This window comes from Ovis canadensis, chromosome 17, assembly GCF_042477335.2.
Source record: "Ovis canadensis isolate MfBH-ARS-UI-01 breed Bighorn chromosome 17, ARS-UI_OviCan_v2, whole genome shotgun sequence".
Classification (NCBI taxonomy): domain Eukaryota; kingdom Metazoa; phylum Chordata; class Mammalia; order Artiodactyla; family Bovidae; genus Ovis; species Ovis canadensis.
This window is the reverse complement of record NC_091261.1, coordinates 53954597-54024784: the sequence shown is the minus strand read 5'-3', so window position 1 is coordinate 54024784 and position 70188 is coordinate 53954597. Positions and strand designations below refer to the sequence as shown.

At 40.0% G+C, this 70188-nt stretch overlaps 1 protein-coding gene across 2 annotated transcripts; it reads left to right on the top strand.

The window, feature by feature from the left end:
* Nucleotides 1-11296: 11296 nt before the first annotated feature.
* On the top strand, nt 11297-65176 carry GUCY1B1 (guanylate cyclase 1 soluble subunit beta 1). 2 transcript variants are annotated; one of them, XM_069557324.1, is made up of 15 exons: nt 11297-11662; nt 12291-12364; nt 14760-14856; nt 30412-30512; nt 32267-32385; nt 46169-46366; nt 50461-50691; nt 51140-51256; nt 51982-52115; nt 55253-55450; nt 58406-58643; nt 59668-59808; nt 61752-61906; nt 62396-62522; nt 63922-65176. In XM_069557324.1, the coding sequence occupies exons 5-15, from the start codon at nt 32293-32295 to the stop codon at nt 63943-63945; spliced, it is 1656 nt and encodes a 551-aa protein (XP_069413425.1). In that variant the 5' UTR covers nt 11297-11662; nt 12291-12364; nt 14760-14856; nt 30412-30512; nt 32267-32292; the 3' UTR covers nt 63946-65176. The 2 variants fall into 2 exon arrangements, with proteins under 2 accessions (XP_069413425.1, XP_069413424.1); XM_069557323.1 differs by lacking the exon at nt 14760-14856 and having other exon boundaries at nt 11321-11662.
* Nucleotides 65177-70188: the final 5012 nt, after the last annotated feature.

Sequence of the window (70188 nt, the reverse complement as noted above, 5' to 3'; positions counted from 1 at the left end):
TTGCCCTGGAGAAGGGAATGCAACCCACTCCAGTATTCTTGCCTTGAGAATCTCATGAACGGAGGAGAGCCTGGTGGGCTACAGTCCACAGAGTCACAAAGAGTCGGACACCACTGAGCGGCTTTCACTCACTCACTCATTCACACATAAATTGCATCTCCTCCGCCATTTTCACAGTGTTCCTCATGATTCTGTGGGTTATCCAATATTCCTATGTTTCTTTTCCTTTTAAGTCAGCATAACTTCTGTGGCTTGTAGTGCAGCATTTTGAGATGCACAGACCAAGATCCATTATAATCCTGGGGAAACACCCTTCCTTCAGAGAAGGGTGTGGTTGTCCACTGAAGTGGGGGGGTCCTATATCTTGTATCAGGTACATCAGTGGGATGTGTGTGAACCACACAGAGCACAGCCAACAGGGGGAAGAGACAGATATACCAGGTGACAGGACTGCCATCAACACCTTTGACCTCTGCTTCTGCTCTCCCAGCTTCCCTGCCTCTGATCCCCCCTGCCTCTGCTTAGAAGACACTGGACCCACTCAGAAAATCCGGGGTCCTCTCCCCATATCAGTATTCTTGACTTAGTGTGCGAAGCCCCTGTGGTCAGGTAAGATGACATATTCCCAGGCTCTGAGATGAGGACACAGATGCCTTGGAGTGGGGGAAGACAGAGAGGCAGTGGTCTTTCCCTCACAGCACAGCAGATGCTGCAGATGCAGGAAGGACCACATCATAACCCAGGACTCCCCACCTCACAGTCCACACTACTATGCCATTTTTTTTCTAATGTGAGAAAACTCTTGGTTTCTCTAAAATCATCTTTACCTAGATTAGATTGGAAAAACCACAGACTTCTGTAGCAAGCCAAAAATGTAGTTTGCACAGCCTTGGAAAATATGGCCAATTGTTTGTGGTCTTTTTTTAAAATTGGTTTCTTGGCAGGGATGAAAATGAAAGCAACAACATCCAAGAAGAAAGAAACAAAGCAGCTTGATAAAGTGAATGCCCATTATTTTGGTGGATAGTACATAAAAACATACCCCAGGGTGGCTTGAATTTCATTCACTTAGGATAATAGATTGGCATCAGGCTAGAGCTGCTTCATTCTGCTTATGTTGGCTCCTATCTGCGCGGCTGGATTGACAATAAGGGGAAGGATGCGGAAACCATGGCTTTTTCTATAATGCCAGTTTTCTACAATGCCAGCGTGGGATGTAAGCTTTATCTCAAATACAGCACATGTGGACATGGAGTGTTTACATTACATATGTAGAAAGACATTCCTTAAATGGATCATGAAGTTCACATTCAGGGAGTATTTACCTGTGTCAAGCACCAAAATATGTCTTTACATACATTATACATTTCCTCTCCATGACTGTCTTACTTTGAGAGGTTTAGTAAGCTGTCCACAGTAAGACCAAAGGCCAGAAGCTCTATGAATCCCATTCTCTCATCCCCTTCATGGCATCTCCTTACAAGAAGAATGATCAAAATTCATATAATTCAGACAGAAAATTGTTACTGACCAAAGTTCTTAGCTTCATGTGTGTGCTGTCGCTTCAGCTGTGTTCAACTCTTTGACCCTATGCGTGGTAGCCTATCAGGCTCCTCTGTCTATGGGGTTTCCCAGGCAAGAATACTGGAGTGGTTGCCATGCCCTCCTCCAGGGGATATTCCTGACCTAGGGATTGAACCCATGTCTCTTATGTCTCCTGCATTGGCAGGCATGTTCTTTACCACTAGCGCCACCTGGCTTTTTTAATCACTAGAAATTGATCAGAGGTCAGACAAGAAATTCAGGCAAGGCTTTATGGGGGCCCATGTTGCAGCAGGAGGGAGTGAGAACAAGTAACAGGTTCCTTTGCTTACTCCTGGGGCTGGTGCCAGGCGGGCTGGTTCCTTATATGGGATGAGAGTAGGAGTGTGTTCATGGGTGGGACTGGCGGGGTGGCTTAGTGGTCTCCCCACCTCGTTTGTGGTATTGAGTGCAGAGGGCATGCATAGCACCCTGCATTTGCTCTTTGCTCTTCAGAAGTGAAAGTTTGGTTTTGGTCTTAATGTATCTTTTGTCCATAATTTGTCCCAACTGCTGCATGCAGGCAGTTATTTTCAGTCCCTTAATGTTTCTTTGTATTTTGTTGTTCTGGGAGATATTTGTCCAGGTGCAAGCACTGCAGTGAAGGATCCCAGGTCCCAGGTCCCAGCCTGTCACAGAATCATGTAAAAAAGACAGCAATTCCAATGTGTAATTAAATTGTACTATATCTAAAATACATGCATATATGTTGACTCATTCAATCCTTATCAAAATCTTCAATTCAGTTCAGTCACTCAGTCATGTCTGACTCTTTGCAACCCAATGGACTGCAGCACACCAGGCCTCCCTATACATCACCAAATCCCGGAGTTTACTCAAACTCATGTCCATTGAGTCAGTGATGCCATCCAACTGTCTCATCCTCTGTCGTCCCCTTCTCCCACCTTCAATCATTCCCAGCATCAGGGTGTTTTTCACATCAGGTGGCCAGAGTATTGGAGTTTCAGCTACAACATCAGTCCTTCCAATGAATATTCAGGACTGACTTCCCTTAAGATGGACTGGTTGGATCTCCTTGCAGTCCAAGGGACTCTCAAGAGTCTTCTCCAACACCACAGTTCAAAAGCATCAATTCTTCGGTGCTCAGCCTTCTTCACAGTCCAACTCTCACATCTATACATGACTACTGGAAAAACCATAGCTTTGACTAGATGGACCTTTGTTGGCAAAGTAATGTCTCTGCTTTTTCATATGCTGTCTAGGTTGGTCATAACTTTCCTTCCAATGAGTAAGTGTCTTTTAATTTCATGGCTGCAGTCACCATCTGCAGTGATTTTGAAGCCCCCCCAAAATAAAGTGAGCCACTATTTCCATTGTTTCCCCATCTATTTGCCATGAAGTGATAGGACCAGATGCCATGATCTTAGTTTTCTGAATGTTGATTTTTAAGCCAACTTTTTCACTCTCCTCTTTCACTTTCACCAAGAGGCTCTTTAGTTCTTCTTCACTTTCTGCCATAAGGGTGGTGTCCTCTGCATATCTGAGGTTTTTGATATTTTTCCCGGCAATCTTGATTCCAGCTTGTGCTTCACCCAGCCCAGCATTTCTCATGATGTGCTCTGCATAGAAGCTAAATAAGCAGGGTGACAATATACAGCCTTGATGTACTCCTTTTCCTATTTGGAACCAGTCTGTTGTTCTATGTCCAGTTCTAACTGTTGCTTCCTGATCTTCATATAGGTTTCTCAAGAGGCAGGTCAGGTGGTCTGGTATTCCTATCTCTTTCAGAATTTTCCACAGTTTGTTGTGATCCACACAGTTGAGGGCTTTGGCATAGTCAATAAAGCAGAAATAGATGTTTTTCTGGAACTCTCTTGCTTTTTCGATGATCCAGCAGATGATGGCAATTTGATCTCTGGTTCCTCTGCCTTTTCTAAAACCAGCTTGAACATCTGGATCAAAATCTTACAGAAGGTATTAATATAGAATTACTATTTATAAAGTCTTCATTTTACAGACCAAAAAAATGAAGGAAAATGGTGTGAATTGCCCCAATGTACACAGCTATCATGGAGAAGGAAATGCCAACCCACTCCGGTGTTTTGCCTGGAGAATCCCATGGATAGAGGAGCCTGGTGGGCTACAGTTCATGGGGTCACAAGAGTCAGATGTGACTTAGCAACTAAACCACCACCACCACCACCACACAACTATCAAGTTGTGGGGGGAGGTGGGGCAGGCAGTGGCCTCTTCCCCACAGTGCAGCAGATGCTACAGGTGACATCTCTTTGGATTCTTATCTACTCTATCAGATAATATAATAAACAAACACCACCTGCTAGTTCTTTAGACACATGATGGAAGAGAGCTACATCATAAGGTATGGACTGTGGTCAAGGGTTGCCCCTCATCAGCTTGTGAGCCCCTCTCTCCTCAGGCCTCAGGTTCTCACATCCGAAATGAGCAAACCAAAACCTTACAGATCACAAGATCAAGAACAGGAAGTAATGTGAGTGAAAGTACTTGGTCAACTGCAAAGGCTATTTAAAGGTAAAGCATTTTTTTTAAAACTAAAGAGCATTAGACTCATTTCAGTGGAACAAATATTGTTTCACACTCCAGTTTTTTCAATAGGGGTATTGATGCTTCTCAAGTGAAGCACCACTAAGGGCCCTTTGAATCTGGTTAAACCAGTTTAGGGCTTTTTGTTTCTACGTTTTGGCTTGATATTTTTTATCATGTGGAGGAAGGATCCTTTAAAATGCATTCTAAATGCCATTTTAATAAATACATATGTTTGAGGGACATACTACAGAGTACATTCAGTGCAATTATTTTGCTTCAAAAGCCAATGAAAATTATGGGGGAAGGATGGGGGAAGGGATAATTAGAGGGTTTGGGATGGACATGTACACACTGCTATATCTAAAATGGATAACCAATAAGGACCTACATAGCCCAGGGAACTCTGCTCAATGTTACATGGCAGCCTGAATGGGAAGGAAGTTTTAGCGGAGAAAGCATACATGTATATGTATGGCTGAGTCCCTTTGCTGTCCACCTGAAACAATCACAACATTGTTAATTGGCTATCAGTTCAGTTCAGTTCAGTTCAGTTCAGTTCAGTTGCTCAGTCGTGTCTGACTCTTTGCGACACCATGAATCGCAGCACGCCAGGCCTCCCTGTCCATCACCAACTCCCAGAGTTCACTCAGACTCACGTCCATCAAGTCAGTGATGCCATCCAGCCATCTCATCCTCTGTTGTCCCCTTCTCCTCTGCCCCCAATCCTTCCCAGCATCAGAGTCTTTTCCAAGGAGTCAACTCTTCGCATGAGGTGGCCAAAGTACTGGAGTTTCAGCTTTAGCATCATTCCTTCCAAAGAAATCCAGGGCTGATCTCCTTCAGAATGGACTGATTGGATCTCCTTGCAGTCCAAGGAACTCTCAACAGTCTTCTCCAACACCACATTGGCTATACTCTAATATAAAACAAACAATTAAAACAAAAGCCAAAACTATGGTTTTTCCAGTAGTCATGTATGGATGTGAGAGCTGGATTATAAAGAAAGCTGAACGCTGAAGAATTGATGCTTTTGAACTGTGGTGTTGGAGAAGACTGTTGAGAGTCCCTTGGACAGCAAGGAGATGAAACCAGTCAAGCCCAAAGGAAATCAGTCCTAAATATTCAGTGGAAGGACTGATGCTAAAGCTGAAGCTCCAGTACTTTGGCCATCTGATGTAAAGAGCTGACTTATTGGAAAAGACCCTGATGCTTAGAAAGATTGAAGGCAAGAAGAGAAGGGGACAACAGAGGATGAGATGGTTGGATGGCACCACCAACTTGATGGACTTGAATTTGAGCAAGCTCTGGAAGTTGGTGATGGGCAGGGAAGCCTGGCATGTGGCAGTCCATGGAGTCACAAAGAGTCGGACATGACTGATTGACTGAATTGAACTGTGCTATACAGTAGGACCTTGCTTATTCATTCTATATATAACAGCTTGAATCTGCTAACCCCAAACTCTCAATCCATCCTTCTCCTCTATCTCTCCCTTTTGACAACCATCAGACACGACTGAGAGTCTGAACCAAACTGAATGAGAATGGGAAAGATTTTATCACATCAGCATAGGATAATTTCAACTTTTTTTGTTTGTAATAAAACACTCATTCAGGAAAAACAGCTTATGCTCCATATAAATGGATAATTTGCTTCATTTTCATTATTTTAAACTCATATTTGTTAGAAAATTCATATATTATTTATCTTTTAGTTAGGTTTGGATATTATTTTTAGCAAATGAGAAAATAATAGAATTTGAAAGGTGAAAGGTAGACACAGCAAATGATGATCAGATTGTTACTTGTCATTCAAAGCTCCCACTTGTCTGGAGCTTATTCACTCACTGATCTCGAACAGTAAAGAGCAAAGTTGGACCGGTCTTTAAAGTTTGTGAGATGCTTTCAAATAGGTCTCCTTTGATTCCCCTGGCACCTTAGCTGAGGAAAGTGGGCCAGGCACTGTTGTCATGATTATAAAGTGGGGTATTGGAAACCCCAGGTTACTTACCAAGCAGAAAACCGCCAAGGTTGATCCGATTGTCAGACTGCCAGGTTTCAATTCTTTTCACTGCACATTTGCTACCAGTTGGACACACTGCATTTCTGTAAGGTGGACACTAGAAGTTTTGTTACTTTAGAGGCTTTCACTGCCCGAAGCATCAGACTTGGGTTAAGCCATTTGCTGTTCACAACAAACCTGCGAGGCAGGTGATATTTTTGTCTTTGTAGCACTGGAGTGTATTTATCTGTATTTTCCCCATTTGATAAGTGAGAAAACTGTAGCTCAAAAAATTAAGTGACCTGTTCAATGTCGCTCCTCTACTAAATGGTGAGAAATAGGCAATCTGACTAAAGAATTGGTACAACTAATGGTACAATACACTATACTGTTCCCATAGCTGACTTTGTTCTTTGCTTTTTCAATTAAGAAAAGATAAAAAGTGTGGTATTCAAACAATTGAATCTGCAGCTCTCATTCTCCCCTATTTCCTTTTGTATCATTAATATTCAGTATGTAACCAAACACAGACTAGAAACTTCAGCACAGAATTGAGAGGCTTCTAAATGCTGTTTAGAAATAGACACATTGAACTTAAGCACAAGGTTTCAACCATCTCTGGGTGGGTGAGAGAGGAAAGTATATTTAGCTCTGGCTTCAAGAGAATTTTAAATCTTCCAGGGCTTCTGAGAACAATAATTCATGACTTTACTAATTATTACTTCTTAAAAGGCTGAGACTTAAAATTTTCATTGTTCCCCAACAAAGCAAAGAGCTTAGAGGTTTCCTGATATAGAAAAAGAAAGTTTTTACTAAATGGCCTTTAAAATATGTTTCAAACCTCAAAGTAGCTGAATCTTTGACGTATTAATGGTAAATCTATTTTTATTTAAAAAGTCTATAAGTGTGGACTGTGGCCAAGGTAAGACCAGTTACTTTTTATTTTAACCTGACTCCAGAAGCATAACATGAGAGCTGAATCTGGTGTTCATAAGTTTCCTCAGGAATAAAATGTATTTTATTTAATTATACATATTCCAAATATAGGTGATGAGTTCATTTATCTTAAAGTTTTAAATTATTATAACATCAGCAGGATGTATCACTTTAAATTCTCTTTTAATTTCTTTCCATTTATTTATGAAGTTCAAGTATTACATATATATTTTATACATAGCATACATATTTATATAATGTATATATACATTATATATAAATGCATATATATTCAAATATATATGTATGTGTGTTTGCATTTTTTTGTTTATAAATTTCGATGGCACAATAAATATTGCAACGAATTTGGTACAAACAAGTAACTTCAGAAAGTGTTTCTTTTGCTATTCAAAATATCTTTTTCATGTAACTAAACTTACAGTTAATTTGCAAATTAAAAGGAAATCTGAATGTCACTGCTTTAGGAATTCGAATTATTGAATCTCTTTTTTCCATTGATCCAGAACCACGTCAAATAACATGTCATCCAGAACTTACTTTTCTCTTTGCTCATAAGAATTCTGCATTCTCTCTATAAGTACTGAGTGACTGTATTAGCGAAAATCATGGGAGGGGTGATTACTCTGTGATTACCGAGCACTGAGCACCTGGAACTTCATGAAGAAACAAACAACTGAGCTCTGAGCCATGCAGATGAAAGAAGCATATGAGTATCAAGTAAAATGTATAAGGAATCATTGAAAATAAAGCACATGATGCTCCACGACAGGATCCAAAAACAGAAGGCTTAATTCCCTGGTAGAAAAAATCTGGCAAAACACCAAAGCTCTGAAAAACAATGCACAAACAGGAGAACAACCCCCAAAGGTTTCTTTCCTCTTTTTATCTCCAACCCAATTACGTATCTTCCCATCACTGGAAAAGCTTTGGGAACAATGATTACAATAGCTTAATGTTTAACTTACCCAACACATTTATTTTTATTAGCTGAAAATGTGAGTCATTTCAGCTGACACTTTGGAAAGCCCACATATTACGTTTTTGCTTATTTATTTTTCATGCATTAGGTTGATCTCAAATAGTTTATGTTGACTCCAGGCAGGCTAAGCATTCCCCAAGCGCCTCCTTTTCGTCTGTAGCTGGTTCTTCTCAGTTTGGCCGTCCAGACCGGAGTGCAGTAATAGATTGTTTCCAAGAACACAGGACAATCTTCTTGTGACCTGACTGCTCTGCTCCTTTGTCAACAGCAGTGACAATGGGGAAGTGCTCGCAAAAGCCTATAACCCCTTTGGGGGCCCTCGTGGCTGGGAGGTTCCCTTTTCCTAAACGTCATGTGCTCTGTATTATTTGGGGGCCAAACAACCATTGGCAAGGTTTCCTTTACACTCAGGTGAGTATAAGATAATCAGAATATAAAGCATTGTAATTTACTGGCAAATGGGGCCATGAAGGCTACAGGGTGAATTCAGAGAGAATAGTTGGCAGGGGTCCTCATCCCTCACTTCTCCTCATATCTTTGGTCTAGGTGGACTTCCCTCATTTTCCATCACAACAGTGCTATATTCTCTCCCTTTTACTTGCAAAGTCTAAGGTATAGCCCACTGCACTGCAGCACGCTCTGGACTGAGACACAACTGTTGTTCAGAAGAAGACAGGTTGAGAGATAACAAAAAGTCTTTTTAACAAGTTACAAAAATATTACATCTGCATACTTTGAGAATGGCCATTCTGACCGTGTGAAGTGGTACCTCATTGTAGTTTTGATTTGTATTTCTCTAGTAATTAGTGATATTGAGCAATTTTCATGTGCTTTTTGGCCATCTATACATCTTCTTATGCGTATTTAGATATTCTGCCCATTTTTTGATGGGGCTGTTTGTTTTTTGGATATTGAGCTGAATGAGCTGTTTGTACATTTGGAGACTAATTCCTTGTCAGTTGCTTTGTTTGCAAATATTTTCTCCCATTCTGAGGATTGTCTTCATTTTGCTTATGATTTCCTTTGCTGTACAAAAGCTTTTAAGCTGAATTAGGTCTCATTTGGTTATTTTCTTTTTATTTTCATTACACTAGGAGGTGAGTCAAAGAGAATCTTGCTGCAATTTATGTCAAAGATTGTTCTGCCTATATTTTTCTCTAAGAACCTTACATTTAAGTTTTTAATCCATTTAGAGTTTATTTTTGTGTCTGGTGTTAAGGAGTGTCCTAATTTCACTTTTTTACATGTGGCTATCCAGCTTTCCCAGCATCACTTATTGAAGAGACTTTTTTTCTCCATAATTTGAAAAGACAAATGCACTCCAATATTCACTGCAGCACTGTTTATAATAGTCAGGACATGGAAGCAACCTAAATGTCCATCAACAAAGGAATGGATAAAGAAGATGTGAGATATATATATATATATATATATGTATATCTCACAGATTATATATATATATATATATATATATATATATATATCACGGAGTACTGTGTGCACGTATGTGTGTTAAGTTGCTTCAGTCATGTCTGACTCTTTGTGACCCTATGTACTATAGCCTACCAGGCTCCTCCGTCCAAGGGATTCTCCAGGCAAGAGGACTGTAGTGGGTTGCCATTTCCTTCTCCTATGCATGAAAGTGAAGTCGCTCAGTCATGTCTGACTCTTAGTGACCCCATGAACTGCAGCCCACCAGGCTCCTCAGTTCATGGGATTTTCCAAGCAAGAGTACTGGAGTGGGTGCCATTGCCTTCTCCATATACACACTACGACATATAAAATAGACAACTGTTAAGGACCTACTGTATCGCACAGGGAAGTCTGCTCAATATTTTGCAATGGCCTGTTTAGGAAAAGAATCTTAAAAAAGAGTGGATATATGTATAACAGATTCACTTTGCTGTACACCTGAAACTAACACAATACTGTACATCAACTACACTACAGTAAAAATTTTAAAAAAGTACTATATCTGCATAGAAAAAATAAAAAGGTACAGAAGGTCATGATACAAAAAGTTAAAATCTTTTTTCCTCCAACCACTGGTTCTAATAACTGATGATAGACATTGCAAAGCTTTTCTATGCATTTTCCCAGGAAGTTACCTTTATATCAATATGTGTGCTCTTATACAAATTGCACCTTACTCTATACAAAGATTTTATATACAAAAATTGAAGGTGATCACATACATGTCGCTTGTTTATTCAGCAGTGCATCTTTCTGTGTCATTATGTATCTAACTTTTTCATGATCGTATGGAGTAGTGGTCTATTTTAATGGTTAAAAATTAATATTAAAAAACGGTTCAACATTTTAATAATTATATGAAAGCTTATATGTATGAAAGCCTCTGATTTATAAAAATTCCACCATTAGTAATAGAAGTGAGTATTTTACAGGTTATTCTTCGTCTTGTTTGCTGTTTAGTATTTCTGTATTATGTTTCAACATAGGCCTCTGGTAACAGAAACCAGTACAACTTTTATTGCTGTGACATTTTTCTCTTTTCTCATCATAGAATCTCATCCTGGCTTCTTGGCTCCACTGACACTGGTGACTGGAAGCAAGGCTTGCCTTTCCTTCCCCACTCTTGATCTAACCCCAGTCAACCACGTCTATGCACTTCCGGCACAGAGTTCTCATCAGCAGACCGTTCCTGCTGGCTCATCTTTTCCCTGCAGTGGGGCTCAGGGCATTAACCAACCCAAGTACCTGGAAGAAAGGAGATGACGAGCTATATAATTAAAAGTCTGTTCCTTCGGTACTGGGCCTTTTCCAGTTCAGCAGTTCCCTCTGAGAAACAGCAACAGAAGCCAAATTATGACCGGCCAACTTCGGACTCTCTGAGTCGCGGCTCCCCGCTGTGCAGCGGGGATCAGGTGTTCCATCAGGATGGAGCCCCTGGACCTGGCAGGCAGTTGAGAGAGCGGCAGAGCTGATTTAGACAGGCGCTCACCCAAACAATAGTACTGACAATTTTAGTTGGCTCACTCAGCTCGTCTCATTGACGAAAAGTGAAATGTGCTAAGGGGAGTATTATTAGCTTTCAGCTTGCCATAAACTGTTGAGGGAACAAGCCACAAAGGAAATGTTCATCTGCAGCAAGATGATAAAAAGGAGGAGGATGCCGACCACGAGGGCATATTCCTTTTAAGGCTTGTGCGTTGCAAACGACACACGCACACACACACGTTGCAAACGACACACACACGCGTTGCAAACGACACACACACACCCCTCCTTAGTATGTGCTTCCCCGAGGGCATATCTTTGCGTAACAATACATTTGGTGAGACGACAGCATCTGCGTTCTCCTCGCCCCAGAATCGGTGCCCGAGCCCGGCTGCGGCCTCTCCACCGTCACTGCTGCGGCCTCAATCCTCGTCACGGAGGCGGGGGCGGGCAGGCGCGGGAGCGCGGCGGCACCGGAGCATCCGAATTCCCTCCGCGGCCGCCGATTGGTCAGGAGCCGGGAGGCGGTGGCAGCCCCTCGGCTCGGTTTGCGGTAGCTGCAGGGAGGTGGCCATCAGGGCGCGCCGGGCCGGGGGCGCGGGCTGGGTGCGGGGTCGCCGCCGCCGCCTGGGTCCCTCGGCCGAGCCGGCGCTGACACCATGGTGAGTGGTCTCGGTCGCTCGGACCGCGCCTCCCGCCAGCGGGGCCTGGCTGCCCGAGAGAACCGGCCGAGCGCCGAGGAAGCGCGCTGGGGGCCCCGGGAGCGCAGCGCTGGCCGCGGGGCGGCCCTGCGTTTCGCCTGCATCCAGAGCGGGGAGACAGGAACGTCGGGGGTTAGCTGCGGGGGCGGTTGGTGCCTGGCTTCCCGGGTGTCCGCACGGCGCGCGCCTTCCCGAGCTCGGGAAGGGGACGAGCGGCCGAGGCGCAGGGGCGCCGGGCCAGGGCCGGCCCGCGTGTGTGGGTCTGGGCGCTGCGGCCGGAGAGGCGTCGGGCTCGCGCCCCCTCCGCCGGGCTCTCCTGGGGCGCAACCTGCCTCGGCGCGGGTACAGGTGAGCGTGGGAGGGGGTGGCCTGGGGATGGGGCGGACAGTGACGGAGACAAGCTGCCCCTGAATGGGGCGGAGGTGCGCCCCTGTACTACCCATCCTTAGCACCTGGACCCCAAATAGAGCGGAAGCAGGGGGCAGGGTACTGGGTTCCCTGGCGCCGTGGCAGCAGCTGCGGCGGCCTGGCCCCCAATCCCCTTCCCACCGCAGCCGGTCCCTGACGCTCGGGTCTTCCTGTCCCGCAGTATGGATTCGTGAATCACGCGCTGGAGCTGCTGGTGATCCGCAACTACGGCCCTGAGGTGTGGGAAGACATCAAGTAAGTGTAGGGTCCCCGCGCCCCGCCGCGCCCCGCCGCGCCCCCACTTCCTGCCCGAGGCGCGCATCCTCGGCGCTGCCGCGCTCCCACGCTCCCGAGCCCGGCCGGGGGTGGCGGGGTGGGGCGGGGCGGCCCTGGGGGAAGGATCCCCAGGGTCACCGCGGCCTCTCAACCCGGCCGAGCGTGGGAACGCGCTGCCCGCGCTCTGGGCGGCTCCCAGGCTCCGAGCCCGGGAGGCTCCCACGCGCAGGGGCCCCGGGGACCGCAGAGGCCTCCGCAGGAACGAATGAAGACGGCTTGCTGGTCGTTCACACACTTTGCAGACTTGTACGATAGATAAATAGGGAAGCCTTTTCGGTCTGCTGAAACTTACTTTGAGACTTCCTATCGAGCAACTGTGAATCGACCTCGTTTATTCGTCTGAAATAAAGTGAATCCCCCGCCCCGTTTATTTTTGGTTTCTATTACTGTGGTGAGGCAGGAGGGTATCCTAGTTTTCGTCTGGAGCTGTGAGCCCAGTGCTTGGGATGTGAATGGAAATACCGCAGCCACTGGGGGTTTCAACCTGCTGCAGTGACGGTCACCAGCTCTCTGAACACCTTGAGCATTTCAGTCCAACAGAGATCTTTTTCCCTCTCTCACTGTGGTAGAATTTGCTTTTCACTTGTACGGTTGACCACAACCGAGCAGCCACATTAAAAGCCACCATTATGTGGACTTGCATTTTGGGACAACACTGTAACTGTTAGAGGGACAGAGACTGGTACCCGGGTGGACAGAGAACACACTGTTATTATTTACTGTCTTTCCCTGTGCTCACTGATTTCATTTTATTGTATCAAGTAGGTGATACTTTCATTATGTTTTTTTCCTAAATATATTACAGTTAGTGGCAGTGAAGTCTAACAGGCTCTATTATGAAGTTCCACCACAGTGATTTCTTACACAGATCTGTTTCCATGGAAATTACCAGAATTAAATATAGAGCAGTAGACTGCAACTTCTCCTTCCCTTGAGTCAGTATCCTTGAGCATTATTTCATGTTCCCTGAGCAGTTTATGTTACCACGGAGTACATCCGCATGCTATAAAGAGAAGTAGGGGTTTTGTGATTATGGGGGTCAATCAAATAAGAATCTAGGCACGAAAGCTTACTTTGGGACTTGAACTCTCTATCTACCTTATTAATACCTTCATAATTTTTATTTTGCTTGGCAGATAGTTACAGAGAGGCAGGGATCAAGAGAAAGATTTTTCACAATGTAACCTATGTATAAGACTACTTTAAAGTCATTTTCTTTGTGAATTTATGAAGGCATCATGTATACCAACCATGTGGTAATTTCTCATCCATAGGACAGAAATTCCCAAATTTCCTAGTGGATGTGTGATGACAATGAACATATTCAGAATTTTCAGAGCACAGGATGGCTCTTGTGGTTAAACGGTCATGCATAATTGGATTTAGAACATGTGTCTTCCCCATCATAGATTTTGATGATGTCAAATACAGAAGTGAAAATTTGTACCTCATGGAGAAAAGTGTAGGAAATTTAAAAATGAAATTATCAAGTGCTTCATTTATACTGGTCATATTTTCCACAGAGGTGGTCAGAAATATCTAACGATTTACAAATTCCCTTGATGTGAAACCTTAACTCTGCCAAATCACACTAAGAATGTTGTTGCATTCTTCTTACAAATGTATTAATTTTAGTTAAACATAAATATCTTCTAACTCATGAATTTATTTTTAAGTTGCATCAAACAGTATTCTTCATCTGTTTAAGTGCTAATAATTTAAATCAGATGAAACTTTTTTTTTTCTGGTAAAATGAAGCAAATCATATGAATCTTTTTCAAGGATTATGTGCCCGTGCAAGAGAAATGCTATTAGTTTTACTAGTGTTTGCGATTCAGGTATTAAGTTAGACTTTTTTTTTTTTTTTTGGTTTCAGCATCCCCCTTGATAGAGCCCATTTTGTTTTGGATACAATTTAGTATCTGGATGAGAGAACCTTGCTGACTTTTCTGCATGGAGGGCCTTAGAACAGTTCACTGTTGGGACCCCTGAGGGATCCCTGGAAGAGTATTTGCTTAGAGCCTCAGAGATCCTCACTGCCTGGGCCAGGATGGAAGACTTTGGCAGGGTTTAACTTTGAAATGCTCCCTGGGAGATTCCGAGTTCTCTGACCTCACCACCTACTCCAGGGAGGATCTCTGTAGTCATGGGTCCAAGATACTTTCAGTTGTACCTTTTAATGAAAACTGAATATATGAAAAACATTTTTTTTTCATCTCAGTAAATATCAAACTCCTCTAGCTCCCTTTTTGCACTGTGAAAAGCTATCTAAATTGATGTTTATAAAATTTCATATCATACTCTTTTGGTTTAGGAGGAAATGGCCATCCATACTCCTTCAGAAAGGATGCCAAACATTTAATGACAAGTAAAATCCAAAGTAACAGATTCCAGACAGAAAATCCTAAATGGTAAGAGCCAGAAATGCTTCATTATAAACTCCCTATCCACTTACACTCTTACCAACAATATAACCATTTCACAAGAGTTTTAAATTCCACTGTTTATTTTTTTATTTTTTTTATTTTACTTTACACTACTGTATTGGTTTTGCCATACATCAACATGAATCCACCACCCAATCCTGTTAAAGAAAAAGAAAGATTGTCAAGACTGAGGGTCAGCAAACTTTCTCTTAAAGGGCTGCTGCTGCTGCTGCTGCTAAGTCGCTTCAGTCATGTCCGACTCTGTGCGGCCCCATAGAGGGCAGCCCACCAGGCTCTGCTGTCCCTGGGATTCTCCAGGCAAGAATGCTGGAGTGGGTTGCCATTTCCTTCTCCAATCTTAAAGGGCTAGATAGTAAATATTACAAGTGTTGCAGGCTGAGAGTAAATTTTGAAGATATTATGTACATCATCTTTAAAATGTAGCCATTAAAAAATGTAAAAGCCATTCTTAGATCCCAAAGTGGCAAAAACTGGCAGTGGGTGGGACTTGACTTGCGGATTGTCATTTGCCCCTCTGATCTAGATCATAACTGCATTTAAAAAAGCCAGAGATACTTCTGAATTTACCTCAGATCCTGTTTTATTGGTTTCCTTTCAGTTTTGAGATGGCCCTTTCTGGAAGCCATGCTTTCTAAGTGATGAGAAATATCAATCATTGTTTCAGGAAAACATGAAGCCAGGATATATGTGTATATATATGTGTGTATATATCTAATATATATATGTATATATTAGCAAAGCCCCTAAATATGTAATTTAATAACCATTTCTGTCACCCTGCCATTGGCCCTGGCTAGACTAACATTGATTCAAACTACTGGGTTCAGAATCTTGGTATGAGATTTGGAAATAAACTAATGGCTCTGTTAGTTGATAAGTATTGGAGTGAGTTCCCCTAGAAGATTGTCAGGAAGATGACTCCCCTGTGTAAAGAATGCATACATATTTGGTATGTTTTTATGTGATTTACCTATACAGGGCAGCATACTTTTTTCATTCATTGACTCAAGTCTTCTTCCATTCTCTACTTAAGCTTATTTTTTATTTTTATTTTTATTTTTTTAATTTTTTTAATTTTAAAATCTTTAATTCTTACATGCATTCCCAAACATGACCCCCACTCCCACCTCCCTCCCCACAACATCTCTCTGGGTCATCCCCATGCACCAGCCCCAAGCATGCTGCACCCTATGTCAGACATGGACTGGCGATTCAATTCTTACATGATAGTATACATGTTAGAATTCCCATTCTCCCAAATCATCCCACCCTCTCCCTCTCCCTCTGAGTCCAAAAGTCCGTTATACACATCTGTGTCTTTTTTCCTGTCTTGCATACAGGGTCGTCATTGCCATCTTCCTAAATTCCATATATATGTGTTAGTATACTATATTGGTGTTTTTCTTTCTGGCTTACTTCACTCTGTATAACTGGCTCCAGTTTCATCCATCTCATCAGAACTGATTCAAATGAATTCTTTTTAATGGCTGAGTAATACTCCATTGTGTATATGTACCACAGCTTTCTTATCCATTCATCTGCTGATGGACATCTAGGTTGTTTCCATGTCCTGGCTATTATAAACAGTGCTGCGATGAACGTTGGGGTACATGTGTCTCTTTCAATTCTACTTAAGCTTATTTTTAAGGAGCATAGTCAAGTGTTTGAGTAATGAGGATAGAAAGTTTATGATATGTTAGTTTCTACTGTACAGCAAAGTAAATTAACTATACATATACATCTATCCCCTCTTTTTTGGATTTCCTTTCCATTTAGGTCACCACAGAGCACTGAGTAGAGTTCCCTGTGCTGTACAATAGGTTTTCATTAGTTATCTATTTTATGCATACTATCAATAGTGTATATAGGTCAATCCCAATTTCCCAATTATTTCCACCCTCTTTTTCCCCCTTGGTATTCATGCATTCATTTTCTACATCTGTCTGTTTCTGCTTTGCAAACAAGATCATTTATATTCCAATAAAAAATAATAAAAAACAAGTGCATAGAATCACCTCCAAATAGCAATTGAGAATAAAGAGTGGCAGGACTTCCATGTTTTATGTATTAGTTTTTGTTTATTTTGGTTTTTCTTTTCTTTTTTAGCATTTTTAAATTGCAGTATAGTTGATTTATAGTCTCATGTTGATTTCAGGTGTATAGCACAGTAGTTCATTTATACATATATATATATAATGTGTGTATGTATATATTCATTTTCAGATACTTTTTTTCTTACAAGTTATTATAAAATACTGAGTATAGTTTCCTGTGCTCTATCTTTCTTTTTCATCTCCTTTTTTTCACAAAGGAAACCCATGTTGAATTGGAAAGCTTTCCCCAAAATGTGTATGATGTAATCCTTGCTTTCAAATACAGTCTAGAGATATTAGACTGTTTCTAATCTTATTATATCTTGATTTTTTTTTGCCTGTAACTCAAATGTGGAAACATTGGCTGTTGGATAGTATATTCTGATCTTCCAGTTTTGAAAATAATGCTCCTTGGTGAATTTGCTAATCACAAATTAATCATTATGGTTCATGTAAGCAGATGCTTGGCTGTAGGCTAGTTATATATGACTTTCCCAGTTGCATAAACTTCCCAAGACTAAACTCTATAAGGAAACGGATAATAACTACTTCATGGGGTTTTATATTGAATGATGTCTGCAAAGTGCTTAACACAGTTCTTGATGAATAAGTGCTTAGTAAATGGTAGCTGTTACTTGTGTTGCTCTAGAACCAGAGTTTTCAGGTTTTCCCTTTCCAGCTCCCCTGAAAGATAAGAAGCACCCTTACATGACAATAATTGATTGATTCCCCCTACTATACCTGTTTAAGTGTGCACTCATTGCTCTAGGACAGGTAGTGACTTCTTGTCATTTCACTTTCTCTTTCCCTTTCTCCATCTCATGCAGCTGGTATCTGCCCTTTGGATTTGAGGTGCTCTGAAATGCTCATCTTCTCCTTCCCAGCTCTGAGCACTTTCCCTTCTTACTATGATGGTCCCCATTGAGTTTTCTGCATCTGACTGGTCCCACTTCTACCCCTTCTGTGTATTATGGGAAGACTTAATCTCATGATGTTGTTTTTACTTTGGAATCAATCCTACATTATATTCTTCTGCCTCCCAGTCTCTATCTGTTATTTGAAGATGCAGTGTATGTTCTTTCTCTCTTTTAAATTCATTAGTTTTTAATATTTTGGATCCCATGTGTAAGTCATAACACACAATATTTGACTTTCTTTGTCTGACATTTCACTGAGCATCATCCCCTCCAGTTCATCCATGTTATTGCAAATGGCAGAACGTTATTCATTTTTATGGCTAGTAATATCCCATCGTATATATATTGCATCTTCTTTATTCATCTGTTGATGGACACTTAGGTTGTTTCTATATGCTCTTTTTTGATTTTGTTTTGTATTTTAGGCTGTACCATGGAGTGTGCAGGATCTTAGTTTCCCTACCAGGAATTGAACCTGTGCCCTCTGCATTGGGGGTGTGGAGTCTTAAACATGGGACTGCCAAGGAAGTCCTCATATGCTCTTAGTATTCATTTTATCAAAACAAAACCAAATCGAGTACCACACTTTGCCTTGTTTTAATCAGATTTTCATATTCCTGTGGCAATATAATTAAATTTTTATACCTTCCTATATTCTTGCTCAAGTGGGTTTTAAAATATTAAGTCCTTTTTATTATAAAACCTGTTTAAAATTTCCGAAGTCCTTTCCTCACTAATTTCACATGAGTGCCACAATACCCGTTTGAAGTAAGAAAGGCCTTTCTAGCTCATTTTTTTCCGAACTTTATTGAGATATTATTGGCACATAACATGGTGTAAGTTTAAGGTGTTTTATGTATGGTTTAGATACATTTGTAAATTGCAGAACAATTCCCACCATAATATTCACTAAAACTTCCATCCTGTGGCATAGTGACTATTTTTTGTGGTGAGAAGGTTTAAAACCTATCCTCTTAGCAGCATTTAAGTCTGTGATACAGTGTTAGCTGTAATCACCAAGCTGTTCACTGATCCCCAGACCTGTTCATCTTGTAACTGGTTGTCTGTACTCTTGGAGCAACACCTCCCTGTTTTCCCACTTCCAACCCTACTGACCACTCTACAGTGTTTCTCTCAGTTTGTCTGTTTTACTTTCTACATATATAAGTGAGCTCAGTGCTCTTTGTTTAATGATAAAGTTGAGTCTCAGGAGGTGGAATGACTGTCTAAGGAATGACATCAGAAAGCTGTAGGCTCCAGACTAGGCTCTGCTCTTCTGATGGCAGATCTGCTGCTCCTTTTAAGATAGGAAGTGTGGAAGTGTTAGTTACTCAGTCATGTCTGACTCTTTGTGACCCCATGGACTATAGCCCACCAGTCTCCTCTGTCCATGGAATTCTCCAGACAAGAATACTGGAGTGGGTTGCCATTTCCTTCTCCAGGGGATCTTCTCAACCCAGGGATCGAACCTGGGTGTCCTGCTTTGAAGGCAGATTCTTTACTGTCTGATCCACGGGCACAATACCAAAATAGGACCTAATGAAGTGACATACAAACATGAAGCTATATTCATTTCATCCCCCAAAACTTCCTCAGTACAAATAAATGAATACATTGATTTAAAAAATAGGTGAACTAGGTAATTGTTACAATCAGGACCTTTTTCTTTAGAAAGACCTGCTGGTCAACCTGGAAGGTGGAGGGAGGCCCAATGCATCCACTGGAAGCCACCTATGCCTGTGGAACTGGGTGCTTAGGGAAGACCCCTTCTCATGACCTCCTAGGGAACCCGAGGTCCTTATCTCAGGGCTTTTCTTTGATGGTTTGAAGTATCTCCCAGCCAGACAATCTGGGTTTTTGTTTTCCTTACATCTGTCATCTTTGCGAAATTGAAAAAAAATCTTAGATGCATATTACTTAATTACATGTCAGAGGAGGAGCTTTGTCCATTAACATGTGCGGTTGAGGAGTGGCCTGAGGATCTGTATTCCCCTCTCATTCCCAGACCTGCGTGATTGAACACTGACTGCCCCTGGACCTGGTCCCCACAGACAATGTCCTTCCTGCCCTTGCTGCTCTCCGGAGTGAGAAGGTCTTGCAGATGTTTCTCGTCAGCATGTCGGAAAGTGATGGTCATAGTTTATACTGTGCAGACATCACCAGGAAAGCACACTTAAGGAAAACTCTAGAACCGGCCCCACTCAGAGGCTGATGACTGCCAGGACATAGGGCCAGGGGGCTTTTCCATCTCATTGCTTTCTTTGTTCATTCAACAGAAACCAGGGGAAACAGTGTCTCTGTTTATGTCTGGCCAAGTGGAGTGGCTTTTTCTATATTGATACTAGAGATTAGAGATCTATTGAGATTAGAGGTGTCTACTATATGAAAAGGGGGAACATTTTTTTTTAACCTGTAAGAAATTTTATTGTGATACAGAAACTTTTCTTATAGGAATGTAGCTTGAAGAGTAATTTAAGGTATATAGAAAGATTTAACCATAACGATGTTGAACACAGCCCCTTATAATAGCAAAGTAGTAGGAACAGTGAAACTAATCAAAGATAGAGAACTGTTTATTTGTATACAGGTTTTAAAAGGTGTTTCAGAGAAATATAAGACACAACAAGGAAGAGGTGATCTAACAAGCATTTTAAAAGGAAACAGATCAGTATTTCTTCAGGGGTCTGACAGATTTTTCACTGAAAGTTTATTAATGAAATTAATTCAAAGTTGAAATTATTCAAAGTTAATTTCATTGAAATTACTGAGATAATTATGGATTCAAATGCAGTACTAAGAATTGATGGACAGAAGCTGTGAACCTTGACCTTCTTTCCCCTAGTATGTTTCAAACTGTAGTATAATGACATTAATACATCTATCTTATTCATATTTTTCAGTTTTACTTAAAACCCTTTATGTGTATCTGTCGATTTTATCACATGCACAGGTTCACATATCCACAAGCACAGTCAAGATACAGAACATTTCTGTCACCGCAAGGATCCCTCATGTTGTCCTTTATAACCTGGAAAGGGAAACATTCTGATGTGTTTATTGTTCCCTTTTTTTTTTTTACTGTGCATTTGGTTGTGCTGGAGACTCTGATCAGTTGCCACTTATGTTGAGTCATGAAACACTACCTTGTTCTTCTGTTGAGATTCTTTGTGGTCATTCTTCAAATCAGCCAACATGGGAACGTTCAGCCCTCAAACCCCTCTTGCTGTCAGCACCCTCTTCTCATGGGCAAGTTTTCAAGCCAGTTTTCAAGTTCCTCAGCTAGGCTTTCCCATGCAGGGAGGGTGACACCTGTGCTCGGAAGGGTCTCACTCCATGCTTCCCACTCCTGCCTCCAAATGAAAATATTTCCCAGCCTTAAGAAGGTGAGAAAAAATCTTACTTTTTTATTTTTTGCATTTTTATTTTTAAAATTGAGGTATAGTTGCTTTACAATGTTGTGTTGGTTCCTGCTGTACAATAAGTGAATCAGCCATATGTATACATACATCCCCTGTCTCTCGAGCTTCCTTCTCCCCTGGACCCCTGCCATCTCATTGCAGAGTGCCAGGCTGGGCTCCCTGTGTTACACAGCAGCTTCCCACTGGCTGTGGTTTACATATATTGGTGGAGATAAGTCAGTCCTACTGTTTCAATTCGTCCATCACCCCCAACCCATGTCCACATGTCTGTTCTATATGTCTGTGTGTGTGCTCAGTCATGTTTGACTCTTTTGCGACCGCATGGACGGTAGCCCGCCAGGCTTCTCTGTGCATGGGGTTTTCCAGGCAAGAATACTGGAGTCGGTTGCCATTTTGTACTTCAGGAGATCTTCCCAACCCAGGGATTGAACCTGGGTCTCCCACATTGCAGGCAGATTCTTTTACCACTAACGCCACCTCTACAAATCTTACTTAAGGTACGGTTTCTTTCACCTCCAGAACTGTACTTTTCCTTCGTAGTACATGCACAAGTTTATAATTACTTATTTGTACTGTTATTTGATTGCTCTCTGTCTTATCTCACTAAACTGTAGCATCTTTAGCTAGCAGAAAGCCTCTGTGTGTATGTGTGTGTATAATATATGTGCATTAATTATCTTTCTGATTTTCAGAGAATAGAGCACGTCTGTATGTATCACATATATTTCTTTTCTGTAACAAGGATTTATTATGTCAGAATGGTGACATCTTCAGCTTCTATTTAATAAAATATAAGCTCTGTTGAAATGGGCATTTCTTATATAAGCAATAGCAGAAGATATAGCAGTAAATTATAACATCTCTGTTTGGAAGGGTCAGAGTTCACACATGGATATAATAAAAGGATTAAGAACACTGCTTTTGGATTACCAGTTGCATAAACCTTCAAGACACTGGGTTGGATTCAGGACAAGACTGACTCCTTTAGCAAGTGTCTCAAAGGCAAGCCTCTGTGGTGCTGTTTAAAGGCCGTGTCTAGACTATAGATGGGCTTCCCTGGTGGCTCAGCTGGTAAAGAATCCTCTTGCAATGCGGGAGACCTGGGTTCGATCCCTGGGTTGGGAAGATCCCCTGGAGAAGGGAAAGGTTACCCACTCCAGTATTCTGGCCTAGAATTCCATGGACTGTATAGTCCGTGGGGTTGCAAAGAGTCGGACACGACTGAGCAACTTTCGCTTTCACTTTCAGAAATGTAGGTAGATGTTTATGATGCTGAAAGTAAATTTTGAAACCAGATGAGGAAGCTCCCCAGGACCTGCAGTATTGACTGTAACAGCTCCTGTACGTAGGACACTCACCACATATTCCGCAGTCGTGGTCCTTTTTAGGCTTTGTTCTTGTTAACTCACATAATCCTCATGCCCACCCTAGAGGACAGATTTGTTCTTTCTTATTTTAGAAATGAGGGAACTGAGGCTTCATGACTAACTCCTACCTCAAGCCACCCATGTCTTCATCATCAGAGCAGAGATTGGGACACAGGTGGGCTTGTAATGATAGTATTATGTGCTTTCCCATAAACACAAAGGACTCAACAAACTTCTCTTTTCCAAAGACGATTTAGCATGAGGATGGGCAGCATACATGTGTGTTACTGCTACCGTCTTTGTTTTTGTTTTCCTATACTTTTCACGCGCTTGTCCAGGTACATGTGGCTGTTACATTTTTAAAGGTGGTTTTACTCAGAAATAGGGCTTCCCAGGTGGCACTAGTGGTAAAGAACCCCCCTATGCAGGAGACGTAAGAGACTTGGGTTTGATCTTTGGATTGGGAAGATCTTCTGGAGGAGGGCATGGCAACCCACTGCAGTGTTTTTGCCTGGAGAATCCTCATGAACAGAGGAGCCTGGCAGGCTACAGTGCATAGGGTCACAAAGAGTCGGACACGATTAAAGCGACTTAGCACTTATTCAGAAATAGAACGTCTACATCTACAAAGAATATCAGGGACTCAGGACTTTTGAGCAGCTTGTGCGGTTTTGGAAACACTCTGAGCTGTGGTGCTTGTGAGGAGAGTTCAGGATGAAGGACACACAGGGTGAGGGAGTCATTTGTTTTATGAAGCTGCTGAACAGGGCTCCTTTGAATTGTTTGCGATTGTATTTTCAGAACTGGGACAATTTACTTATGAGATTGTCTTGTGCCACCACTGGACACAGTCAGAAAAAATACTGTTATGTATCCAGAGTGGGTCTTTGGTTAAACCCGTGTTACCTGTGAAAGGATGACTGTCACCACTTACAGGACTTGGATGAATGAAGACACTGGCCTTGGAGGACTGACCTTCACCATCTGGTGAGCGGTCAGAGCATAAGGCCTCTCCTCCAAATCCCTCCAAATTAGTGTCTTCTTTAGGGACTCAGACTTTCTGGGAATCTTCAGATCATGCTGTTGAAAATCGAGGGGCTGTTAATGCTTTCGTAACCGCTCCTAAAAAAGCTATGTAGATTTTTAATTTGTAAATGACATAAGTAGTTGTTATGCTTCATGGTGGGAGGTTTTAATTTTAATGATTGGACACAACCCAGCCTTGAGGATGTCCTTACCTCTCTGTAAATTAGACAGACCATCCTGGGATTTATTGTCAAGACGCTGCATACTGTCTTTAAATACAGCTTGTGGTAGGGTAACAGTGTTTACAGGATCAGCAGCCCTGGGAGCTGTCATGAGTTGGGCTGATTGATATAGGCTGATTTTTCTGCCTGAGACCAGACTTTGAGACTCCTGTATTCAAGACGCCTGTGTTTAGCCTCTCCGGTATTAGAATTCCTGTTCTCACACCTTCTTAGGAAGCTTCTTTGCCTGCTAGCCAGCAGTTTCTGTAGTATACTCAACTTACCTGAAAGGTTCATAATAGCAGGAACTCAGCGTCAGAATATGAATTCAGTTTCTGTCCATTCACATCCCTTAGGCAAGGAAAATCCCTTAGGTATGAGTTCTGAGAAATGCTTCCTGGATATTTCTCACAGCTTTTGTACCTACTTAAAAAAGATAAATAGTAAAGACATTCCTCAGTTTGAGAATAAATTGGACTTCTGCCAGTAATGTTTGATTGTTTGATTTTTGGTAGGAAGTTTGGAAACGTGTGAAGGATATTTAATTAATTCATTTCTTTTAAAACATGCACACATTCACTGAGTGCATACTCTAATCTAGGCACCTGTGTTTAGACATTAGTGATTAAAAAACAAAACCCAAACCACAAAACCAAAAAAATCCTACCATAATAAACATGCCCTTGTGGGAAACGGTAATTGGTGTAAGTAAATGATCAATTTAAATTCCAGCAAATAGCCATCTCTAAAAGTAAGTAGGAAATCAGTTGCTACTGGGAAAATTTTTCATGGGTACAGGATCAATTTTCAGATACTTTTTATGGCCACAAATGAAAAGAATTGTTTCCTGTTTTGTCTCCAGGTGAAACTCAGGACTTTATTTTTAAAGCTCTTTGGAGAAATGGAGCTTGCTTTGTTTTGGCTGCCTGAAGTCATGCATTTTGTCAGCTAATGACAGATTGAGTACAGCTTTGGTTTAATGGTTTGGATGCTGAGTGGACCCTCCCCCCTTCTTCCACTAGCTGTTTCCTTGTCCTCCTCCTGCTCCCCCCTCCGTCTTCCCCACCTTCTGACTCTTGCCAGTTAGATGTTTGGGGTGTTGAGTGTGTGAGGAGCCCTCTCCCTAGATGGGTTGTGCTCCTGTTGCTCGGTTCTGCCTATGAGGAGTGAGCTTGCACATCCTCTGGGGACATGGGGTGAGCCTGGTCCTTCTTCTCCCTGCTGTGCAAGGGAAGGCTGTGACCTGAGATGTGGATGAAACCAGGTCAGCATCTTTCTATCTGGGTTTACTTGGTTGAAGAAAATGCCCTTTTACCTCATCTGGACTTACTTAGGCCAACTTAAAACAAAGCTCTCTAAATATTTATCACTGCCTGCAGATTCCTTTCATAGAATAATGCACCAACCAGAGAGAGCTAATGCTTAACCCTGGAACAATTGTTAAGTATACAGGTAAAGATAACACACCCTGCTGTTAGTCACACTGGAAACTGTGGAAACCTATATTTGTTTGGGTTTATCCAAGGGATTTTTATAATTATAATGGGAAACAACAGAATGTAATAACACAAACCCAGATCGTTTGATGATAGCAGTTTCATTGGTTGCCATTTGACAGATGAACAGTATTGACTACATTTTAATCCAATTTGCCTATGGCTTGATATGGTACTTTTTTGTCACCTGAAAATCATTGGAGGAAAAAAAGTCTTTCATTTTCAGGGAAATTTTCTATCATATTTCTCAGAGAAGCCTGTGTTTTCCTCACATGTAAAAAAAGTATGCTTTAAAATATATCAACATATAAAACAAAATTGGTGCTCAAAAATATATTCTGAATAACGAATGAGTCTAGAAAACTTGGTCAAGGTATATGGCTGAATTTGGGTAATTTAAGTACAAAAGGAACTCTACGTGTAAAAAATAAATCAAATATTGTTAGAAATGATGTATCTGTATATTTGATTGATCCTTTGCTTTTAATGAGAAAAACACTTGAAAGCTGTGGGATGAGAAAGTGAAGGACAGAGAATTATAAGGTGATATTACCTGGATTATGGACGGTGTTCATGTGATCTTAATAGTAGTTCACATCCCAACTTTGCCTACATTTGTTGGTCACCCTCTGTGATTCTGGGTAGCTGGTGAAAACACATTTTCTTCCCTCAGAGATCAGGTACATCTGAAGGATTGTTGTTATCACATCTGTGCTCTCTGGAGGCCAAAATGTTTGGCAGCATAGAGTCTGAACAAGCCTAAATTTACCTTTAAGTTAGAAGAAAAGCAGTGTTGAGAATTGAGACATTCTCTCAAAATGTCTACTGGCTCCAGTGGCCAAGTTGCTGGAGAGTAATTTTTTGGATATTTACTTCTTTTGCACTGTAAATTCTCCTGCTCAGTATAATGGAGGAAACCAATTATCAATGAAATGTTTGTAATATCCTCAATTAGCTTTTACTCCGAAAAGGGAAGAATTTGAAGAATGGGCTACGGAAAGAATTGAGTTGGGTCCAGAGAGATTAGGTCCTAGACCTATATGGTCTCCTGGAGCCTCTGCTCAGACATAACTTCAGGATGCCTCGTGTGGTCACTACATACCCTTGCATCCTGCCCCTCCTCCTACATCCCCACTTGTCCGTTCATGCTGATCTCATAATAAATTATAAAATTTGCATATAAATTATGTAAACATAATAATTTATACAGATTGTAATAATATATGACCTTAGTAACATATGCTTATTGTTTGTTTCCACCAGCTAAAGTGTAAACTCTAGGAGGGCAGGGATCTTTATGTTTCATTTATTGATACATTAAACATGCTCAGAAGAGTGCGTGGAGCATAATAGATATTCAGTTATTTGTAGCAAGACTTCTCCCTGAGGGGGAAAAAAGAATAATTAAAGGGTGACCCAAAGATTTCTGAGACGAAAACAAATAAGGAATACTAACTAAGCTTATTGAATAATTTATCGGAATTCAGTGTGAAATTTTTGAGAGGGCGATTATTTCCTTTCATGTACTACTCTTTATACTTTAGGCTTCCTCCAGGGAGCATGTTGGGCTGATTATTCCAGGAAGTAAAGCTTAAAAGATAAGGGCACTTATTTTATTGAAGCAAGAGAAAGAAGAGGGATGCATTGACTCATGGTTAGGGGATTTCTAGGGAAATGGCCATTTCTCTGCTTTATGCAGAATTTTGTATTCTGTTTAACAGTTATGAATTGATGACTGTTTCTGAAAATCTAAGTGCATTACAAAAATTTATGTTGTTTTTTTTATTCCAGTTGGAAGAAAAAAAGTAGGGCATAGTGAGAGCATGAGTTAATTTGTTCTTTATTATATATTTAATTTAAAAATTTTTATATTTTATTAAATGCCCTAAATCCGAGTCTTCAGAATTCCAGTGTGTTGACCAATGCTGTTTCATAATAAAATGTTAGTTGTAAAATGAGAAAAATCAGACTCTGTATATCCTTCATATCAGCAATTCCATTTCCAGGAATTTATTCTAGAATAAATTAGAATTTAATTTAATTCTAAACCTAGAATTTTCATAGAGAAATAGAAGTATTAGCTACAAAGATACTGATTGCAATATTTTGTTTGGACTTGTGGAAAAAAAGTATTTAATGTCGACTAAAACTTCAACATGCCTAACCAAAGCAATTTTATGTAGTCAAGGTATAGAAATATATTGATTGACATGAAAGGATGTCCATCAAATAGTAAGTCAAAAAGGAGGTTTTAAAACTGTATGATCTGGTATGTGTTATATACAGTTATTTTCAAGCATAAACAACTTGAATATAATATTAGCAGTGAGTGAGTGAGTGATAGTTGCTCAGTTGTGGCAACTCTGTGATGCCATAGACTATAGCCTGCCAGGCTCCTCTGTCCATGGGATTCCCCAGGCAAGAACACTGGAGTAGGTTGCCATTTCCTTCTTCATTATTGGCAATGTAGACACATAATGCTTCAGGAGCTTAGAACATACTTTCATACCCTCTCTACAGCTGTGGAAGGAGGGTTATATTATTGGTTTCATTTTGGAAGAGAGGGGTTTTAAAAAATTTATTATATTGAAGTATAGTTGAGTTATAATGTTGTATTAATTTCTTCTATACAGTAGAGTTATATATATATATATGAGAGTTATATTATATATATATATATATATATATAATTTGCGTTCTGGTTTGTCACAAGCTATTTAGCACAGTTACCTGTCCTGTACAATAGGACCTTGTTGTTTATCCATTCTGTATAAAATAGTTTGCATCTGCTAATCGCAAACTCCATCCCTCCCTGGAGAGAGATGCTCATGTGCTTTCTGTGATTTGTTCATTTGACAGGTAAGTCCTGGGCTCTGAAATTCATATCTCCGTGCCCACCAAAATCATGCATTTCGCCCTACATGTACTGTTATGTGGAACTGCAGGTGTATACATGGTCCACTCTGCAGAACACACAGTGTCTGGGGGCATCTCCATCCTACCTGAATATCAGCTGTCCTGCTGTTTGGAGCACATACAGTGTCATGGCCACAGGTGGCTGCTGTGACAGCCCTGCTTCGAGGAGGAGAAGGCAGTGAGGCTGCGGGGTGGCATGGACGAGCCGTCCCAGCCCCGGAGGTGACAGTTCACCCAGTTTCCTTCTCCCGGAGCTTCGGGCTGAGACAGCTGGGTTGGGCATCAGAGGTGCAGATGTGTACTCTGCCTGTGTTTGTGCGTCTCACCTAGACAAGGTGTCTGACACCTCAGGCAGTGTTTTGAACGATGGGTTTTTCCTCCTCTTTAGATGCTGGTTTAAGAAAAATGGGCTTCCGTGGTGACTTAAATGGTAAAGAATCCTTCTGCAACGCAGAAGACCTGGGTTTGATCCCTGGGTTGGGAAGATCCCATGGAGTAGGAAATGGGAACCCACTCCGCTGTCCTTGCCTGGAGACTCCCATGGACAGAGGAGCCTGGTGGGCTACAGTCTATGGGACTGAAAAGGGTCAAACACGACTGAGTGACTAACACTCCACTTCACTTGAGAAAAATAACCCCAGCCCTATCAAAATAAATATACAATCATTTGACCGCTGGTCAAATGATAATTCTGATTTCCTTTCACTAACCTCATGTGCATTTTGAGCTGCTGCATTTGTTATGCGGCGGATGTGATGGAAGATATCATCTCTCCACTGGGCACCTCAGACTCACATGTTTAATATGAAGCTCTGGATCTTATCTCTTGGTCTGCATCCCACTGTCTGTCCTAATTCAGCTCCTGGTGACTGCTACCTTCAGCTGCTCCAGCCAAAACCTGTGTCCTCTGGTGTCCTTCCCTTTCATCCTGTGTCCAGTTCAGCAGGAATGTGTGGAAGCTGTCTTCAGATTAGCTGGGGTCAGGGCTGCTTGTTCCCTGCACTGCTTACACCCTGAGTCCCATCATCAGCCTTTCTCACCTGAATGTCCCAGTGGCCTCCTAGCTGGTTTCCTCCTCTGTCCCTGCTCTGTTCTTGCTCTGTCCTTTCTATGACCTTGTTATGACCTTACTGTGTCTTGCTCTGACCTTGCTATGACCTTGCTCTGTCTCTGATATGATCTTGCCCTGTCCTTCTCTGACCTTGCTCTGACCTTGCTCTGTCCTTGTTCTGACCATCCTCCATTTTATACGCCTTCAGTCCATGCCCAGTGCAGCTGGAGGGTCCATCCCCTCATTGAGGCCTCCATTGTTCCTCCTGCACCCTGCTAGTGCTTTGCACCTGCGAGCTTCCCAGGCCTCTCAGGGCTCCCTGCAGAGATGCTTCACAGCTGACTCCACTGCCAGCTTCTCCATGATGCTTCTGGTTTTGTACTTGAGCCCCGGCCCCCACCGCCTTGACCAGCTTTACTTTTCTCCAAACTAGTTACCATTATCTATAATCTATGTATCTATCATCTATCCATCTATCATCTGTGTATCTGTCCATCTACAGTTCAGGCTTTCAAAGAGTTGGACACAGCTGAGCAACTGAATTGAAGTGGACCTATCTATCTAATATTTATCTTAGCTTTATGCCTCTTCTGTCCCCTGTTCTAGAATACATTTGTCCCAAGAGCTCCCTACTTACCCCACTAAAGGGTGAATCTCTAGGGCTTCTAACTGTGCCTGGGACACATAGGGACTCAACATATATTTGCTGACTGTTCACTTAATCAAAAGCTATTTCTTGATTGTATTCATTATTGGGTATAGTTTTGGGCATTAGAGTACTATACAAATGTTATTCTTGTTAAAATTACTTAAATATATTATTTTTAATTTGGAAAGGGAGATGTGAAATAAGATTTTTTTTTTTGGATAGGTACGTGAAATTGATTTAAACAAATTTGCTAAAAGTGAATTCTCTTTCAAGTAAAAAATCATTTTTATATGATCATTGTAGGTATAGTATCTGTTCTTTCCTTTCAACTTTTCACCCTGTCTGCCTTGTTTTTGTTTTCTAGAAAAGAGGCACAATTAGATGAAGAAGGACAGTTTCTTGTCCGAATAATTTATGATGATTCTAAAACATATGATTTGGTTGCTGCTGCAAGCAAGGTCCTCAGTAAGTTGAACGTGACTTTCTTTCTTTGGCTAAGCTGCACGTTGATGTCCAAGGGCATGCATGGTCCAAGGTCGCATTGTATAGTTGCACAGGTTGTGCACTCTACAACCCTGATGGGAGGACAGTCACATATAGTATTAGGCTCAGGCTACACTAAGTTGTGTTATTCTTTTTACAAACTCTTTAGAGAATAGAGGAGCTCTCTGCCCCTCCCCCACAAAAAGCCATGCGTTGAGGAAGCAAAAAATTATTGATACTTAATGTAATAAGTTAATGATGTAATAATAACTTAATGTTGCAGTGTCAACATCACATTAATTACAAAAATGTATTATGTAGAAAATCTTACCTCCAAATCTCTTTTGTGATCACAAGTTTTGTTAGGTAATGGTAAAAGAAACAAGAAACTGAGATCTACATGAGACAAAACTCATGCAAAGAAGGCAAAGTTAAAAAAAAAAAAAGCTTCATTGGAAAAAAGTTGTTCTCAAAGTAGTATCTATTATCATTGTAGTACTTAATTTATAGTGAGGCTACAGTTTGCATAGACTAGATGGATGCTTTTTAGCTTTGTCAAAATAGCTAGAAGAGAAAAGGCTACCTTTTGTAAAATACAAGAATTATCATAAAAGTATGATAAATTGTTAATAATAATAAGAAAAATATCCAGCATTACTAGTAATCAAAATTGACACAAATGTGAAATAATTTTTATATAAATTTGGCAGTTAAAAAATTAAAAATCTAGTGTAGTCAAGGGAAGAGTTAAAGGGGAAATCATACACATTTAAAATCTGGTGGGAAAATAAACTGTTTTGGAGAATAATTTTGCATCATCAGTCAAAGTCTGTTTAAAAATGTTCAAATTTTAGAGATATTTAGAAAATTTTCATAAAGAAATAGAATTATTTGCATTAAGGTGTATGTATATTTTCATTTCAGAGTTACTTATATTTTCAAAAGTTGGAAAAGCCTGCGTTTTGAGCAAGTGGGCATTGGTGAAATGAATTGTTGCATAACTATGTTAAATAAGACTGATTAAAATTGATATTAGGAAAAATTTTAATTTTAGGAAATAACAGTAATTGAATATTAAGAAAAAGGCAGGATTTTAGGCTATATATCATTTGTAACCTGATTATTAAGTATGCATATTTTTATAAAGAAAAATGATTTTGCACCCAAATATCTGCCTGGTGGCTCAGATGGTAAAGAATCTGCCTGCCAATGTGGAAGATTTGGGTTCAATCCCTAGGTTGGGAAGATAGGCTGGAGAAGAGAATGGCTTCACACTCCACTATTCTTGCCTGAGAAGTCTGTGGACAGAGGAGCCTGGCAGGCTATAGTCCATGGGGTCACAAAAAGATACAACTGAGCGACTAACACTTTCACTTTCACTTTTCATTTTCATGTGCATTCTTGATGATTTTAAAGATCTTTCTCTTATTTTTCAGAAAAAGTAAGCTATACCTTACATACAAGTTTGAAAAAGCTCAAAATTTTGTCACAGAATCTAAGAAACTGGTTGCTTTGCTTTTAAGTACAGACTTAAACTGTTAACATGTCAAATGCTCTCTCCTCAGATTTCATTGTATTTTCCTGGCCAGATATTTTTCCTGTGATCTGTTCACTGTGCAAAGAAATTGAGGATATTTAACATTTTTGTCATGCACTTATCTTTATTCCTGCCTCTAATGATTTTCTACCTCTAATATATTTTGTTTCTGTTGTTGCCTCTCAAATCTATAAACCAGATCTCAATGCTGGAGAAATCCTCCAAATGTTTGGGAAGATGTTCTTCGTCTTCTGTCAAGAATCTGGTTATGATACAATCCTGCGTGTCCTGGGATCTAACGTCAGAGAATTTCTGCAGGTGAGCAGTTTGAGGTCCTGGTCTAAAAGTTCTGATTTTCTTTTTCTCCCACGTGGGCTCTAGTTTGTTCATTTGGCTGGATGAGTGTCTAGCTGCTGAAAGGAAATCATAGGGGCATTTTCCCTATATCTCGTAAAATAATAATTATTAGATGGTCTTGAGTACATTTTAGCATTTTTCCTTCACATTTTTTCTTTAATTTTTGGTTCTGACACTAAACATTCAAGTTCTAAGCTAGTGGTCTCTGAAAGACTCAACGTGTTGTGATCCATTCAACTGCTTTTTAAAAAATAAGTTTTGTGCTAGTAGCTGTGCTTTTATGTATATAACCTGGGCTTGTTTTCTAAGTCATTCTGACTTTAAGTAATTAAATAATTCATCAGTATCTGTAAAGTTCTACCTGAAGCTCATTGTTTCAGGGAAAGAGCCTGCCACCAAAACACGTTTGAGAATCATTGCTCTGAGTTACATATTAGTTAATCTACTCTGGAGAGGAAAATAGGAACTCTTCCAGAGTCAGTCTCAGGTGAAGTCAAGATAAATAATATCACCAAAGGCTTTTGTTTTCTTGTTAAACTACTTAATTTTTTTCTTTTTACTAGTGAATGACACATCAGGTGGGAGACTATTTTGGGATCAACTGTCCTATTTTAAGCACAGGCATTTTTGAGACTCTCATCTTAAAATGTGCTAACATTGAACATTATGTGGTTGTCTGTAAAGGATATTTCTAAACTGGCCTCTGAGAGCAGCCAGATCTTGCTGGAAAATGATGTCAGTGCAAGACCAGCTGAACTGGAGCCCAGCTTGGAGGGAATGTAAACGACTTTCAGTCCAGCTGCGTTATTGATTTAACAGCCAAAATAAGAACTTGAGTGTTTAATCAAAATGTCTGTTGTTTACATAGTGACATTTTTCTTATAAACTTAAAACAGTATTAAATCAAGATGGAAACCGGTTTCCAGTCTCTGCCACGGATTTACCAAACTACTGGTGTCCAAAAAAGCTGCCACTTCCAAATGAAGTTGCTGCCAGGAGATACTTAAATTAACCTTTAACAGGCTGTATTTAAATGAATTATTTTACATGGATTAAAGTTTGAGTTATGGGGAGGGAGGTGGGAGGGGGTTCAGGATTGCGAACCCATATACATCCGTGGCGGATTCATGTTGATGTATGGCAAAACCAATATGATATTGTAAAGTTAAAAACAACAACAACAAACAAACATAAATTGGACTTCACTGAATAAAAATATTTTGAGATTTGGGGGGTTAGAATACATTCCCATTTTTAATAATTCTGTTGACTCCTGGTCCCTTTCTCAACTAAGTTCCAGTTGCAGCTCCTTTCTCTTAATTTTGTCTTTCTCTCTCAGTGGTCACATCTGTGCTGACAACACAATCATGCAAATAGTTTACTTTTACCTTTACTCATTGTGACTGTCTGCTAAGTGTCCAGTGGCTCAGTTGAGGACTGGCGACTCCTGGTGGTTTCTCCTGGTTCTAGAGGTGTCTTGCCTGCAGGCTTGCCTCTAGGGTAAAATGCACACTGGGCTTCAAAGAGAATGCAAATAGCTCGGGTGTGTTTAATATTTGATTACATGGTAAAATGATAATGTTTTGGGAATACTGAGTTATATAAAAATGTATCATAAACATCAATTTCACCTGGTTCTTTTTCCTTTTTAAAATGTGCCTACTAGAAAATTTAACATATATGACTGATGTTTGTGACTTGCTTTAATGGCTCCTAAAGCCTTTTATTTTCACTGGACAGCATTGTTTTAAATAGTTCTGAGTCCGTTTTCATCAAAGTCAACAGGCAGTTTTAAAATTGCATGCAATTTTATTATTATTATTATTTTTGGGTGCAAGTATGAACAGTGAGGAAATTGGAAAGTTAGAATACTATAAAGTTTTCATTAATACTGTTTTTGTTTGAATGTCTTTCTGGTTTTGAAATTGAATATCTTGATGGCAAACTGGTTGTATTAACATATTGCTTTCCTGAAAAGTAGATATTTATGGTATGAGTAGGCTAATTTCAAATAAATTAAATGGACTTTTTAAAAAAAGTGCCTATGAAATAAAGCAACTGATTTTCATAAAGTTTTTTAAGGTTCTAGCTCACATATAAAAATCGACACTTTTCATTACATAAAATAATAAAACATTCTTTATGATAGACAGCAATCCTTTGTAAAAGAGTAGGATAAACTAGGCCTTATTTTAAAGATATTTAAAAGATTTATTTGTGTCTTTCACCACTTGGTTTTAACTAATCATTAAATTCTTAGAGTCTGTTTCCTAAAAACTGAATTTTTCAGAATCCTACCACTTGTCTTCATTTCCCCTAGCCTTCCGTGGAACAGTCCACCATTCTCTACAGAATACATAGGTTTCCTCACCTCCATCTCCTCACCATTCTGTAACTAGTGATTTTTCTTAAAAGCAAATATATCTCATTCCATCATTTACTTACTTAAACCCTTCAGTGATTCCCAGTTGCTCCTTGGAAATGTAAAAAGCAATTAAAATAATTGAAACTACTTACACCCCCGTCTGTCTCTCTTCCTCTCCTGCAGCCCAGCCAAACAGAATTTCTTTCAGACCATATTTTTTTCTAACTAGCTTTCTCCACCTTCTGAGCTTTTGCACCTGCTCTTCCCTTTGTCTGGACAGTCTTCCTGCTCCTTTTCACCTAGATTGATCTTCTTCATCCTGCTGGTCAGATTACTTCTTGCGGGAAGGTTCCACTTGGAGTCAGGGAACTGACATTTCTCATGTTTTCACAGTGTGTGTAAGTCCCTACCCACGGGAGTTCTCACTGTAGATCATTTCCTGTGTGGGACTGGAATGTAAATCCCATGAGGCTGGGGGTTGTGTGTAGTCCCTTAATGATAGTATCCTCACAGATAATATCTGGGAATGAAAAAAACATATTTAAAAAATGAATAGTTGCTGTTTATACGAAACCCCAATAGCTCAAGATTAATTCTATTAAGGGTAAAAAAATTCGTTTTGAGTGAGACTATATAACTTTACTAAGAGATTGATTATAGATTGAAGTATGGAAGAGTAGACATACTGTAGACCAATTTCCTTTTCATATGGTTGTGGCAAATTACTGTTTATTAATTAGTATGCAACTGACATTACTTATTTCTCTTGAAATTTTCAAAATGTTTACCCTGACACTTCCATCCGATGCTCTCAGGTAACAATAAAATAGCTACTGAAATTCTAACATGGGAGACCACTGCCCATGCCCTGGGCCGGGCACCTCTGTTCACTTGTATCCTTCTAGGGGCCTTCCTTGGGGGTGTCTCTCCCAGCCTCTCAGTTGGATACATTATTAAGAACTACTGTATTAAAATACATATTTTCTGCTTTTCTTAAAATAATTTTTATGTTTTCTGAGTACCAGGCATAGTATATAATAGGCAATCAGTAAAGAGTCTTTGAATGATAGAATTAGTTAATTCTGAGTTATATGTATATATATATATATTTTTTATTTGGCCATTAATAGGCTATTTTATCTGGTTAATAATGCTATTCCTTTATAAAAATTTTATAATCAAGTATATGCTGTGTAGATAATATCTGTAGTTCAGTTCCAGAAAAATATTTGTTTCTCATTTAGCTTTTGTCATTTCCTTTGATTTGTGTATTTAAACAATTTGACAATTTAAACAGCTTAAATAATGGACAATTCTCCTTTGAAAGGTTTTGCTGCCAATATAAAATTCCTGGTTCTGTTTACCCAATCTCCCTTGTGTTTTCAAAGTCAATTTAAGAATTTTTACATCATGCCTATTTTTAATCTACCTCAAGACTTTCACAAAAAATAGCTAAAAATTCTAAGTAGGTAAAGTAATAAAATATAAGAAACATTTTTATAGGAAGCTTTTTAGAAAATTATTCTTCTCTATACATTATACAATTTGGAATTGATTTTTCCTAAATGTTCTGTGAAACCATCAGTTTGAGGACTGTTGATAAAAATAGATAATCCTTGCAATTAATTATTATCCTTTTCCTGATTTAGTAACCAGAAATATGATTTATTATAAAAAGATAAACAAAAGTAGAAAGACATTTTGATTTAGGTTTTTGGATTTTATAGATTTTTTTCTGGTTTCTTGTCTTAAAGGTTAGACTGTATTTCACAAGAATTTTTTTTCTCTATTTTGCCGCTTTCTTATTCTTGAATTAAGAATAAAATGTGGTTTCATGCTGCTTCTGTGGTAAATTTCTATGTGAAACTTTTAGTGTATTGATTAAAATAGTGCAGAGAATATATCAGATTTGAAAGTTCAATAAAATGCTGGTAAGGAATGTCCAATCTGATGGTATTCCACCTTAATCCATGCTCACCTTGGCTTTTGATATCCTATTGCATTATTGCAGGCTGTCTTTTCCCAAAATTGCTGCAATATGATTGTACTTCTCCCCCATGAAAAGTTAGAGCTCGCCCATATCCCCTATGACAAGGTAGAGCTCCCATCCCTTGGATCTCGGGTGACTTTAGTGATTATTTGATCAGAAGAGTATAGCAGAAGGAACATTCTTAATACTTCCTAGGCTAGTTCATAAGAACTCTTGAAATTTCCATGAGTATCTTGAAGCACTTGCTCTTGGGATGTTCCCTGGAGGTACCCACCATGAAATGAGATGCTTCAACCACAGCAGCGGTGCTGCTGGCTGAGCCCTCGGGTGTCTGGGTGACCCATCTTGGGAATCAGCCTGGTGGAGCATTATAGTGACTCCATGGCAAACTTCCATGTCACTCCACTCTGAGAACTTCCCACTGAGTCCAGATAACCCATAAAAACATGAGAATAATATCATTGTGTTAAGCAAATAAGTCTGAGGTGCTTTGATATGTGGATAAATGGAACAGTGTTCTCTGTGCTGTTTTCCCCTTTATTTTTTGTGTCTGTGTTAGTAGGTATGTGTCCATATGTACACATATTTACAGAGAAGTTGAGCTTTGATTAATCTGAGTTTGAAAAGATAAGATTGTATATGGGCTACTGATCCACTTTCAGTAGTGTTATATTATTTTCATGTAAGATATTCTTTACCTCCCCAGTAATTTTACAGACATAAAATGAAGCTAGATGGGTGTGGAAGGCTATCAAGTTGACTACTGAAAAATAAAGGAGTCATATATAATCTTAGAGGCCAGTTAGGATTTAAATTATGAACCTGCTTAAATAGCATAGGAATCTCAGTAGAAAAGCAAGCCAATACTCTCCAATCATTAGCTGGAAACCTCAGCTTCTTCCACTTTTACTGTGGGTTTGGGGCTGTTTCACTCACTCTCCCAATTCATATATATCAGAGTCTTCTGCCAGGGCCTGTGTTCAGCCTGTAATGGGATTTCCTTAAATCTGTGTTGGCTCCAGGTTTTGGCTTCTAACAGACAACACTGTAATTTGGCCAGCCTGCTAGGAGCAATCTAGGATTGATGGCCCATCTAAAATTCTTAAATGTTTGTGCAAAGTGTTATTTTGGGAAAGCTGAGGTTTTTTCCTGAACAGCTGTGAAATTCTAATACTTCCCTAAATTATTTATAATATTTTTTAGAAAAAAATGCACCATTCATTTTATTTTTAACTTTTGAATTTCAAAAGGAACTTTTCTCAACATCCAAATGCCAATTTCTGTAATCTGTATCTACTTGAAGAACATGCAGAATGTGAGAGCCAAGAGGTGAGTTTAATCAGTGTCTTACTGAGGACTATGGCCAGGGAGACAGCGTTTCAGGAGCCTCTGAGAAACTATCCCAAAGACCTGAGGGTGGAAGTCAGTGTGTGTGTGATGTTGGCAGAGAGGGGCATGCAGTCAATCACACATCTCCGTACAAAGCTGCTGTTGGTCACAAACAGCAGGTATCATAGTTAATGTTTTTAGTGCTTCTCTAAGTGTGGAAGATGCAAGAAGCCAGGTTCATGAAAATTTTCTCCTGAAAATATCTGAGGGCCTGTTCTAGCAGTCCCCCTCATTCTTCATCCTCATCCTGACTTCTTTCTGGGGGGTGTTGAAGGTCAGCGGCTACAAGGGCTCAGGGACTAAATTCTTATAGAACACAGTGGCAAGTGGCATTCCTTAATTGGCACCTGAAATTTTAAAATTTGATACGTTAGAATTTTTAAAGGAAGATAATATTTTGGAATTTTAAGAATTTTTCTTTGAATAATGTATATATTTTCTCAGTTTTGCAAAATACAGTCAAATGAATATAAACAAAATTTTTTTAACATGAATTTAAAAGCAGTATAATAAGTGAAATAGTTTACACAGGTAATTTTATGACTATTTTCATTTTTTTATTTAATTAAAATTTCTCTCGAGATGATAGTAATAATAGGTAGTTTTAAAAATACTGTTTAAATAATTTTAGTGACTCAAGTATTATTTCTTTTTAAATAAATCCTTGTGTTAAGTTGATTCAGTCATATCAGACATTGTGAACCCATGGACTGTAGCCCACCATGCGCCATGGAATTTTCCCAGCATGAATACTGGAGTGGGTTGCCTTGCCCTCCTCCAGGGGATCTTCTTGACCCAGGGATCAAACCTGTGACTCTTACATCTTCGGTACTGGCAGGCGAGTTCTTTACCATTAGTGCCACCTTTACATTATTTATTTTAGAAAAGAGTCTCTGTATCTTTTCAGTTGGAAAGCTACTTCTCAAGGAGTTGCTTGAAGTAGAAAAGACAAAAGTATCATTAAATATTGAGTCTGGCTTGTTCTGACCTCATACCCCTCACACCCTGACCTTGGCGGTTCCCATCACTGGGGGTGAGTTTCTGCTTTACCTAGGTCCTGCTTCTTTCAGTTTTTCACGTTAAAATTCTGACATGACATCTTTCTTAAAAACTTGAAAAATGATTTTCAAATTATGTGACTCTCACAAGTAAATACTGTTGTTGGGCTTGCTTTTCAGATGTGTGAGGAATCAAAAGAAAGGAAATACCATGCCTCATTCCTTTCCTTAAGCGGAGAGAGATTTGCAATGATTGATTTTTAAGGCTTTTTCCTGATATTAAACTTCAGTAATGCTCTCAAATAACACAAATGGCTCCCTTCTCTCCATCCACTAGAATAAAGATTCATTTTTAAAAATTAATTAATTTTGGGCGGGGCTGTGCTGCTTGGCTTGTGGATCTCAGTTTCCTGACCAGGGATTCAACCTGGGGCCACAGCAGGTAAAGCCTGGAATCCTAACCACTAGGCTGAGCTTAACCCTCACTAAGGGGACTCCTTAGAATAAGGATTCTTTAAAAAAATTATTTACTTGTTTATTTTTGTCTTTGGCTGCTGCTGTGACGGCTTTCTTCAGTTGCGGCAAGCACGGGCTACTCTTGTTGCAGTGATGGGCTTCTCATTGCAGGGGCTTCTCTTGTCGCACAGCACAGTCTCTCTAGGGCTCATGGGCTTCCATAGTTGTGGCTCACGGCTTAGTTGCAAGTGGAATCTTCCCGGACCAGGAATTGAATGAACCCTCTCTCCTGCATTAGCAGGCAGATTCTTAACCCCTGGACCACCAGGGAAGTCCTAAGGGTTTCTGAAGACTGAAAAATCTCTTTCTCAAAACGTCTAAGGCAAGGCCTTACTACGCCTATTTATGTGCATCATTTAGGAATTTTAATTAGATACCCTGGAAGCAGAGGGGAATAAGGTATTTAATTCTAAGAAACTTCCCTCTGTACATATATATATATATATATATATATATATAATGCTTATGTTTACCATATTAGAAAATTTGCATTTATTTTGAAACATTCCAAAGTCTTTAAAAATATGAATCTTTGGAGTATTTCTCAAAGGACTAGTAAATCTCTTTTGTGTCCTAAATCTGTGGTATGTACTAAATGTAGAACTTGTTTCCTAGGATGCTAGCATTGGTTTTTCTTCTATAAATGACAAACCTAGGAGACTTAGAGTAGATGAGTTCCTGAGAAACAGTTCTCTCATCTTGTATGTAGAAAAAACGGTAAAATTATATCAGAACATTAAGAGAAATGAAATGAAAACCTCAGACCAGTCTTTTAATATATTGAGGCAAAATAGATGAACAAAACTCCTCTTATTCCCTTCCTATTTTCTCGTGTCATAAAGCTAAGAAGAATGATGTGAAAGCATATTTGAGGTTGGCTGCACTGTTTCCTGGGAATCTACTTGTGCTGAAATACATGTGTTACCATTCAGCTCTTTTCTTTGTATACCCACCTCCATGGTGATATTTAGAAATTGAAGAATACCAGTTTCAATATGAACTCTTGTTCTTCAGAATATATTGCTACAACCATGTGGATGAATAATTAGCTTTGTATGGATGGTATTATAAAATGTAGACAGACAAGGTTTTCTCTTGGCTATTCTGAGTGTCTTTTCGGTGACTTTTGAGGTTGCTGCAGACAGTTGGAGTCTGTGAAGAAAGAACATTTTTGGCAATACTAATGTACTCAGTTGGAAATAACTTATTTTTAATCATGAATTCTATTTTTCATAATAGATAGGCAGTGGTAATAGCTTTAATTTTGAGAGATTAAAACCCCGTAAGGGAAGCTGTAACTAAAGAAATCCCAAGAGTATTTTTATGGTTAGATACTATCTAAAGAAAATCAATATTACATTAAGTGGTGTTAAATCTTTTATGCTCCAAGAAAGCACTTTACTTGTCCATTTAATTAACAGCAAATTCAACAAAACAGTCAGTCTCTGGAGAATTGGTTACTGCAAAGACTTAAAAGATTAACATTTGACTTCCTGCGTTTTGGTTTCCCACTTGCTTTGAATTGATAAATTTAAGTAATGTTTTGTTATTAATACTTCGGTACCATCAATAACTTTATTTAAAGTAAATGTTAAATTAAAAAGGCTTTAGGTAATTAAATTATTTAAATTAAAATGGCTCCACATTTAGGGAGCATTGCCAGTCCCTGTGTGACTCCTGACCTGAGTTCTGGGCTGTTCTGGCCCATCTCTCACTTTCTTTAGCATCAGTGATGCAGAGAAAGTAAATGGTACCATGGTTACCGCCTCCTGCCGTCTGCTTAGCTGCACATAGAAATGTGTACATGTAATATGACTGAAGATGAAAATAGATAAGTGTGAAAGTGATATGGGCATATTGACCTAAGATACACTGTATTTGAATATTTCATAGAAGAAAAAGTAGAAAAGAATTAATATGTATATTTCAAGTTAGTGTTTGACTAATTTGAAATTTTTTTTCCGTAAAATGAGCCACAATCCAGTACCTGAGCCTGACTACATTAGGAAATTTCTTAAGAAACAAGAACAACAGTTTAATTTAGCAGCAACAAGCTGAATTTTGACTTTGTGGGAAACAGAGATATGTATAAAACCCTTCTGGTGATTTCCTTTCTCACCAGATTTTTGCAGCATCAGCAGAGGGGTGTGAGGGGTCTGGCAGGGTTATGAAGAGCAGGCCTCATGTCTTCCCTTCCCAGGAAAGGATTCCCAGGGGAAGAACTCGTCATAGGAAACCCCGCTGTGTTACTTACCAAGTAAAGTGACTTGCTGCTGCTGCTGCTAAGTCGCTTTAGTCGTGTCCAACTCTGCACGACCCCATAGACAGTAGCCCAGCAGACTGCCCCGTCCCTGGGATTCTCCAGGCAAGAACACTGGAGTGGGTTGCCATTTCCTTCTCCAATGCATGAAAGTGAAAAGTGAAAGTGAAGTCGCTCAGTTGTGTCTGACTCAGCGACCCTGTGGACTGCAGCCTACCAGGCTCCTTTGTCCATGGGATTTTCCAGGCAAGAGTACTGGAGTGGGTTGTTGAGGCTTCTGTAAACTGACCATCCTCAATGCCTGCCACATGGAGTTCCTTTCTCATGGCAACAGCAGCCTCTGGTGGAGTCAGGGCCACTTGGTATTTGAGTTAAGAATTGGCCTGGCTTAATTAGAAGAGGTGTAAATTGAGGGAAGAAAACAAGATCTTAGCACTAAGCGTGAATGCATTTCAAAAAGAAACCAGGGTCACCAGTTGAGGAGACAAGATGTTCATCCGAGTCAGAATGCCAGTCTCTGAGGCCTCAGCTCTCACCTGTGCTCTGCGTCTTTGGACCCTGGCTTCACTCTGAGGTGTTGCTCCCCTTCATGCACCCAAAGCCACTCTGAACATTGTTGGGTGATTTAAACCACGAACTGCTTACAGTCAGGGACTGCATCCTGTGGATCTGATCTAGCTCTGTACCCTGCCCCCGCCTGCACCGCACACCCTGCAAGACATGCATACACATGCTTTATACAGTGGACATGTGGTGCACATACAGTGCACATACAGTGAGTAGATGGGATGAGCGTGTGGCGGGGGCCAGGCTGCAGTGCCCTGATGGAGCCACTTTGTACTATACTCGCTCCACCTCCTTTCTGATGTCTTACTGGATCCTGTTTCCCTAACCTGGCCCCTTTGAAATGTTCAGAATGCAAACCATCCTTCAGTTTTAGCCCATCTCCAGCACCTCCTTTTCAGATGTGTTCCTTTTTCCCCCCGAGAACACCATGCATGCTAAACCGCTGCAGTTGCGTCTGACTCTTTGTGACCTGTGGACTGTAGCCCATCAGGCTCCTCTGTCCATGGGATTCTCCAGGCAAGAATACTGCAGTGGGTTGCCATACCCTCCCCCAGGGGATCTTCCCCACCCAGGGATCAAACCTGAATCTCTTATGTCTCCTGCATTGGCAGATGGGTTCTTTACCATTAGTGCCACTTGGGATGCCCCAAGAACACCATAACAAATCTTTATTGCAAAATTGTACTTAAGTATCACATTTCTTACTGAAATCAACTCTATTATGAAATTTATAAACCATTTAAATATGAGTTTGAAATCTCTGCATACTGAGTAATACTTATATGTGAAATATATTTGAAATCTTATTATTTTTCCCAAACATGTTCTTTATCTTTATTTCTGGTATTTAATCCTAGTTTTAAATGCCTTTTCATTTTAAAATTTTTCTGTCTTTTTAAGAGAAAATCTGAAAATTTGATATTTTATTTCCTATTGAAAAATCATTTTCAAGCTGTAACTCAGAGGGGAAATAACTCTGAAGACAGGTCCAGCTTGCTGCCTTCTGTCAAAAAGACCCCAGCACAGAATCCTGTCCCTATATTCCCCTCTGAATTGGCCCTTTGCAGAGGTGAGAGGAGTCTGTTGGGGTATTAGATGTGCTCCTGAGGCCTTTGGTATTCTGAGATCATTTGCTTTTCCCATTCTCTTTAGCAATAACCACCAGTTGTTGATAGATTACTATTTGATCAGTGAATTAGCTTTTTTATTGTTACAGTAACAAAATACCACATGCCTAAGTGCTTAAAAGAACACAGATTTATTATCCTATAGTTTCCTAGGTTGGAAGTCTAAAAGGGGTCTCCTGGATTGTAATGTAGATACCAGCAGGACTGGGGTGGGGGTGGCATTTCCTTGCTTATTCGGGTGTTGGCAGAATTCAGCTCCATGTAACCACACATAGACCCATGGACCAGTTTTCTTACTGGCTGTCACGGGGGGCTGAGTAGGGTGCAGAGCGCCACCCCCCCAAGGCCCTGCACAGGGTGTCCTGCATCTCAAATCCTGCTTCCTTCTCAGCTTTCTTCCCTCCTTATAACCAGCAAATGTTCTTGGCATCTAAGACTCAGTCACTCATGGGATTAGGCTCTGTCCACCCTGGTAATCCAGGATAATCTTTCCAATTTCCCAACCCCACTTTGCCACGTGAGGTAACATATTCAGAGAGACTAGGTCTGGAAATCTTTGGGCCAACATTATTTTGCCTACTACACCTGAGCATGCTAGTGTTTTATGTACATCGTGTTAGTTCTTTCTCTTGTATCAGAGGAAATCAAGTGGTAAATTGGCCACATTATCACGAGATGACACTTGTTCAGTTGCTTAGTCACGTCCGAATCTGCGACTCCATGGACTGCAGCACGCCAGGCTTCCCTGTCCTTCACTATCTCCCAGAGTTTGCTCAAACTCATCTCCATTGATTGGATGATGCCGTGCAACCATCTAATCCTCTGTTGCCTCCTTCTCTCCTTGCCCTCAATCTTTCCCAGCACTGGGGTCTTTTCCAGTGAGTCAGCTCTTTGCATCAGGTGGCTGAAGTACTGGAGCTTCAGCTTCAGCATCAGTCCTTCCAGTGAATGCTCAGGGTAGATTTCCTTTAGGATTGACCGGTTTGATCTTGCAGTCCAAGGGAATCTCAAGAGTATTCTCCAGTACCAAAGTTCAAAAGCATTAATTCTTCGGCACTCAGCCTTCTTTATGGTTCAAAACTCACATCTGAACATGACTGCTGAGATGACAGTGGCATGATTTAAATCCAAGTCTGCTTGATTCTAAAGCCATGTTCCCCGTGACTCCAACACTGTGCTGTGCTATGTGTGTCTACTATATGTGTGTAGCACATATACACACACACTGAGAAGTTACGAATGTGCTGAAAAGCCAAGTCAAAAGTATAGTTGGCAGCATTTCTTCTGGTGATCTTTAAGCGAATCTTTTTTTTTTTTTAATATTAGAGGGTGATACTAGATAGTGGGGATTTGGTATGTTCTGAATTAATCACAAAGCTATAAGAACAGAAAATATTTATTTGCAAATTTATTAGTTTTCCAAGACTTCAGTTCTGAAAGGTTCAGTTTCACAGGTTCGCTGTGAGGCTGTACCTTGATTGGAAACTCTGAAGAAATTAGACTGATTTAATTTCCAAAGTGATTTTAATTACTAAAATATTATTTCACAAAAGAATATACTAACATTTTCATATGCTTATAATTCTGATATAATTTTTTGAATTAATAGTTAAGGTTTAGTATTGTTAGAGAAACAAATGGTAATATGTGATCACTTTGAGAATTCCATACTATTTATCATAACATAAATATACAGCTGTTCAAACTCCTGTAAATATGCATATCTTTGCTTTAGCTCATAACTGTTTCTTTTTTCTGCTTCAGGCATCCTTTTATATCCCCCTTGTTTATTTACCCTTCCTTAAAATATTTCTACTGTAACAATCAAGATGTTTTTCTTTTTTTAAAATCTACTTTGTTGAAGTATAGTTGATTCACAATGTGTTAATTTCTGCTGTACAGCAAAGTGATTCTGTTATACATATATATATATACATTCTTTTTGACTATGGTTTATCACAGGATATTGAACATAGTTCCCTATGCTATTATACAGTAGCACTTTGTTGGTTATCCATTCTGTATATAATAATTTGCATCTGCTAATCCCAAATTCCCCATTCATCTCTCTCCCACTCTCTTCCCCCTTGTTAACCACAAATCTGTTCTCTATGTCTCTATGTCTGTTTTTGTTTTGTAGGTAAGTTAGTTTGTGACATAGATTGGATTCCACATTTAAGTGAAATCATATATTTGTCTTTCTGTCTATCTTACTTCAGTTAGTGTGACTATCTCTATGTCCATTCATGTTGCTACAAAGGCTGAGTAGTATTCCATCCCATATGTACCCCATCTTCTTCATTCATTCACACAGATGCTTTTCTTAATTGCATTACCTTAGTTTCAGGCTCTCTGGGTTCTGGCCTTGTCAGGATGTATCCAGGGAAGGGTGTGCCCTGGGAGCATTCATGTGACCCGTCCATCTGCCCCCAGACTCAGCTCTGAGTCTGTCTGCTCTCTCAGCCTGCTCTCCTGAGAGTGACTGCCGCTCAGAAGCAGGATTTAATCATCACCGTTTCCTCTTCCCCGCAGAACCTTGATGCTCTGCACGACCACCTTGCTACCATCTACCCAGGCATGCGGGCACCTTCCTTTCGGTGCACTGATGCGGAGAAAGGCAAAGGACTCATCCTGCACTACTACTCAGAGAGAGAAGGGCTGCAGGATATTGTCATTGGAATCATCAAGACAGTAGCTCAGCAGATACATGGCACTGAAATAGACATGAAGGTAATGGGCAATAAGGGGGGCTCCTCTGAAGACAGGTGACATGTGGAGTTTTAGAAAGACTCCCAATTTGCCCTTGGACATTGCTGTTAGCGGACCTCAGCAGAGGTGTAGATCAGCCATAACAGTGGTGACACAGGCGATCTTCTATGCTTGGCCTTGGAATGCATTATACAGGAGAGTTTTCCTTGTGGGAGCAGATTTTTCTTTCCATTTATACATTGCTTAAGGCAATGAGAAATTTAATTTGCGATTCCTGGGAATCACACTTGCTGGGAAGCAGGAGAATCTGTGACTGGCTTAGCTGCGGCCTTCAGAATACAAAAACCCATGGACACGTTCTAAAATAATATGAAGTATTATTTCACTGTTCATGGCTTCTTTGTGGATTTTTTTTGGGTCTATCCCTGAAATGTGGTTATAATATCTCATTTTGTGAGCCAGAAGTTTTGCTTTTTTTTTTTTTTAATTAGACTGTTTTGTAAAAGCCCGGTCTCATACTTGCTTTGTTATTGATGATACCCACTGTTTTGAGTGATGATTTTAAGGTATTGGTACAATAACTGTGCAGTAAAAGGAACCATTGTTTTCTCTATATTTCTGACCCAGAGAGCTGCTCCCAGGCAGCTGTGTTTTGTGTGTCTTCATATTTAAACACAAGAGCCATTTTTTAGTGGCCCTAAATTTGACAAAAGTGGGGAAAGGGTGCCCTATTACTGTTTAGTTTTTTCACAAATGATGACATTTTATTATAGAAAAAACATCCCCAATATAGGATTTTATAAACACTGGCAGGTGAACAAGTGCAACTTTAAATATAAATACAAAGTAAAAAGGCAAAACCTACTAGCCTTTTGCTTTTTAAAGAAATGTCATGTTCTCCAGCAGAGATGGTCTCACCAGAGCACAAATGCGACTCCATCTCCTGCAGAGGCTTCAGGTTCACTTTCTGAACTGTGCCCAGTTGAACAGTTTCAAAATGACGGCAAGAAGTGGTATAAATAAATCACTGAGACTGATTCTTAACTTTCTCTTGACTTTTACTTGGAAAAGTCTCCCCATCACATTCTGACAATTTAAAGCCTGTGCTCTGATCGTGTTTATTCACAAAAGCCATCCTTCCTAGACTTGCTCCACAGTATTTTCATAGACCTGGGTACATTAGTTCAGGATAGTACTGGCTGTTGCACAGCATGCAGTAAATCCAGCTACTTTCTTCTAGTTTCCTTACCTTTTTTTTAAACTGTCATTCTTTCTTTATGGAAAGTCTAATAGTCAGTGTACTTTCTTGCATATACAGTTACATTCTAACATGTGGGAAGCCCAAACTTTAAGTATAGTATTACAGAAATAAAACTTGTAGCATTTAGGTTGATTATATTAGGAAAGTATCCTGCATATTTAATCTAGTAATGTTGCGTTACATTTCAATTTTTTTTCCTTTTCTGGAGTTTCTGTTAATTCTGACATGATCCCCAGGTGCATTCTTTGTTTTCCTACTACTGGAAAGTAGGAAACATGGAACATGACGTTATCAAATCCAGAGACATTTAAAAATGAAAAACTTAGGTAAAGGATTGAAATTCATCCATGATTAGGAATCTCACTGGAAATCAATTAAAATTCAACATGCCTTTCATTTCCAACTTTGGATTCTAACACCAAACTAACACCTCATCTTGAGTGAGGGAGCCTGTGTCAAGGGGGTTGTAAACACTGGTCTGCTCTTGGTTTGTTAATTACTTAGCCAAGCCGAGCAAGAAACAGGTACATAGAAACTTCAGGAAAGAAACATTAACTGGTGCACACTTGGAAACTGCAATTGCCATGGTGATTAGAGTCTTTGCTTGGGAGATTGACAGCAGAAGCACTCTATATACAATTCAAGTTTTTACTTAGTCGTGGTAATAACTTGTAGACACTATGCAATATGGGTTGTTCATTGATTCCGGTACTCCAAAATAGATGTCTGAAATATTTGTAGTTGGTATTTATATTTGGTGTATTTAGTTTTTTCAAGGGAAATGTTTTAATTTCCTGAGGTATTCTTTTTTTAATTAATTAATTTTTTATTGAAGGGTCATTGCTTTACAGAATTTTGCTGTTTTCTGTCAAACCTCAACATGAATCAGCCATAGGTATACATATATCCCCTCCCTTTTGAAACTTCCTCCCATCTCCCTCCTCATCCCACCCCTCTAGGTTGATACAGAGCCCCTGTTTGAGTTTCCTGAGCCATACACCAAATCCCCATTGGCCATCTATTTTACATATGGTACTGTAAGTTTCCATGTTACTCTCTCCATACAGCTCACCCTCTCCTCCCCTCTCCCCATGTCCATAAGTCTGTTCTCTATGTCTGTTTCGCCCATTGTTGCCCTATAAATAAATTCTTCAGCACCATTTTTCTAGATTCCATATATATGTGTTAGAAATATGGTATTTATCTTTCTCTTTCTGACTCACTTCACTCAGTATAATAGGTTCTAGGTTCATCCACCATCCCGAGGTATGCTTAAGTCTGTAAGTCTCATAAGTCTGGAGCTACCAGATAATTTAACTACTTAAGAAATAGTAGACCATGTCATAAAGTGATAAATGAAGGAGAGGTTACAAATATAATCAGAAAAGCCGTCTTGCAAATTTAAGCAAAGCAGAAGAGTAGAATTGAGGAATTCGTAAACTTGGCTTGCATATAATTCAGTTCTTCTAGCTGAAATGGAAAGAGTAAAACATCAAAATTTTTAGATTGCCTTGTGTTGCCTTGGAGACTTTAGGGAATGAGTCTTCTTGGGGCAAAATTTTCCCATCGTAAATGAGAATACTGATCTTTAACCAGTGTAGATTGGTGTGGAAGTTTTAATAGTAATACCCTGATTTTACCATCAAACAATATGTGGGAATATGTATATAAGAGTCCATATTAATTGCTATTTGTTCCTCAGTGTCAGAGTTTGGTGCAGTGAACTAAGGAAAAAGGGGGAAAAGAGCAGTGCTTTGCCCTTATTTAGCTGCAACTGAAGAAATACTCTCCCAACTGCCTCCCATTTTGATCTGGCTGCAACTCGAGATGTTTTTCCCTTTTTAGGAGGACATGTTGGTTGCAGTTTCTTAAACCCCAAAGAAAAAATCTTTTTTATACCTTAAGCATGTATTTGCTTGTGAATAATATTTAGAAATGTAGTTATTTTTTAAATTAGAGAGTTTCGCTCATATCAGGATAACTCCCATAAAATAAACTTCTAGATTTAGAATTAAATCAAAGAATATAACTTGGGGAGGGGGATTTTTATGCATATTGTCAGTCTATCCTTCAGAAAGATTAATCAGAATACCCTTCCATTAGTGATAAATGAAATGACTCTTTTTTTTCTGTATCCTACCTAATCTGGCACTACAGTTTTATATGCTTGCTAGTTGATAGATAAAAAAGACATCACATATATTTTAAGATATGTGTTTCTGTCATTTAGTTTTCCTTTGTCTCCACACAGCATTTTTTATCATATTAAACAGTACTGCTCTGTCTGATGTGTCCATCATTTACCGTACGTGTGTGCCTGGCTTGAGGGGTCGCTGAGTCTGTGGGGACAGGGGGTGCTTTACTCCAGATTCTACCAAAGATGCTGTATGGACCACTAGGGGACTCCTACCAGATTTGCAGTTTTACTGTGAATAATTATTGTCTTCAAATTTCCTAAATCAGTATTCAAAAATAGTTTTCTATATTAGGCATATATAGTATTTGCATTGGGCTTCTCTCATAGCTCAGTTGGTAAAGAATCTGCCTGCAGTGCAGGAGACCTGGCTTCGATTCCTGAGTTGGGAAGATCCCCTGGAGAAGGAAATGGCAACCCACTCCAGTATTCTTACCCGGAGAATCCCATGGACAGAGGAATCTGGCAGGCTACAGTCCATGGGGTTGCAAGAGTCGGACACGACTTAACGACTAAACCACCACCAGTATTTGCATATTTAAACATTTTAAAATTAACCTTCTAAATGTGGTTCTCATTACCAATTTCTTAGGTATTTAAATATTGTAACCAAATGGAAATGCCAGGACAGTTAACACCATTTCCCTCTTTGGCATCCAGGTTATTCAACAAAGAAATGAAGAATGTGATCATACTCAATTTTTGATTGAAGAAAAAGAGTCAAAAGAAGAGGATTTTTATGAAGATCTTGACAGATTTGAAGAAAACGGTACCCAGGAATCACGCATCAGCCCGTATACATTCTGCAAAGCATTTCCCTTTCACATCATATTTGACAGGGATCTTGTGGTCACTCAATGTGGCAACGCCATCTATAGAGTCCTTCCCCAGGTAAAGGACATTACATTCCCTGGGAGCCTGAGATGGAAGGCCACTGAAATGTTACTGGTATACGTGGCCACTGATTCACTTAACCTTTGTTTATCTGTCAGGGAACATGGAGCACTTGGTATATCACAGAAGTACTGTGACTGTAAACTCAGTATGTTTGTGCATACTGCAACTTTGCCTAGGACAGCTACTTTTTTTTTCTCTTTTAATCACAAGAGCAGTGGGAGAATTTTACAGAAATTTTACAGGTCTTGTTTTCATGAGAAAATGACTTTCCAGTAACAATCAGCTTTCACTTAATTTATTCATCATTGAGCAAATAGCCACTGTTTATCTGCTGTCTGAAAATAATGTTGAAAATCAGTTGACACTTTTAGGCAAAAGAAAGGAGTTTAAAATTCACCAAAGTACTAATTAAGTGCCCTTTTTTTTTTCATCTGCATTTTAGCTCCAGCCTGGGAACTGCAGCCTCCTGTCTGTCTTCTCCCTGGTCCGTCCTCACATTGACATCAGTTTCCATGGAATCCTCTCACACATCAATACAGTCTTCGTGTTGAGAAGCAAGGTAATCAAGATGTTATTTCACTCAATATGAGGAAGTAAGGTCTGTTACAGTTTAGAAGTGTTCCACAGGGATAATTAGCTACAAAAACATTCTGTGAGATTCAGAAGGTGTAGAGAGAGCAAAACCAGACCCCGAAGGGAGTCCTGTTTCAAAAGCAATGGTGCTAAATTGGGGGTTGTCTGAGGAGCAGTGGGATTCTAGTCACGGATCAAAATGAACAGAAGTGAATTTTAAAAATGCCTTGCCTGGATGGGCCAGTCACACATGAGTGAACCAGTTATGCTTAGTTGCTCAGTTGTACCCATGTGTTTGTGACCCCAGTGGACAGTAGCCTGCCGGGTTCCTTTGTCCATGGGACTTCTCAGACAAGAATACTGGAGTAGGTTGCTATGTCCTTCTCCAGGGGATCTTCCTAACCTAGGGATCAAACCCAGGTCTCCCACATTGCAGACTGGTTCTTTACCATCTGCTCCATAGAAAATCAGAAATGAGAGTCACAGAATTGCCACAAGGATGTCAAAGTAGCAAAGCTCCTCTCTTCGTGGGTTCAGTTTGCATTTCTGCAGTGATGTCAGGTTGTCTGGTTGTTACCTGGCAGACTCCGGTGAAAGGCCTCTTCAGTTCTGCCTGGGTCCCTGTTCTCCCTTATGGTTTGGTGGGAATGAGGTCCCTGTGCCCTTCTTGGGAGAGATGCATGTGTTGACTGTGTGTCTTGCCTTTTCCAGGAAGGTTTGTTGGATGTAGAGAAATCAGAGTGTGAGGATGAGCTGACGGGCACTGAAATCAGCTGCTTACGGCTCAAGGGTCAGATGATCTACTTGCCTGAAGCAGACAGCATACTTTTCCTGTGCTCACCAAGGTAATCACTTTTAGATGAATTATAATGGATATAAGCACCCATCTTTTGCTAAAAGGAAATTCAATAATATTTTACTCAATTGTTTCTACAAAGTATACTTAGATGTTACAACTCTTCTTAGACATCTCTCTATAACAAGGATAATTTTGTTGAACTTGTATAATAACTCAGAAGAAATCATTATTCTCTTTTATTTGCCACATCTTAATCAATCTGTTGAGTGTTTATGCCTTAGGTCAGTGGATATGTAATCTGAAGTTAGCTAATTCTGTAGTTTTGTACCTTCCAGAGAGGCATCATGGAGAAAACAAGTCTACAAAGCATTTATTAATAATATGATGGCATAAATACACAGGTGTATTTGGCACCAAGAAATTACTTTTCTAATGATTTCTGGATTTAAACTATTTTATGTTAAAAACATTTTTCTACTTTAACTGAGATACACTATGCACAATGCAGTATTAAGTTAAAATTTATGTGAATTATGCGACATAGTAAACATCAGAGGGAAGTACAACTGTAGGCTGGCATTTTTATAGTTTGACAAAGCACTTTTCTAAAAGATACGTGGGAATTCAGAGTAGGTAATGTGTCTAAATTTATGTTAGAACAGTAGAAACAGATAATTATAAAACTTGTTGTTAGGTAATATTTTGTACATTTTAAATTTGTATAGCCAAAATGTATGCATATTATTTAGTAACAGTTGACAAAGCATGTTTTGGAGGGCTATTGATTAAAAATTTAAAGTCCAAATAATCACTTTTCACTTGAAAATATTGTTTCAAAATTTCTGAAAAAATTAATGGATTTTATAACAGCCTTCTTTAAAATTATTAAAATTTTAATAACTATTGTTATAAATATATTAATATATCATAATAATTATTATTATAATAAAAAATCTGGTATTAAAGATTATATAAGACTAATGATAGAGTTTTTCCCCTGAGAAAATATTATGAAAATAAGAGAGACAGAATTAGGGAATATAAACTCATATTTTTTATTAATAACCTCCATTAATCAAACTGTATCTGCATCTGCTATCAGTAAATGTCTTTTCCTTCTGCCTTTTTCCAAGTTGAGCATTGGTAGAAAGATAACTTTTAAATAGAAACAGTTCTTATTCATGGAGAGAATGGTTTCTTTGGAAGTACAGGCAGAAATTTGGAGTCTACTTGCTAATTATCATATGCAGAAATAGGATACATAGTAATATAATCACCAGTTGTTATATGGGACTGCGTGTGTGTGTGTGTGCTCACTCAGTCGTGTCTGACTCTTTCCTACCCTGTGGACTGTAGCCTGCCAGGTTCCTCTGTTCATGGGATTCTTGAGTAGTTGCCATTTTCTCCTCCAGGGGATCTTCCCGACCCAGGGATTGAACCTGAGCCTCTTGAATCTCCTGCATTGACAGGTGTAGTCTTTACCACTGAGCCACCTGAGAAGCCTTCTTATATGGGAACTGCTCGTGTGTATAAAAAAATTGGTACTCACATTCCATAAGATACCAACTTTAGTTTAGCACTTTAACTTGTGAAATGTATAGTTCCAGGAGGACAGGATAGTGTGGGGCTTCCCTGGTAGCTTAGCTGATAAAGAATCCGCTTCCAATGCAGGAGACCCAGGTTTGATTCCTGGGTCAGAAAGATGCCCTGGAGGAGGGCATGGCAACCCACTCCAGTATTCTTGCCTAGAGAGTCCCATGGACAGAGGAGCCTGGCCGGCTACATACAGTCCATGGGGTTGCAAAGAGTTAGACACAACTGAACAACTAAGCACACAGCTCATTAAGATAATAATAAGTTTTTTGAACAATGATATGATTTGATTTTCTCTCTCAATATGAGCATTTTAATGATTCATTTTCAGTTTAAACTTATAGACATTTTTTTTTTCTCTACTAATTGGCCAGTCTTGAAACCACTGGTGGATGATCTGGCTTCTTTCCCGAGGGATGTGTGTCAACAATAGACTCTTTGATTGTTTTATTTTCCTTTATTGGTGTGCTCATTTTTTGCTTTTTTAATGGACATTCTGAGAATATATTTCAGGGAGACATTTTGTTAATCCAAAATTCTTCAGTAAATTCACAACACAATTATGTCAGTTTAGAGAAATTATTGTTATGAATGACTGGAAATAGTTATTTGGCATTTAAATAATTAAAGCCAGTAATGTAACCTTAAGATATTTTAACCAAAGACTAAATTTTTAAAAAACAGTCTAATTTTTATTTACCAGATCTTCACTGAATCAATAAATATTACATTTTCTAAAAATGACAAGTCACAAAGATGCATACAATTCAGCAAAAATAAATAGATGAAACAAATAAGCCAAAGAAAATAAGAGTAACAGAAGAAAGTGGAGCCAGAAATTAGAGTAGTGTGTAAAAATACATGTTAGAAGTCAAGAGTACAGAAAATTCGTGTTGCAGATGGGTCATAAATCTGGTGTCAACCTCTAGTCATTGTGTCTGAAAGAGAAAACAACTAGTTACAAGAATCGTAGATTCCATAAGATGACAATCAATTAGTTTTGTAGAAGGAGCATTATTATCCTGGATGTAAAAGAGAGTAAAGATAACTTTTTTTCAAGACTGCTTTTTGATGTGGACCATTTTTAAAGTCTTTGTTGAATTTGTTACAACATTGCTTCTGTTTCATGTTTTGTTTTTTTTGGCCTCAAAGCATGTGGGATCTTTGCTTCCCAACAAACCCGCACCCCTGCACTGGAAGGCGAAGTCTTCACCATTGGACTGCCAGGGAATTCCCAAGATAACTTATTCTTCATTTCTTTATAGTGAGGAAAACCTCTGGCAATATAAACAGCCTTGAGATAAAAACCTGAGTGGGTTTCATAAAGCAACTTTTCACATTATCTTTCAATTTAGGCTGACGACATAAAAAAATGCAGTTTGGCAAAACTGCATTTCAAGTTCACTTCTCTTTGATAGATGTTTACATATTAAGAAGAATGAAGTCATATTCCTCTTGCTTTTATTGAGTTTTCTTCAGCCTGACCTTTTGAATGGCAGGCAGTGGCAGGATTAGACTCCTTGATGGAAACCAGGGTGGTGTTGCCGTGGGAGCATGGGGTCTGACTGTGTGTCCTTCTCCTTATGACAGTGTCATGAACCTGGATGACCTGACCCGGCGAGGGCTGTATCTGAGTGACATCCCTCTGCACGATGCCACTCGGGACCTCGTGCTCCTAGGAGAGCAGTTCAGAGAGGAGTACAAGCTGACCCAGGAACTGGAAATCCTTACGGACAGGCTGCAGCTCACGTTACGAGCCCTGGAAGATGAAAAGAAAAAGACGGACACGTAAGAATGTAACCTCTGGTTACAGATGACAGGCAGGGCTGTCCTGTGTGGTGGATTCAGTGGCTCTCCTGTAGTTAAGGCTGACAGACTGTGACTGGGTCCAAGCTCAGGTTACTTGCCTCATGACAGGCCAGTAAATCCAGAGATGGGGTGTTGGGGCAAGGAATAGAGACTTCATTACAAAAGCCAGCAGATGGAGAAGATGGTGAACTCATGTTCCAAAGACCTGTCTTGCCCGAGTTAGCATTCAGGCTCTTTTAACTGAAAGGGGAGGGACTCAAGCCAAGCGTTTCCTGGTTCCCAGCAGCCTCCAGAGGGGGGGGGGTGTGTTAATTTCTTCAGGTGGGCCTTGTCAGGACATTTCCTGTGAGCTGAATAAAGATATTTTAGCTTAATGCTTATCACCTGGGAGGCAAAGTGTCCAGAGATTGGACATTACATATAATTTAGGCTTCAAGGCAACATCACTTTAGTGATTAAATAGTAATAGCATACAAAGGTTCTTCTCTGTACAAAGACTCCAAGTTGTGGAACCTGTCGCAGTTACGGAGTCCTAAATAAACTCTTCCACGTCACTTAAATCTGTCAGGTACACAGAAAGAAATCAGTCATAATAGTAATGGGGATATGTCTTCTAATTTTACAAACGAAGCTGAAAGAATATATGACAAATCATGTCTCTGCAAATCATTAGAATAACTCAAGTGCATATTTCAAGTCTGACTGCCCGTTCATCCATTTCTTCACACAGGAGTGTGTACCGAGAATCCTCTCTGTGCCAGGGCTGCCAGGTGCTGGGGTACACTGAACACTGAGCTTAGATTTGGCCATTATATTTTCAAAGAGTTCTTGAATGCCAAATTATTTTAGGATTTGGCAGATATGAATCTGACAGACTGTAGTGTCGTCTATGATGACAACGATTACATCTGTAATTCAAGTCACGAACAAAAGTATCAAAATACAAAACTATACAAAACTGTGAACAGTGCTTTAAATTTTGAAATAGTGGGCAAGTGACATATAAGATCGTATTTCATTTTCAAGTAATTTATTTAAACAAATACACATTGTGCATACCACTTGGCCTTGCTTGAGGAATAGAGATATATTAGAAGTATATTAATTAAAATTAATTAAAAACATGAAATCACTGACTTGCATAAGAGAATTGTACTCAGGGTCTTATGTGTTCATTTTTAGCATTTGGATAATAGGAAGCAATCTTAGAGAATTGACCTGACCTTCCTTCCTGTAGGACTATTTCACTCTACTTGACACCATAGCATTGGTAGCAGAATCACTTCCTGTGATGTCTGATGTCTAATCAGACTTTCTTGCACTGATACATGTGTTGTTGCCCATGGATGGATGCAAGGTAAACATGTCAACTGTTTGTCAACAGCATAGATGGATAGAGAATCCAGGTGAATGTCTATCTTTGTCCTTAGCCTCTTCCTTCACTTCTCCTACTCTGTATAATTGAAGATGAAAACAATAGTTTATTTGAGATCACTTTACTTTCCTTGAAGCCCTAACCCCTTAGTCTTTCCAGGTATTTTTCAAATCTCCACAAGTATACGGGATGAGGCAGGTACTCAAAATCCCTCCTACTGCTCAAGAAACAACTCAAAATTGTATATTTTATTAGTATGTCGAACAGCTTCCTTCATGAAAAATAATACATTGTGAGATGGTGTTTAGAACTGAGGCTCAAAGTTGTCTGGAATTGTTAAGTTTGAGTTGCTCAGATCCTGCTCGGCTGTTAAATTGGAAAATCACCCAGGTTTCTCTCTTTGTTGATATTTGATTTTCAAAGTGATTTAATTATAAACATTGACTACTAATTTTCATTGAAACGAAGTCATGCTACTGTTCACATGTAATATTCAAAATAACCTTAAAGCATTTTATAAAATGTTCTATGTTTGAGAGTGAGAATGAAAGACTGAAGAAATTCCACTGAAGCCAGAAAAAAAAATGTGACCTCAGCTTCTTAAACCTAGCCCTGAGTGACAGCTGGCTTCGGGGAGAAATAGGCTGGGAGGTGTCATTTGCTCCTCTGGTTGTCTAACCCAGGAGACTCTCAGGTCTCAGCTCTCACCTCCTGTGTGCTTGCTCCCCTCCTCCCCACGCCAGTGTCTTTTTGTGCCATCGGCCTGGTCTCAGGATTGTCAATGAGAATGAGATCTTTTCTTTTCTAGACCAGTTTCTTACCTGCTTTATCAGTTTCTTCCACAGAGAAGTGAGGCAGGAAGGAAAACCCGTTTTCTTTTCTTTCTTCCTTCTGTCCTTCCTTTCTTTCGCTGAAGTCTAGTTGATTTACAGCGTTGTGTTAGTTTCGGGTGTACAGCACAGCAATTCATTTATACATGTATATTCTTTTTCAGATTCTTTTTCTTTATAGATTATTACAAAATGCTGAGTACAGTTCCCGGTGCTGTACAGTAGGTCCTTGTTGGGGACATCTATTTCATGTCAGGTGACAAATGTTGAGGCAGACAGCTTGCCCCTGAGAGGTGACTGTGTCCCTGGGAGCCCATGGTGTTGCAAGAGTCAGACGCAACTTAGCAACCACACCACCACCACCACACCACAGAGCTAAGTGCTGGAATGACTTCTTTTATCCCATGAATATCGCAGTTGGGGAGTGGAAACACAAGGCACAGAGAACAACTTCAGCTTCCTGGTGTCTGTCCTTTGTTTTGTCTGTTTGTTTTGTGTGGCTTATTTTGATATACTTTGAATTGGTTTGGATTGGGAGAGGTTTGGATTGGTTTAAAACAAACCAATTGTTTATATTTTCTAGCCTTGACTTATGAATGTGGCTAATGATGGCTCCTAGCAGAGCCTTCACTGTGCACACGGCACCAGAGGCGCTAAAGTGGGCAGTGGAAGCACTGAAGCAGCTCTCAGCAGCTCTCATGCTGGCTCTGTCCTGCTCCCTCTGGACAGGTTGCTGTATTCCGTGCTCCCTCCATCTGTGGCCAACGAGCTGAGGCACAAGCGTCCGGTGCCCGCAAAGAGATATGACAACGTGACTATCCTCTTCAGCGGCATTGTGGGCTTCAATGCCTTCTGCAGCAAGCACGCGTCTGGGGAAGGGGCCATGAAGATTGTCAACCTCCTCAACGACCTCTACACTAGATTTGACACTCTGACGGACTCCCGGAAAAATCCATTTGTTTATAAGGCAAGTCCATGCCCTGTCTGAATGCAGTGCCATTCATTACTCTGAATTTTCAGACCCTGTCTTCCAATGGCACGGCAGTCACAGTCCCTGACTGTAGCCCTGCAGCCTGAGTACAGTCAGCTCTCATGCATTCATCGTTTACCATTTTCTTAAATAATTACCTCTTGTTCTAAAATAGTCTCTTCCCTGTTCCTCAAATGAATAGAGCAGATGCTTCCCTAGTTAAAATATTTAGCAACTTATTTGCACTTATGTGAATAAATCTGTACACGTGGTTTATCACACATAATATAAATGTAACATTTGTTTCAGTGCTCTGCCAGAGATATTTTTACTGAAAGGTATAAATGATTTGCACAGTAGAGAAGTCAGGGAGCATAGGAGGGATGCCAGGGACTCAGACCTGCTTTTAGATAACATCAACTGGAAATAAACATTCATAAGGCATTTCTGCCCATGGTTTCGGTTAGAAAAGAATTAAAACACTGAAAAAGTGAAGTCAGTGGAATATTGCTTAGTAAAGGCAAGAATGTGATCTAAAACCGTCCCCAGGCATCTGGAGTCATAGCAGTGCCCCAGGGACTATTTATTTTTATGGCCATTCCTGAGGAACAATGTAACACGGTGTGAACACATCATAAAAATAAATGGTTGATGACCAGTATGAACCACTGAACTTAGGGAAGTGGCGCTTGGGCCCATCAAACCATCACCGTTTTAAGGGGAAATAGGGTCGTAAATTATTCTGCTGGGTCATAAGGATGTCTAAGGTGAGAAACTAGGACTTACTAAAAGAAAAATAATACTGTGTTCTGTCCCTGCCTGTAATCAGACTTCAAGTGCCAGGTGTGTACATTTTAAATACTGACCAGTTTTCTTCTTCTTGGCATCGAATATATTAGAATTTTAAGAGATTCAGGGGAGGAAAGTTGAAAGTTATTGATGGCAATTGGAAAAGCATGTTTTGTGTAAGGGTGGCACATGAATCAGTCCTGCTTGTACTAACCAGTCTGTGCCCTACCAGGTGGAGACTGTTGGGGACAAGTACATGACGGTGAGCGGGCTGCCCGAGCCGTGCATCCACCACGCACGGTCCATCTGCCACCTGGCCTTGGACATGATGGAGATTGCTGGCCAGGTTCAAGTAGACGGTGAATCTGTTCAGGTTAGTAGGTAAAACACATATTTTAATGGTAGTAGTAGGCCTTTTGTTGGAGAAGGAAATGGCAACCCACTCCAGTATTCTTGCCTGGAGAATCCCAGGGACAGAGAAGCCTAGTGGGCTGCTGTCTATGGGGTCGCACAGAGTCGGACACGACTGAAGTGACTTAGCGGCTAGCAGGCCTTTTGTACGGCTGATTTATATTCTTGACCAGCGAATCATTAATTATGCATAAGGAATTGCATCTTGACAACAAAGATTAAATATTTTTAATGTTTTAATTGAAGTATATTTTACAGTGCTGTTAGTTTCTACTGCACAGCAATGATTCAGTTATATACATATGTATGTACATTTTTTTCATATTCTTTCCCATTATGGTTTAATGCAGGATATTGAGTAGAGTCCTCTGTGCTATACAGTAGGTCCTTGTTGTTTATCTATTTTATTTATAGTAGGGTATATCTGCTGATCCCAAACTCCTATTTTATCCCTCCTCCATTCCTTCTCCTCTTTGGTAACCATGGGTCTGTTCTCTATGTCTATGAGTCTGTTTCTGTTTCATGGGTAAGTTCATTTGTGTCAAATTTTAGATTCCACATATAAATGGTATCATATGATATTTGTCTTTGTCTGGCTTATTTCACCGGAGAAGGCAATGGCAACCCACTCCAGTACTCTTGCCTGGAAAATCCCATGGATGAAGGAGCCTGGAAGGCTGCAGTCCATGGGGTCACTAAGAGTTGGGAACGACTGAGCGACTTCCCTTTCACTTTTCACTTTCATGCATTGGAGAAGGAAATGGCAACCCACTCCAGTGTTCTTGCCTGGAGAATCCCAGCGACGGCGGAGCCTGGTGGGCTGCCGTCTGTGGGGTCGCACAGAGTCGGACACGACTGAAGTGACTTAGCAGCAGCAGCAGACTTACTTCACTTACTATGCTTGGTCCCTCCATGTGGCTGCAAATGGCATTATTTCATTCTTATGGCTGAATAATATTGTATTGTATATATGTACTACGTCTTCCCTATCCATTCATCTCTCAATGGACGCTTAAGTTGCTTCTGTGTCCTGGTTATTGTAAACAGTGCTGCTGTGAACATTGGGGTGCATGTGTATTTTTGAATTAAAGTTTTCTTTGGATGTGTGCCCTGCAGTGGGATTGCTGGATCATATGGCAGTTCTATTTTTAGTTTTTAAAGGAACCTCCATACTGTTCTCCATAGGGGCTGCACCAACTTATATTCCCAGCAACAGTGTATGAGGGTTCCATTTTCTCCATACCCTCTCCAGCATTGTTATTTGTAGACTTTTTAATGATGGCTGTTCTGACCAGTGTGAAGTGATACTTCATTATAGTTTTGATTTGCATTTCTCTAATAATTAGTGATGTTGAGCATTGTTTCATGTGCCTTTCGGCATCTGTATGAACAAAGACTAATATTTTATTGAACCTATTATATTCTTCCATAGAAATGGGAAATCTGTCCATCTATTTGAAATTACCTTCCTTATTCCATGTGCTGGAAGTCATGAGGATGAGATTAAAACCCCCTGTCCCTTCTGGTTTATTTTTTATTTTTTATTTATTTATTTATTTTTTAATGTCTCTGCTTTTTATTTTTTTTTATTTTTTTATTTTATTTTTTTAAATTTTAAAATCTTTAATTCTTACATGCATTCCCAAACATGACCCCCCCTCCCACCTCCCTCCCCACAACATTATCTCTTTCCTAAATCTAAAGTAAGTATCCAGATTCATACTTTTGAAAGCTTCAAAGAATATTTCTCTTGAAAGCCAGATTGTGTGAGGGGTTTTGTCTGTAATATGTTTGGAGTTCTGGAGAGTTCTTATGATTTTTATATGATGACTCTGAATTCTTTAGTCTAGCGTGAGCAATAACCCCTATTATTGAATGTATTGAACCAGAGCTTTGATTCTGCAGATAACGATCGGGATCCACACGGGGGAGGTAGTTACCGGAGTCATAGGACAACGGATGCCTCGCTACTGTCTTTTTGGAAACACCGTTAACCTCACAAGCCGGACAGAAACCACTGGAGAAAAAGGGAAAATAAATGTGTCTGAATATACATACAGGTCAGAGAACACATCTAGGATCTACTGACTAGAAACATGTCTCTTTGCAGCTGCTTTAATTCCCTGGGTGATTTTATTACCTTTTACAGTTATCAGCTCTGCTTTTAGGATTACTATTATTTTTCAATTTAAAAAAATGGTGCATTTTTCTTTTTTTGGTCACACCATGGTATGTGGGATCTTAGTTCCCCAACCAGGGATCAAACCTGGGGTCCCAGCATTGGGAGTGTGGAGTCTTAACCACTGGACCACCAGGGAAGTCTTTGGATTATTCATTTTTTATTTGAGAAGATTGTGTCATTATTTCGGTTTTAAATGATTCTACATACTCTTAGGAATTTCTGCTCTGGTATTGTTACTAAAGCCTTGAGGTACATTTAAATAATTTACTGTGTGTCATTCCTGTCTCCGTTTATAACTTTGATGTATGTTACTTTCTCTGTGTGACCATACACCAAGCTTCTCTGCCTGTTCCCTGTCCCCTTTTAGATGTCTCATGACACCAGAAAATTCAGACCCGCAATTCCATTTGGAGCACAGAGGCCCCGTGTCCATGAAGGGCAAAAAGGAGCCAATGCAAGTTTGGTTTCTATCCAGAAAAAATACAGGAACAGAGGTATGACTCATCAGAGTATAATTCCTTTTTTAAGAAGGGTATGAATATGGGGAGCTAAATCATAATCTCTGAAAATATGTTTCATTTGCAAAGAATTCTTGCTTACATGAACATGTAAGTACAGCAGCGGAAACGCTGACCCATTAGTGAGCTGGTTAGAACAATGCAGCTTCCAGGGGAGACCTGATGGCTGACAGTTTTGTCCTCTAATGAAATTAAAACCAAAAGCACTGGAGAGAGAAGCCCTGGTTTTGGTTCTTCTGCCATAATCTGGCTGGAACCCCACAAGTGAGTGGGCGGTGAGGGGCATCCCTGGCCCCCTCCCCAGTGCCTTGGGTTGCCATGTGGTCACTGCCAGGGCTGAGACATGACCATCTTCAAGGGTGGTTTCCTAACCACAAAGCTCCAGATCCTTCTAAGGCCATGCCATCGCCTTGTGGAATGTTTGGGGATCTTTGGACATACTAATCCCTGGTGAGTCTTTCCTGGAGTTCAGTTCAGTCGCTCAGTTGTGACCAACTCTTTGTGACCCCATGAATCGCAGCACGCCAGGCCTCCCTGTCCATCACCAACTCCCGGAGTTTACCCAAACTCATGTCCATCGAGTCGATGATGCCATCCAACCATCTCATCCTCTGTCGTGCCCTTCTCCTCCTGCTCCCAATCCCTCCTAGCATCAGAGTGTTTTCCAATGAGTCGACTCTGCACGAGGTGGCCAAAGTATTGGAGTTTCAGCTTCAGCATCAGTCCTTCCAATGAACACCCAGGACTGGTCTCGAGAGAAGAGGGATTTATGCATGTCCAGAATCTAAATACTTCCTCAGGGAAGATGTAGGTTCATGCTCATGCTATGGCTGCACTCCAGCCAGAACCCATGTGCTGGGGGTGTGCTCGGGGGTCCTGTGGTCCACCGTGGCTCACGACACCAAGGTCCTGCCAGCCTTGCCCGCCCCTCTTTCAGTGGCCTGCGTCAGAAACAAGCCCGATGCTCTATTCCCTGTTGATGTACTGATTCTGTAGAGGGGGAGAGACTCTTCGACTGTATATATTTTCCTGGATGTGCACATTCCCTAAAAATGCTTTTAGAATAGAAGTCGTAAAAGGAATGAAATGCCAAGTTGTAAAATATTTATCTTTATCTTCTTTTCACTTTAAATAATTTACTTCTGGCACTAGCATGCTTCCTGATGTTCTTCTGATAAATTAGTTTGCCTGAAGCATTGTTCCTTTTGTTTGGGTGGCTCTGTTTCAGCCAACCTGATGGTGGGAATGGTTTAAAAAAGTGGTGGATATGAATGCAGAGCAAATTTTATTAAAAAAAAAAGAAAAAATATTTTGAATTATCTACAAGCTTTCTTATCACTGAAAACTAATCCCCTATTTACTTCACTTTTTAAAGGAAGCAGAGCAGGATGAAAACTGAATCCTGGACTGTGGGGTTAAGATCGCAGGTTGAGGTCCGGTCTCCCCCTAACAGATGCCGTGCCTGGGACCAGTGATTCCCTCCGTCCTTTTCCTGTTTCCCCAAGCTGTTCTCCTGTGTATCTCTTTCCTTATTCATTATTCAACTTTAGCTCTGCTTTTGATTCTTTTTGAGGTTTAGTATGTTATCTGAAGTTTGGCTTTGTGTGGCTGATGTGAGCTTCACATGTCTTCAGATCAATTATGCATCGCCTGGCATGGTGGTTTTCAAGTAGTGGGCACCCAATAAATATTTGGTGAATTTAATTAAATGAAACTGATGGTATTCAGCCATGTGTGTATGTGTATATATATATATATATATACACATATATATATATATATCATGGTTTTCCATATTTGTTCAGTGTCTCTATATGTGTATATTTTAATGACTATAACATATAAAAAGGTTTTATTGTGTTGGTGCATATCATTATAGAAATCGTTTTCTAAAGGAGTGAATTCAGAATTTTAGGGGAAAAATGCAATATAGTTTCAGACTCCCCAGATAAGAATATATCATGCTAAGAAAACAGTGTCTATTTAGAATTATGTTAATTTCCCTTCAGAAATAGAGAATATACTTCTTTGCTATTAAACTATCAGGTTATTCATTCAGATCATGTGGCAATTACAGTTCCTCTAAAATGCTATCCTTTGCATTGTATCCTTTGTGTTATAAATCTCATTAACCCCATGCAGCTGTTGGTGAAGGCAGCACTGTTTGACAATGAGCTATTGCATTAGTTTGGAGGAAACATTATGGACTCTAACTGCATCCAAGGATGAAGCTGGAATCACAGCTGGGGTGTTTCGGTTGGTCAGAGCCCATCTTGGCCCTTTCTTCCCAGAAATGAGCTCCTTTGTCTTAGCTCACAAGAACTTGATTCTATCCAGGGTGCCATCTTGAGAAGAGTTACTTTAATTTCAACATAGAATGCATTCCTGTTAGAATCATCACCTGTTGTTCTTCATTATCTCTGATAATTTATTAATATCTATCTTTATAAAATACAGGACCACTACTTTTGTGTAAAAATGTTTGTCTTTAAATTTAGCATTTCCTATCAGCACGTTGATAACTTGTATAAATGTTCCATGTTCATGTGTAAGAGAACCTGTAATAAATTATTTTTTCCACTTGTCTCTAGATGGTTTTTGATTCAATAAAAATGATGTGAATGCTCTTATCGGTCTTTTGACTAGTGCCATTTTTGGAAAATGTCTTATCATTTTGCCTCTGATAGACTTTCATTTTGATTCCCTGCTGTTATGGTAAAGCTGGGTGGCTCCTATTCCTCAGGACTATTCCCATATGATATCTTTTTTTTAGGATCAACACAGTGACAGCAGCAAGACCAGCACTGGGTGGTGGGGGAGTGGATACACAGATACATGGGAAGTGACATCAGCTCTTGAAGAGCTCCCCACATTTTGGGAGTGAAAGACATGTATCTAAGTAACTAAACTATTTGATATTCATCGTGCTTTTATTGTTCAGTTGCTCAGGCATGTCCAACTCTTTTTGACCCCATGGACTGTGGCACACCAGGCTTCCCTGTCCTTCACCATCTTGCTCAAACTCATATCCATTGAGTCTATGATTCATATTGATAAAACATATTCAAGACACAGAAAGAATACTTCGAGAATGAGAACCAAGAGGGATCAGAGGGAGGAGGAGGGAACCAGCTGGATTTTGTGATGGTTTTGTCTAAAGCTGAATGAATTCATCCCTTCTCTGTGGTTTCCTTCTGTTCAGCCCTCTTGCGTACCACCAAAAAAAAAACTCCCCCCAAGACCCAAAATGTTATGTAAAGATAGGAGTTCCTCACTTTGAATTGAGGATATATGTCTGTGTTTTTTGTGGGGGAGCTTACCAGGTGGCTCAATGGTAAAGAATTCGCCTGCCAATACAGGAGATGCAGGAGACTTGGGTTCCATCTCTGGATCAGGAAGATCCCCTGGAGGAGAAAATGGCAACCCACTGCAGTATTCTTGCCTGGAGAATTCCATGGACAGGAGCCTGGTGGGTTAATGTTCATTAGGTCACAAAGAGTTGGACACGACTGAGTGACTCAGTCAGTCAGTCAGTTCAGTTGCTGAGTCGTGTCCAGCTGTTCGTGACCCCATGGACTAAGCGCACACAAATACATTTTGGAACCAATTCATTATTCCATTTTATTTGCATCTATGATTCACCATATGATGTGTTCTGTTTCTTTGTCATTGAAGGGTGTAACGTTGCGATTTGTAATAAAAATTCTACATGATGGGTCCTAGTCCCTATCCTTATTTTTGGCTCAGAGCTCTGAAAACCACAGGAAATTCCTAAGTGATGAAAAATGACAAAGGCACCTATTGTCACATTAATAAAGTGACTCTGGGACTTCAGTGGGGTGGGGGCTGAAGGTGACTGTTGCCAGGTGAGCCGACTAGGAATCCCACCCTGATCTCCCTTTTCTGGGAGGGGAGACGGTTGTTGTCATTTAGTCGCTAAGTCTTGCCCTACTCTTTTGTGACCCCGTGGACTGTAGCCTGCCACACTCCTCTGTCCCTGTGAGGGGAGCAGGTTTGGAGCTTAAATCCTTGCCAGGCCTCTGTGATGAAGCCTCCATAAACCTCAAAGGTTGGAGAGCTTTTGGGCTGGTGGGCAAGGGGAATTTCTGGTGGGTGTGAAGCTCTGTGTCTTTCCATCAGGCTGTTTCTGAATCACATCCTTTCATGATAAACCAGTCATCTAGTTAGTAAAATGGTTCTCTGAGTTTGTTTTTCTCTAGCAGAATAATCAAACCTAAATAGGGAGTGTGGGAACCTTGGCCCTATAGCCAGTTGGTCAGAATCGCAGGTGACAGCGTGACTTTGCCTTGGTCTCTGAAGTGGGGGATGTTCTTGCAGTACTGAGCCATTAACCTGGGGAATTGGATGTTATCTTTGGGTCGACGGGGTCAGAACTGAGTTGAAGTGTAGGACATCCAGCTGGATTCTGAGAACTGCTCTGTGGTGTGTGAAGAAAACACACCCCACATTATAAATGGGTGCAGATTGTTGAAGGGGAAAAAGGAACCAATTCTCTGCTCACCTCTAAGATTTCCCTTTGCAACCTCGCTAATGGCTCTCAGAACCGCTAGAGGGCAGCAGAGGATGCTGTTTAGAATCTAAGGGCCGGATAGGGGAGTGAGGACACAGGGTCTCTCACAGGAAGTGCTGTTCGCTCGCCTTCTTGGCTCAGCACTGAAGGGCACTTCCTGTGTGCATCCTCGAATTTTTCCCTCCCACCGTCCCTTACCGACAGTCAAAAGTATGCCATAAAAATAATTGTTTTTACCGCATTATGACTATTCGTGTAGCTTGAAATCTATTCACACGTATCATGGTCAGAAATTTCACCCACAATTTTCATGCTAATTCTGTAGGAAGGTGTGAAAATTTGTTAAAACAAGCAATTTGTTCAAGAAACTATAATTCAGTAGAGTCATTTTAGGTGAGCTAAGTTGCATGTAGCTCATGCTAAAATGATTGCTTCTTGCTACTTCTACCATATTGGAGAGATGACATATAATAAGGTAGATTTTTAAAATCCAAACTAAAACAAAAACCACTATACAGAGAGTTGAGAGCCCATATCCAGTTAATGCAAGGCTAACCCTGTGACCTTGCCACATTCTCTAACTTCTTAAATCCTTGATCTGTGAAAAGAGCTGGTCAAGATGATGTCTAAAGAAGATTCTTGCTCTGAAATTCCAACATTTCTTTGGTGAAAGTTCCAGAGCAGGGATGCTGTGATTTTGGCCTGACTGCTGGGGAATTCTCAGAAAAACAATCCAAATTCTTAACTGAACTCTTTTTAATAGTCAAGAACAATGAGATCAACTGGGGGGCTTTAAAGCAAATTTCTAAGAAATAAACAGCTCTCTGGAAAACACCTGCTGAAGACTTGACTCCAAGCTAAAATCACAATGACTAGGTCATATTAGTGTATTTGTATTAATGCATATGTTTCTATTATAAGGTAGCTCTATAATATTTACCTAATCAGGTTCAAATTCTTTAATAAAGAGTTGGACTTTTGATTCTTTAAATATAAGGGGAGAAAATGTACCTCTATTTCATGCAGAAATCCTTTTGAATAGAAGATAGCCTCTTAAAAATTAAAGACAAGAAGTGTCAATGAGTGGTATATATAGAGGTTTTTATTATTACTAATAATATTTACTGCCCATTTTATACTAATGTACAAAACATTCCCCATTAAAAAAAAAAAAGAAAGGAATCCATAGCCAAGAAAGCCTTCCTCAGTGACCAATGCAAAGAAATAGAGGAAAACAATAGAATGGGAAAAACTAGAGATCTCTTCAAGAAAATTAGAGATACCAAGGGAATATATAATGCAGAAATAAAGGACAGAAATGGTATGGACCTAACAGAAGCAGAAAATATTGAGAAGAGGTGGCAAGAATACACAGAGGAACTAAACAAAAAAGATCTTAATGACCCAGATAACCACAATGGCATGATCACTCACCTAGAGCCAGACATCCTGGATTGTGAAGTCAAGTGGACCTTAGAAAACATCACTACAGACAAAGCTAGTGGAGGGGATGGAATCCGAGCTGAGCTAGTTAAAATCCTAAAAGATGATGCTGTTAAAATGCTCCACTCAATATGCCATGAAATTTGGAAAACTCATCAGTGGCCGCAGAAATGTAAAAGGTCAGTTTTTATTCCAATCCCAAAGAAAGGCAATGCCAAAGAATGTTCAAACTACCACATAATTGTACTCATCTCTCACACACTAGCAAGGTAATGCTCAAAATTCTCCAAGTGAGGCTTCAAAGGTACGTGAACCAAGAACTTCCATATTTTCAAGCTGGATTTAGAAAAGGCAGAGGAATCAGAAATCAAATTGCCAAAATCTGTTGAGTCATAGAAAAAGCAAGAGAATTCTAGAAAAACATCTGCTTGATTGACTACTCTAAAGCCTTTGACTGTGTGGATCACAACAAACTGGAAAATTCTTAAAGAGGTGGGAATACCAGACCACCTGACCTGCCTCCTGAGAAATCTATATGCAGGTAAAGAAGCAACAATTAGAAATTGACATGGTACAACAGACTGGTTCCAAATTGGGAAGGGAGTATGTCAAGGCTATGTATTGTCACCCTGCTTATTTAGCTTATATGCAGAATACATCATAAGAAATGCTGGGCTGGATGAAGCACAAATTGGAACTGAGATTGCTGGGAGAAATATCAATCACCTCAGATATGCAGATGACACCACCCATATGGCAGAAAGTGAAGAGGAACTAGAGTGCCTCTTGATGCAAGAGAAGAGTGAAAAAGCTGACTTAAAACTCAGGTTCAAAAAACTAAGATCTTAGCATCCAGTCCCATCACTTTATAGTAAATGGATGGGGAAACAATGGAAACAGTGACAGACTATTTTTTTGAGCTCCAGAATCACTGCAGATGGTGACTGCAGCCATGAAATTAAATGATGCTTGCTCCTTGAAAGAAAAGTTATAACCAACTTAGACAGCATATTAAAAAGCAGAGACATTACTTTGCCAACAAAGGTCCATCTAGTCAAAGTTATTGTTTTTCCAGTAGTCATGTAGTTAGACTATAAAGAAAGCTGAACACTGGAGAATTGATGCTTTTGAACTGTGGTGTTGGAGAAGACTGTTGAGAGTCCCTTGGACAGCAAGGAGATGAAACCAGTCAATCCCAAAGGAAATCAGTTCTGAATATTCAGTGGAAGGACTGATGCTAAAGCTGAAGCTCCAGTACTCTGGCCATCTGATGCAAAGAACTGACTCATTGGAAAAGAGTCTGATGCTTGGAAAGATTGAAGGCAAGAAGAGAAGGGGACAACAGAGGATGAGATGGTTGGATGGCACCACCAACTTGATGGACTTGAATTTGAGCAAGCTCTGGAAGTTGGTGATGGACAGGGAAGCCTGGCATGTGGCAGTCCATGGAGTCACAAAGAGTTGAATATGATTAATTGACTGAACTGAACTGTGCTATACAGTAGGACCTTGCTTATTCATTCTATATATAACAGCTTGCATCTGCTAACTCCAAACTCTGAATCCATCCTTCCCCCATATCCCTCCCTTTTGGCAACCATCAGTCCGTTCTCTATGTCCTTGATTTTTTTCTGTTTCATAGATAGGATCATTTGTATCATTTTTAAG

Bases quoted from the DNA above. Each gene is read 5' to 3' on its own strand.
- GUCY1B1 (XM_069557323.1), top strand. The intron at 30,513-32,266 runs GTAAGTTGAACG...TCTATAAACCAG, and splicing joins TGCTGCAAGCAAGGTCCTCA to ATCTCAATGCTGGAGAAATC. The intron at 55,451-58,405 runs GTAAGAATGTAA...CCCTCTGGACAG, and splicing joins GAAAAGAAAAAGACGGACAC to GTTGCTGTATTCCGTGCTCC.